Source organism: Homarus americanus, unplaced genomic scaffold (genome assembly GCF_018991925.1).
Source record: "Homarus americanus isolate GMGI-L3 unplaced genomic scaffold, GMGI_Hamer_2.0 scaffold58551, whole genome shotgun sequence".
Lineage (NCBI taxonomy): Eukaryota > Metazoa > Arthropoda > Malacostraca > Decapoda > Nephropidae > Homarus > Homarus americanus.
The window spans coordinates 1-65,820 of record NW_024748653.1 but is presented as its reverse complement, the minus strand read 5'-3'; the positions used below and the strand labels follow the sequence as shown (position 1 = coordinate 65,820).

General features: G+C 46.0%; 1 protein-coding gene across 1 annotated transcript; it reads left to right on the top strand.

Annotated features, from left to right (window-relative positions):
- Positions 1–13,468: 13,468 nt before the first annotated feature.
- On the top strand, positions 13,469–28,026 carry LOC121880383 (bone morphogenetic protein 3-like; the record flags this gene model as incomplete). Its single annotated transcript, XM_042387542.1, has 5 exons — positions 13,469–13,537; positions 23,407–23,755; positions 24,695–24,861; positions 27,093–27,314; positions 27,844–28,026. Coding segments are annotated over exons 1-5 (990 nt in total), but the record flags the coding sequence as incomplete, so codon positions are not given.
- Positions 28,027–65,820: the final 37,794 nt, after the last annotated feature.

Here is a 65,820-nt window from a genome sequence, read left to right as displayed (position 1 = left end):
CTTCACCTCTCGACAAAGAAGAGAAAAATAATACCTACAAGCACCACCACCACCACTTACTCACCATCACCTACCCACCACCACCAACAACCAACCACCACCTACCACCACCATCACCTACCCACCACCACCTCAAGAGAGTATCCAGTTGAGCTTTAGACATTATTTCCAGTTAATATTGCAACTTACCCCAAAATTTCCTCTTGCTAACCCGTCACTCTATCTTGGCCTGGTATTGTGTGAACCTGTCTGCCTCAGTGTTGTTCCTCGTATCGTATAAACTCAGTGGGTCAAAACATCTCATTTCCAGTACTTTATTCTTTGGGTGAGGGAGGGGTGTGGTGAGGAGGGGTGTGTGGTGAGGTGGGGTGTGTGGTGAGGAGGGTGTGTGGTGAGGAGGGGTGTGTGGTGAGGAGGTGTGTGGTGAGGAGGGGTGTGGCGAGTGGGGGTGTGTGGTGAGGAGGGGTGGTGTGGTGAGGTGGGATGTGTGGTGAGGAGGGAGTGTGGGAGGAGGGGAGGTGGTGAGGAGGGGTGTGGTGAGGAGGGGTGGTGAGGAGGGAAGTGTGGTGAGGAGGAGGTGGTGAGGAGGGGTGTGTGGTGAGGGAGGGGAGGGTGGGAGGGAGGGAGTGTGGTGGGAGGGTGGGTGAGGAGGGGTGTGTGGTGAGTCTGATCTCAAAGTGTATTTTGCCACTTGTTCCCTCCCTCCTCTCTCTCCTCCTCTCCTCCCTCCTTCCTCTTTACACACACACACACACACACACACACACACACACACACACACACACACACACACACGCCGTCCTGCTCTTACACTTTTCTTATTTTCCTAAAAACTCTGGATGAATATTTAGCCGTCAGGTGATGTCTTTACCGCGCCTCGTCTGTCTGGTGTGTTCTGTCTGTCTGTGTCTGTCTGTGTGTGTCTGTCTTTATGAAGGGATGTGATGTGTGGACTCTGGTCTGTGTCTATACTCATATGTCTGTAATGATGATGATGATGATAAGGAAGGAGGAGACAAGCAGACTAGTATAATGATATTGGAAAGTCCTCTCTCTCTCTCTCTCTCTCTCTCTCTCTCTCTCTCTCTCTCTCTCTCTCTCTCTCTCTCTCCTCTGGTCATAAGATACATCACCTCTGTGTGTGTGTGATGTTCTCTCTGACCTTTATGTCCACCACTCATCGATAACACGACTTTTCACCACCTATTAGATGTGTGTGTGTGTGTGTGTGTGTGTGTGTGTGTGTGTGTGTGTGTGTGTGTGTGTGTGTGTTTTTGTTTTATCAGATTTCACCTCTTCAAAGCCACAAGCGAAACCTCCCATCACCCACAACCTAACTAGCCTAACCTAACTTCTAACTAACCTCTAACTAACTTAACCTAACTCTAACCTAAGCTGGGGAAGGAGGAAAAAATCTTCAGGTGTTTCGGACAGACATAGGAGAAACTTAACAAGGGTATCGACTAAGTGTACTAACACAGGCATTCAGGCATATAATTGGTTCGCCAGGCAGTCACTGAACACCTACAATCTCACTCCTCCATGCGGTCTCTCTCTTTCTTTCTCTCTCTCTCTCTCTCTCTCTCTTTCGCTTTTTCTCGCTCTTTCTTTCAGTTTCGCTCTGTCTTTCTTTTCTTCTTTCTTTCTTTCTTTCTTTTTTTATATTTCACCGTTTTCTTTCCTTCTCTCGCTTGCTCTCTCTTTCTGTTTCGCTGTCATTATCTCTCTCTCTCTCTCTCTCTCTCTCTCTCAGTGCTTGTAAAATCGTCTCTATTGTTTTCTAGGCTATTCCTGGTCCAGTGCTTCTTGTTATAACCTCCTCCTGGTCAGTGCTTGTTGTTCTCCTCCCTCCTGGTCCAGTGCTTCTTGTTATAACCTCCTCCTGGTCCAGTGCTTGTTATAACCTCCTCCTGGTCCAGTGTTTCTAGTTTAACCTCCTCCTGGTCCAGTGCTTGTTGTTATAACCTCCCTCCTGGCCCAGTGCTTGTTGTTATAACCTCCTCCTGGTCCAGTGCTTGCTAAGGCCTCTTTGCTTGTAATGGCTCCTTGTGTTGTTCTTGTGTTGTGGTGTGTTATTATGCGCCATTAGTGTGATCAAAGTCGTGTAGCCCGTCTCTCTCTCCTTTATTTACGGCTCCAATTACCTTGTCAGAAAGGACCAATAAACCAGGGTCTTGTTGGCTCACCCTCTGCTTCCCACCACCAAGTTATGGGGGGTTCCTGCTATCTGGAGGGTGTGGGGAGAGGAGGTGTGGGGAAGGAGGAAGAGGAGAGGAAGGGGGCGTGGTGAGGGAAAGAAAGGTGGGGTGGTAAGGATGTGATGAGAGAGAGAGAGAGAAACATACACACACAGAGCCACAAATCAAGACATAATCTTCACCTGCGCCTATCATCTGGCGTGACTCTCAGCGTCAATCACTCAAGTTCCTTCCCGAAAACATCCACCTGTGTATGTTCCTGATAAACTAAGAAAGAAGAAGAGAGAGAAGAGTGGGGTGGAGTAAGGAGGAGTGGAGGAAGAAGTAGGAATAAAGAATAAGGAGGAATGAGGAAGGAGGAAGGAGGAGGAATGAGGAAGAAGAAGGCCAGAGGAAAAGCGAATAGTGAGGGGGAGAAGTTCTTCAAATACCACTCTCCCTCACCCCACCACATCCCTCCCTGCCCCTCCCCACCCAACCCCTCCCCTTCCCCGCCCCACCCCTCCCCACCCCATCCTAACATGTGTATTGGATTCTTATTGGAGGTAAAGCTGCCTCCCCGACAGTTTGGTGCACATAATGTGGGTACTTAGCGTTGGGATGATTATATATCTAGCTAAGGTCTTGTTACCCCACGAGTCACACAAATGATGCTACCTCCAATTTATTTTGACAGGTATGGCGCTCGTGTGGTTGTGGTGGTGATAGTGTGGGAGAGGTGGTTGTGGTGTGGTGATAGTGCAGGTGTGGTGATAGTGTGAGAGAGGTGGGAGTGTGTGTGTGGTGGATGGTGTGTAAGGTGTATATTTTGTGAGAGAGAGAGGTGAGGGAATGTATAGTGTCGTGTATAATACAGGCGATAAGAAGGGGAGAGTGTGGGGTGAGGGAGAGATGAGGGAAGTGTTTCATTACCAACTGAAACTTTGGGTGTATGTTATGCTCTCTCTCACACACACACACACACCTCACCCTCTCCTCTCCCTCTCCTCCATACCTTCTCTTCCTGATTGGTTATTTTGGTCCACATACTATCTCACTATACCACCACTATCACCATACCTACCATCGACACCACCACCACCACCACCACCACCACCACCAACTCCATCTCTCACCACCATCATCATCACCATCATCATCATCCAACACACTCCACCCACTACTTAACACCGCCTCCCTCCCCCCTACTTAAGGAGTAATGGGCTGCATAATTAAGGTGACAGCGACAGCTTAAGATGATAAGATTCAGGTGAAGACGAGGGTGAGGTGTGTCCCTTGAAGGTAACACCCACGTGCTGTACTCACCTCCTTCCTCCCAGGTGGTCAGTGAGAGAGAGAGAGAGAGAGAGAGAGAGAGAGAGAGAGAGAGAGAGAGAGAGAGAGATTTAGCCTCTCATTTATTCTATCACTTTCCCATGCATGTTTTCTCTCCTCCTCCTCCTTCTCCTTTCCCTCTTCCTCCTCCTTCCCCTCCCCTTCCTCCTTCACCATCCTCTTCCTCCTCCTCCTCCTCTCAAGGCCACCAATATGGGTCACTGGTTCCCCGCTCTCATGTAAAGTGTTTTTTTTCTCAGGTAAACTTTTCATGGGGGGTCACCTCCGTCTTGACTCGACGCACCTGATCTAAATATAACAACGGGGCCAGGTGTGTGTGTGTGTGTGTGTGTGTGTGTGTGTGTGTGTGTGTGTGTGTGTGTGTGTGTGTGTGTGGTCAGGGAAGTGCTTCACGTGAGGTTAGGTTAGATTACTTCAGATAATAATAACAACACAACACAACAGATGAATGTAAGATTTTCCTGCTCCTGGGTCTTCCTCACTGTGTTTCTCCTCCTCTTCTTCTTCTTTCGCTTCCTCTTCATCGCCTTTTTCCTCTTCCTCTTCCTCCCCAGAGCGTTCCACAAATCCATTTTCCCTAGACACAGAAAATTTAAGCGGCTTAGGTCGACCGGGGTCACATTTCCGGGTAAAGCTACAGTACTGTCTATTTAACCCCGATTGTAGCCCGTGTGGTCAGGTGCCTCAGGTGGTGACGACAACTTCCTGTACCAGTGCCAGTGCCAGGGAAGTACTGCCTGCCTGCCCACCCCCACCCCCCCCCCTCCCCTCCACAACACCTCCCTGATGCTGGCTAAATCAGGAAAGGTTGAGTTTTTAAAGGTTAATCTGGATAAAGTTTATTTTGGATAGTTTTTCATCAACTTGTTGCTAATTTCAGGTGAGGTTCCTCTAAAAGTATCCAGGCGAGTGATGATGAGTGATGACTTAACACTTTAAAGGGGAGGGGGGGGGGTGGGGGTGAAGTTAACATTAATTGTTTGTTTTGGTAATGAGGTTAACATGACACAACATGACCCCAGAAATGATACCTGACATGACCCGTGACATGACCCTCTAACATGAGTATACTAGGCTGGGGTGATAAAATGAGATGATGTTGACCCCAGATGATGAAGGTCACGGAAATGATAATATTTTCTTATTACGCTGGACTGACTACCCTCTCTCCCATCCCTCCAACAACCTTTCTACTGCACTTTTCTCCTTCCTTCCTTCTCTTTCCCTCACATCTCCCTTCCCAAGACATTTCCTTCTTCTCATCTCTCTTTCCTCCTTACCTCAACACGCCTTTCCCTCTCCCCCAATGACTCTCCCTTTTCATCACATCTCTCCCATTCTGCACCTTCACTCCTCCCTTCCCTTCCCACCTTCTTTGCCTCCTCCCCTCCTTCATTACCCTCCCCTTCCCTTCCATCTCCTCCTCCTCACTCCTTCCATCACCCTCTCCCTCCTCCTTCCATCACCTTCCTCCTCCTCCCCATCCATCACCCTCCCTCCTCCTCCCCTTTCATCACCATCCTCCTCCTCCCCTTCATTACCTCCCCCTTCCCCTTCCATCACCCTCCTCCCTCCTTTCATCACCCTCCTCCTCCCCTTCCATCTCTCCTCCTCCCCTTCCATTACCCTCCCCTCCCCTTCATCACCCTCCTCCTCCCTTCCATCACCCTCCTCCTTCCCTTCCATGCCCTCCCCTTCCCTTCCATCACCCCTCCTCCTCCCTTCCATCTCCCTCCTCCTCCCCTTCATCACCCCTCCTCCTCCCTTCATCCTGCCTCCCCTCCCTTCCATCACCTCCTCCTCCTTCCATCACCCTCCTCCTTCCCTTCATTACCCTCCTCCTCCCCTTCCATCCCCACCCTCCCCTTCCCTTCCCATTACCCTCCTCCTTCCCTTCATACCCTCCTCCTCCTCTTCCATCCTCTCCTCCCCTTCCATCACCCTCCTCCTCCCCTTCCATCACCCTCCTCCTCCTCCACTAAGGTTAATTTAAGGCCACGAGAGTCTTGATCGATCCCCAGGGAGCAACTAAACTGGCTGAGGTCTCGTTCCTTGTCTCGTTCCTTAACTCGTTCCTTGACTTGTTCCTTGACTTTTTCCTTGTTTCGTTCCTTGTTTCGTTCCCTGTCTCGCTTCTAACTCGTTCCTTGTTCTTTTCCTTGTCTCGTTCCTTAACTCGTTCCTTAACTCGTTCCTTAACTCGTTCCCTAACTCGTTCCTTAACTCGCTCCTTGTCTCGTTCCTTGTCTCGTTCCTTGTCTCGTTCCTTAACTCGCTCTTTGACAGTTCTAACAACAACAATAACAATAAAATACAAGAAAAATTACATATGAATAAAATCCTTAATAAAATTACCGATAAAATAGACAAAAACAGATGAAAAACCTTGATGATCCTACATAAAAAATAAATAACCTAACAAAACAGACAGACGACGAAGAAATACAAGAAAATAAGGATAAAAATAGAATAAAGAGAGAAGATAAAGATGATAGATAAAGCGAAAGAGAGGAAGAGAGACGAAGACATAATAAGGATATTAAAGGGAATTATCGGTAAAATCGGCTTTCTTTTAAGTACCTCGGGAACGTCGTTCATCATATGGAAAAAAAATCGGGTACCCAAAATTTGTCATGTGTTCAATATTGTTCGTCTTTAGCACTTGGGCCATGTTGTATGGTGCGGTATGGTGCTGTATGGTGCTGTGTGGTGCGGTATGGTGTTGTATGGTGCTGTGTGGTGCGGTATGGTGCTGTGTGGTGCGGTATGGTGTTGTATGGTGCTGTATGGTGCTGTGTGGTGCGGTATGGTGTTGTGTGTGCAGTATGGTGCTGCATGGTGCTGTGTGGTGCGGTATGGTGCTGTGTGGTGCGGTATGGTTGCTGTGTAGCACTGTGTGGTGCGGTATGGTGCGGTATGGTGCGTATTGGTGCGGTATGGTGTGTGGTGCGGTGCTGTGTGGTGCGGTATGGTGCTGGTGATGTTTGCGGTGCTATTGTGATTTTATTTTTGTGCGTGTGTGTGTGTGTGTGTGTGTGTGTGTGTGTGTGTGTGTGTGTTTATTTAATCATTATACAGGTTGCTGACCAAGCAGGAGCGCGTCATACACTAGGGTCGTGTAAGTAAGTGTGCTCACATAAGTATACATATACATAACCTGGCGTGTAATTACATAGAAAAAACACCGCTGAGCTGCACGCGAGACTCATGCATTCATACACGCTTATGAGGTGTGTGTGTGTGTGTGTGTGTGTGTGTGTGTGTGTGTGTGTGTGTGTGTGTGTGTGTGTGTTAGACTCACCTGCCTTATAAAACAAGTCAGAATAAATACACAAATCCCTATGTATATTAAAACCGATGTATTATATCTGTCTGTAAACAAATACATTGACTGCAGACGTAAACAGAGGCTGAGTTGTATTACCAGAGACACGACACGGATACATTTTTACTGAACAAAATTACCGACTGTGACAACAATGGCGATAATTGTACCTGCCAGAACAAAGTCACTAACTGGTCATAAAATGTTCCGACAAGAGAGTTGGCTCCAGGGTATTTTGGGGGGGGAGCAATTTTGTTAATATTAAAGTGAACAGAAACACTAGTTTTATGTAGCTACAACACCAATTATATCAACACAAAGGGATTCAAAGTTTCACCCACACGATCGTCTTGGTATGAGATCCGATCCCGAATTAAATATGGATATGAAACTTTATATTCGATTCCAAGTTCCCATTTGGATTTACGTTACCAGGGAAGAGATGCCTTCATTATTCATCACCCCTTCTTCCCACAATATAACCACCGTGGGAACAGAGAACCTATGAATATTAAGGATGAAGAAAACCTAAAAGACGTCAGTGCGAGGGAGTAAGTATGTGGTAACAGCAACAGGGGTCTTGAGACAAAAGCCGCCTCCCACAAGGTATTGGATCCCTGGATGCAACGGAAGCTGGGTCAGATCGTCTTCCTGAATAAGTTATGAGCCCACGCTCGCCCATCGACGACACATTCAGGAGGTTATCGCGACGTCAGACGGTAAACAAAAGGATGTTGACCGCATTCTACCAACCGCTTTCCTAGAACCGCTCCCGGCTAAAAATACCAACATTTCTTGCTACACTTTCAAAGCGCAACACAAAGCGAAAACGACACACAGAAAAAAAACCCTATTGTACAGTGAATGTCAGATACTTTTAGATATATATAACAGAAAAAACGGAAAACAAGAAAGGACAATACAGAGAGAGAAAAAAAAATACCACGAGACAAAATAAGGTTAACATCAACAACAACACTCAATTTTCCCGCCAACATATATTCCGTGAGTGGAATTTCCAGCCTAAGTGGTGAACCTATTATACTGGTGTTCACTATTTCATGGCGCTGTCGAAATTTACCCACCTATAATTGAAGAGCCGGAGGGAGGGAAGGGGAGAGAGAGAGAGAGAGAGAGAGAGAGAGAGAAGTGGACTACAGACTTATACAAAAATAATTCACAATAATAAAATTTTATTTCTCCACACTGAGGAATGTTGAGTAAATAATTCTTTGTTAGAATATACACAAATAAATCGGGTGTTTGATAGTTCGTTTGTTATTTAGAGGACCCGGGTGTCGGCGTGTACTTAATGAATAAACAATGAAGCCCCGAGAAAATGTCCAGCGTCTGTTGATCTGTTCCTCCTCACACAAAATACCACCAGATAAATTTCCCAGGAACCAAATTACCACCAGATAAATTTCCCAGGAACCAAATTACCACCAGATAAATTTCCCAGGAACCAAATTACCACCAGATAAATTTCCCATGAACCAAATTACCACCAGATAAATTTCCCAGGAACCAAATTACCACCAGATAAATTTCAGGGACAAGTACCACCAGATATTCCCAGGGACAAATTACCACCAGATAAATTTCCCAGGAACCAAATTACCACCAGATAAATTTCCCAGGAACCAAAATACCACCAGATAAATTTCCCAGGAACCAAATTACCACCAGATAAATTTCCCAGGAACCAAAATACCACCAGATAAATTTCCCAGGAACCAAATTACCACCAGATAAATTTCCCAGGAACCAAATTACCACCAGATAAATTTCCCAGGAACCAAATTACCACCAGATAAATTTCCCAGGTACTAAAATACCACCAGATAAATTTCCCAGGAACCAAATTACCACCAGATAAATTTCCCATGAACCAAATTACCACCAGATAAATTTCCCAGGAACCAAATTACCACCAGATAAATTTCCCAGGAACCAAATTACCACCAGATAAATTTCCCAGGAACCCAAATGCCACAAACTCGAATTTCGTTCAGCTTTAATACATAGTTGAGATAAGTCTAAACGCTGACAGACAACTATGTTCTGGTCGAGTCTGATTGGTCGACACTAACTGGCGGAGATCTAACTGGTATAAACTTTAACTGGTGAACATTTAACCGATAGACAGGTAACCCAAAATACAGTTAAGGGGCCAACTGTACCCGGGGTGACTGTAACGAGGCCTTGACGATACTGAATAATTTCGTCAGTTACAAGCTGTCGTGAGGACTTGGAGCAGGTGACTCTCTCTCTCTCTCTCTCTCTCTCTCTCTCTCTCTCTTCCCTGCTCCTCCCTTTCTCCATCTCTTCTCTCTCCTCCCTTCCCTTTCTTCCCCTATACCAACCTCTCCTCCCACTCCCGTCTTTCCCCTCCCACCCCTCCTTCCCCTTCAGTCCATTACCTTTGGCCTCCCCACTAACTCATTTCCCAGCTCCCCCCTCTCTCTCCTCCCCGTCTCTCCCCTCCCCCCTCACCTTCCCCTGGGGACTCGAGCAATAACAACATCTTCCTAGTTACCTCCTCCTAATGGGGAATGGGTATGGGGAGGAGAGGGGAGGGGGAGGGGAGGGAGGGGGGAAGAAGTAATAGAGGATGGGAAGGGCAAAGGATGGTAGGGAATGGGAGGAGACAAGGAAGGGGGAAATGGGGAAAAGATGGTGAATGGGTAGGTAGGAGGTGAGGAAGAATGGGAAAAGGAAGATGAACAAATGAGTAATGGGGAAGGGAGGAGAGAGAAAGAGGAGGGAAAGAAAGGAAACAGATGAGTGGAAAGAGTAAATGGGGATGTAAGAAAGGGAGGGAATTATTGGGGGGGAAGAAAGGGGAGGAAGTGATGGGGGGTAAGAGAGGGGAGTAAGGGGAGAAGGGGAATGGGTGGAGTAAGTACCTGAGGGAAAGCTAATAATAGGGAGATAAAGACCATATGGGAGGGGAAGGGGAGGGGAAGGGGAGAGTTATGGTGATGGCCTACACTGGCATTCAGAGCGTGAGGGAAGGAAGGGGAGGGTGTGGTGTGAGGAGAGTGAGGAAGGGGGAGGTGTGTGTGAGGGAGAGTGAGGGAAGGGGTGAGTGTGGTATGAAAGAGAAGGAGGGAGGGAAGGAAGAAGAGAAAGAGGAGAGGGAAGGAAAGAAGGGAAAGAGGAGGAGGGAGGAGGGAAAGAGGGAGGAAGGAGGGAAAGAGGAGGGAGGAGGGAAAGAGGGAGGGAGTGAAGAATAGGAGTACACATGAGGAGGGAAATTTATGAAGGAAAGTAGGAGGGAGAGGATTGATGTACAGGGAGGAGGGAGGAAGGAAAGAGAGGGTGAAGGAAGGAGGGAAGGAAAAATGAATGAACCACACACTCACCACAACCACCAACACCACACATTCACCACAACCACCACACCCCACCACATATTCATCATCACCACACACTCACCACACACTCACTACACACTCACCACACACTCACCATCATAGGCACTTAGAATGTGACCGTTGTATACAGCAGAGTGGAGAGGGCAGGGTGAGAGGGAGGAAGAGAGGAGGAAGAGAGGAGGAGGAGGGAAGGAGTGAAGAGAGAAGGAAGAGGAGGAGAGGAGGAGGAGAGTGAGAAGGAGTGAAGAGAGAAGGAAGAGGAGAGGAGGAGAAAGGCGTGAAAAGAGACGGAGGAGGAATAAAGGAGAGGAAGAGAGAAGGGAAAGAGATGGAGGAATAAGAAAGGAGATGGAGGAACAAGGAAGGAGGAGGAACAAAGAGGAGGAGGAACAAGGGAGGAGAAGGAGGAACAAAGAAGGAGAAGGAGGAACAAGGAAGGAGGAGGAACAAGGAAGGAGAAGGAGGAACATTGAAGGATAAGGAGGAATAAGGAACAAGGAGGGGAGAAGGAGGAACAAGGAGGAGAAGGAGGAACAAGGAGGAGAAGGAGAATAAGGAGGGAGAAGGAGAACAAGGAGGAGAAGGAGGAACAAGGAGGGAAGGGAACAAGGAGGAGAAGGAGGAATAAGGAGGGAGAAGGGAGGAACAAGGAGGGAGAAGGAGGAACAAGGAGGGAGAAGGAGGAACAAGGAGGGAGAAGGAGGAATAAGGAGGGAGAAGGAGGAACAAGGAATAAGGAAGAAGTGGAGGAAACAATGTCACAATCACTATAAAAACTTGGTACTAGCCTAAGAGGACAAGCAGGGAGGGGGTGGTGAGGAGGGGTGGTGGGAGGGGAGGTGGTGAGGGGAGGGTGGGTGAGGAGGGGTGGTGAGGGAGGGGTGGTGAGGGAGGGTGGTGTTGGTGAAGGAGGGGTGGTGCTGGAGGGGGGCGAGGAGGGTGGTGGGCAGAGGCCAAGAATTTCCACCCATTCCACCACCCACACCAACAATTCCACCCATTCCACCACCCAAACCAACAATTTCCACCCATTCCACCACCCAGACCAACAATTTCCACCCATTCCACCACCCAAACCAACAATTTCCACCCATTCCACCACCCAGAACTTCCACCCATTCCACCACCCACCAATCACCATTCCACCACCCAAACCAACAATTTCCACCCATTCCACCACCCAGACCAACAATTTCCACCCATTCCTCAACAAACCAACAATTTCCACCCATTCCACCACCCAGACCAACAATTTCACCCATTCCACCACCCAGACCAACAATTTCCACCCATTCCACCACCCAGACCAACAATTTCACCCATTCCACCACCCAGACCAACAATTTCCACCCATTCCTCAACCAAAACCAACAATTCCACCCATTCCACCACCCAGACCAACAATTCACCCATTCCACCACCCAGACCAACACTTCAACCATTCCACCACCCAAACCAACAATTCCCCACCCATTCCACCACCCAAACCAACACTTCCACCCATTCCACCACCCAAACCAACAATTTCCACCCATTCCACCACCCAGACCAACAATTCCAACAAAACCTCCACCCAGTACAACTATTTCCAACTTTTCACTTTCCTAACACAACAAAATCTCTCTCTCTCTTCTCTCTCCCCATCGCTTCTCTCTCTATCTCTCTCTCACCCGCCACCAAACTCTCGCCTCTCCCGCACCTCCGCCCTCGCTCTGATTTCCACATAGCCGACGTCAAGAGATAGTTTACCGCGTCGCCTCCAAAACTTGAGGAGAATATAATTATTTTTATCTTGGAGTTATGACGCTAGTGAGGGGGAGGGTGGAGGGAGGGGTGAGGAGGGAGGTGAGGAGGGGAAGGAGGATAAGTAAGAAAGAATGAAAGAAGGAGATAGAGAGAGAGAGAGATAAAATAAATAAATAAATAAATAAGAAGAAAGAAAGATGAATGAAGAAATAGAGGAAAAAAATAAAGAAGGAAGAAGTAAATAAAAAATAAAGAGAAAATATCAAGAACAAAAGAATAGAAGAAGATAAGAAAGAAAAATACAAAGAAAGAAAGATAAAATAAATAAATAAATAATAAAAATAAATTAATAAATAAATACAGAAAAATAAACAAATAAATAAATAAATAAATAAATAAATAAATAAAATAAATTCCCTTAATTAATCTCTTAAAGGGTTTTATATTTGTTTTTATTCTTGTTTTTCTTTTGTTTAAGAACTTCATGGTGCGTTTTTCTTTGTGAACTTTGAGTTTTAACGAAAATATAACTTTAATTTTATAAAGTGGATATACGCTAAAAATTATCTCCAGAGAGAGAGAGAGAGAGAGAGAGAGAGAGAGAGAGAGAGAGAGAGAGAGAGAGAGAGAGAGAGAGAGAGAGAGAGAGAGAGAGGGTAAGGGGTGGGCCCAGGCTGGCTAACTTGTGATTATAGTGTAAAATATGTATGAGGGGACGGTAGCCTGAGGGACCTTAGTACACACACACACACACACACACACACACACACACACACACACACACACACACACACACACACACTTAAACAAGGAATAAAATACGTAATTACAATCAAAGAAGAAACTGAGATAAAAGAAAGCTTGTGGAAAGTTGACTAATAGGAGAGAAAGCTTGGTGGAAAGTTGACTAATAGGAGAGAAAGCTTGGTGAAAGTTAAGCTGATACTGGATGTAAACTTGGGAGAGGCGGGAAAAGTTAAGCTGGTGTTTGAGGTGTGGCAGCTCTACCTTCATGAGGCAAGGGAGAAGGGGAAGGGGGGAGGGAAAAGGAGGAAGGGAGGAGAAAGGAGAATGAGGAAGAGGAGGGAAGGAAGAGAGGAGGAAAAGGGAAGGAAGAGAAGGAAAGAGGAGGGGAAGGCATGGGGGAAGGAAGGAAGGGAAGGAGAAGGGGGGAAGGGGGGAAGAGGGAGATGGAAGGGAGAATGAAGGAGGGAGAAGGGGAGGGAGGGAGAATGAGGGAGGGAGAAGGGAGGGGAGGGAGAATGAGGAGGGAGAAGGGGGGAGGGGGGAAGAGAGATGGAAGGGAGAATGAGGGAGGGAGAAGGGGGTGGGCCAAGGCTGTCAATTACGATTTACGGCAGAATATTGGTGATGTTTTTGGTTGAGGCTACGATACCCAATGGAGTATCTGACGGTCGATAGAGGTTACGATATTCGACTGAGTATTGAAGAGTATTCAACATTGGGTGGAGGTTTACAATACGATGGAATATTCAGGAGTATTCGACAGTCAACAGAGGTCCCGATATTCGACATCTGATTCCGATATTCAAGTGAGTTCTCAAGACAAATCGACACTCGACCAAGATTACGAGACTCGAAAGCAGTTACGGCATAATACTGGAACATCAAAATAGTGTGTGTCGACCTAACAGTGTGATTGTCACAGGACACAGGTGTGGAGAGGGGCACACCTGTGACGGGGAATGAGGTTAATTAATGTTATGTCCTACACACCTGCCTCTCCATGATGGCTACCTGGAGTTTGTTGACAGTTTGTTCCTTTGTCTGTGTCTGCTGTCTGTGTCTGCCAGTCTGTGTCTGCCAGTCTGTCTGCTTGTATGTTATGTGTAAATCTGTTTGTGTCTGTCTCTGTATATCTGTCAGTGTGTCCGTCTGTCTCCTTGTTTGTCTGTCTATACTTGTCTATTCCTCTCTTTTTCTCTCTCTCTCTTCATACCATCATAAAATACCTAAGACTTCAACCCTAATAGATTTAAATTCATTAATATAACACCACCAACACAACACTATTAACAACACCATTAATATAACACCATTAACATAACACCATTAACACTATCAACAACATCAACACTAATTAATACCATTACCACCACCAACACCATTACCACCATCAACACCATTACCACTCAACTATTAACACCACCAACACCATTAACACTACCCATTAACACTATCAACACCATCAACACCATTAGAGCAATTATTTCATTATACCGGGAAATAAATTCCATTATCTCTTGTCATTCGCCTGTCCGCCCGTCCATCAGTCCGTCCAATTAAACACGTAGTCATAATTAGCCCGAACATAATTACCACGCAGGTAGTGTCCGTTAGCGGACAGGTGTCACCTTACCTATGGAGAGAAAAGAAATACAAGTTATTATTTTTTTTCTATGATTTTTTTTTTTTTTGTTCTGGGTTTTGTAATATAAGACGTAAAGATGTTTATGTGTGTGTGTGTGTGTGTGTGTGTGTGTGTGTGTATGTGTGTGTGTGTGTGTGTGTGTGTGTGTGGTTCACCAATCATTGTCCTGTAAAGATGGTAAGAGAATGAAGAGGAGGTGAAGTAAAGAGGGCAAATAAGTAGGTAGAACATGATAAGAAGGAAGGAAGGAAGGAAGGAAGGAGAAGGAAGGAAGGAAGGAAAGAAGGTTAAGAGAATTATAGCAGGAGGGTGTATAATAAAGATAGAAAATGAGATAATGATAAAAAAATATGATGATGATGATGAGATAGTTGGGGTAGGAGAAATATGATGAAGAGAAAAGAAGGAAAAAGTAGAGAAATGTCACGAGAGGAGGAGATAATGAGAGAGTGTAGAGAAGGAAGAGATAATGAGAGAGTAGAGAAGGAGGAGATAATGAGAGAGTGTAGAGAAGAGGAGATAATGAGAGAGTGTAGAGAAGGAGGAGATAATGAGAGAGTGTAGAGAAGAGGAGATAATGATGAGAGTGTAGAGAAGGAGGAGATAATGAGAGTGTAGAGAAGGAGGAGATAATGAGAGAGTGTAGAGAAGGAGGAGATAATGAGAGTGTAGAGAAGGAGGAGATAATGAGAGAGTGTAGAGAAGGAGGAGATAATGATGAGAGTGTAGAGAAGGTGGGTATAATGATGAGAGTGTAGAGAAGGAGGATAATGAGAGAGTGTAGAGAAGGAGGAGATAATGAGAGAGTGTAGAGAAGAGGAGATAATGATGAGAGGTAGAGAAGGAGGAGATAATGAGAGTGTAGAGAAGGAGGAGATAATGATGAGAGTGTAGAGAAGGAGGAGATAATGAGAGAGTGTAGAGAAGGAGGATAATGATGAGAGGTAGAGAAGGAGGAGATAATGATGAGAGTGAGAAGGAGGAGATAATGAGAGTGTAGAGAAGGAGGAGATAATGAGAGAGTGTAGAAGGAGGAGATAATGATGAGAGTGTAGAGAAGGAGGAGATAATGAGAGTGTAGAGAAGGAGGAGATAATGATGAGAGTGTAGAGAAGGAGGAGATAATGAGAGAGTGTAGAGAGGAGGAGATAATGAGAGAGTGTAGAGAAGGAGGAGTAATGATGAGAGTGTAGAGAAGGAGGGAGATAATGAGAGAGGTGTAGAGAAGGAGGAGATAATGAGAGTGTAGAGAAGGAGGAGATATGAGAGTGTAGAGAAGGAGGAGATAATGAGAGAGTGAAGGAGGAGATAATGAGAGAGTGTAGAGAAGGAGAGATAATGATGAGAGGTAAAGAAGGAGGAGATAATGAGAGTAGAGAAGGAGGAGATAATGAGAGAGTGTAGAGAAGGAGGAGATAATGAGAGAGTGTAGAGAAGAGATAATGATGAGTGTAGAGAAGGAGGAGATAATGAGAGTGTAGAGAAGGAGGAGATATGAGAGAAGAGAAGGAGGAGATAATGATGAGAGTGTAGAGAAGGAGGAGATAATGAGAGAGTGTAGAGAAGGAGGAGATAATGAGAGAGTGTAGAGAAGGAGGAGATAATGAGAGAGTGTAGAGAAGGAGGAGATAATGAGAGAGTGTAGAGAAGGAGGAGATAATGATGAGAGGTAGAGAAGAGGAGATAATGAGAGAGTGTAGAGAAGGAGGATAATGAGAGAGTGTAGAGAAGGAGGAGATAATGAGAGAGTGTAGAGAAGGAGGAGATAATGAGAGAGTGTAGAGAAGGAGGAGATTGAGAGTGTAGAAGGAGAGATAATATGAGAGTGTAGAGAAGGAGGAGATAATGAGAGAGTGTAGAGAAGGAGGAGATAATGATGAGAGTGTAGAGAAGGAGGAGATAATAAGAGAGAGTGTAGAGAAGGAGGAGATAATGATGAGAGGTAAAGAAGGAGGAGATAATGATGAGAGGAGAAGGAGGAGATAATGAGAGAGTGTAGAGTAGGAGGAGATAATGATGAGAGGTAGAGAAGGAGGAGATAATGATGAGAGTGTAGAGAAGGAGGAGATAATGAGAGAGTGTAGAGAAGGAGGAGATAATGAGAGAGGTAGAGAAGGAGGAGATAATGATGAGAGGAGAAGGAGGAGATAATGAGGGAGAGTGTAGAGAAGGAGGAGATAATGAGAGAGTGTAGAGAAGGAGGAGATAATGATGAGAGTAGAGAAGGAGGAGATAATAGAGAGAGTGGAGAAGGAGGAAAGGAGATAATGATGAGAGGTAGAGAGAAGGAGGAGATAATGAGAGAGTGTAGAGAAGGAGGAGATAATGAGAGAGTGAGGGAGAAGGAGATAAATGAGAGTGTAGAGAAGGAGGAGATAATGAGAGTGTAGAGAAGGAGGAGATATGAGAGAGTGAGAGAAGGAGGAGATAGAGAGAGTGTAGAGAAGGAGGAGATAATGAGAGAGTAGAGAAGGAGGAGATAATGAGAGAGGTAGAGAAGGAGATAAGGAGAGAGAGTGTAGAGAAGGAGGAGATAATGAGAGAGTGAGAAGGAGAAGAGAAGGAGAGATGAGAGTAAAGATAAATGAGGAGTGTAGAGGAATAAGGAGAGAGTAGAGTAATGAGGAGATAGAGAAGGAGAATAGAGAAGAGAATGATGAGAGTGTAGGAGAAGGAGGGAGATAATGAGAGTGTAGAGAAGGAGGAGATGTAGAGAGTGAAGAAGGTGAGATAATGAGAGAGTGTAGAGAAGGAGGAAGATAATAGAGAAAGTGTAGGAAGGAGGGAGATATGAGAGAGGTAGAGAGATGAGGAGATAATGAGAGAGGAGAGATAATGAGAGAGTGTAGAGAAGGAGGAGATGAGAGTGTAGAGAAGGAGGAGATAATGAGAGTGTAGAGAAGGAGGAGATAATGATGAGTGTAGAGAAGGAGGAGATATGAGAGGGGAAGGAATGGAGAATGATGAGGAGGTAGAGAATGGGGAAGGGAGATAATGAGAGAGTAGAGAAGGAGGAGATAAAAGAGAAGTGGGGAGAAGGAGGAGAATGAGAGAGGTAGAGAAGAGGAGATAGTAAGAGAGTAGAAGGAGGAGAGTAAGAGAAGGGGAGAAGGAGAGAGAAGGAGAGAGTAGAGAAGGAGGAGATAATGAGAGAGTAGAGAAGGAGGAGATAATGAGAGAGTGTAGAGAAGGAGGAGAGAATGAGAGAGAGTGTAGGAGAAGGAGGAGATAATGAGAGAGAGTAGAGAAGGAGGAGATAATGAGAGAGAGTAGAGAAGGAGGAGATAATGAGAGAGTGTAGAGAAGGAGGAGATAATGAGAGAGTGTAGAGAAGGAGGAGATAATGAGAGAGTGTAGAGAAGGGGAGGAGATAATGAGAGAGGAGAAGGAGGAGATAATGAGAGTGTAGAGAAGGAGGAGAATGAGAGAGTGAGAAGGAGGAGATAATGAGAGGTAGAGAAGGAGGAGATAATGAGAGAGTGTAGAGAAGGAGGAGAGAATGATGAGAGGTAGAGAAGGAGGAGAGAGTAGAGAAGGGAGGGAGAGAGGGAGGAGAGAAGGAGGAGAGAGTAGGAGGAGGAGAGAGAGAGAGAAGGAGGAGAGAGTAGAGAAGGAGGGAGAGAGTAGGAGAAGGAGAGAGGTAGAGGAGAAGGAGAGAGAAGGAGGAGGAGAGAGTAGAGAAGAAGGAGAGAGAGAGAAGGAGTGAGAGAGTAGAGAAGAAGGAGAGTAGAGGAGTGAGAGAGTAGAGAAGGAGTGAGAGAGCAGAGAAGGAGGGAGGAGAGAGAGAGAAGGAGGAGTAGGAGAGTAGAGAAGGAGGAGAGAGAGAGGAGAAGGAGGAGAGAGTAGAGAAGGAGTGAGAGAGTAGAGAAGGGAGAGGAGAGAGTAGAGGAGGAGAGGAGAAGTAGGAAGGAGGAGGAGGAGAGTAGAGAAGAAGGAGGAGGAGAGAGAGAAGGAGGAGAGAGAGAAGGAGGGAGTGAGAGAGTAGAGGAAGGAGGAGGAGAGAGTAGAGAAGGAGGAGGAGAGAGAAGGAGGAGGGGAGAGAGAAGGAGGAGAGAGTAGAGAAGGAGGAGAGAGAGAGAAGAGGAGGGGAGAGGAGAAGGGAGGGGAGATAGAAGGAGGAGAGAGAGTAGAGAAGAAGTGAGAGAGAGGGGAAGGGAGGAGAGAGTAGAGAGGAGGAGAGAGAGAGAAGGAGGGAGGAGAGAGAGAAGGAGGGGAGAGAGTAGAGAAGTGAGAGAGTAGAGGAGTGGGGAGAGAGTAGAGAAGGAGGAGTGGGAGAGAGAGAGGAGGGAGAGAGGGAGGAGGGAGAGTAGAGAAGGAGGAGAGAAGGAGAGATGAGGAGGGAGAGAGAGAGAAGGAGGAGTGAGAGAGTAGAGAAGGAGGAGGAGAGAGTAGAGAAGGAGGAGGGGAGAGAGAAGGAGGAGGAGAGAGAGAGAAGGAGGAGGAGAGGGAGGAAGAAGGAGAGAGAGAGGAGTGGAGAGAGCAGAGAAGGAGGAGGAGAGAGTAGGAGAAGGAGGAGGAGAGAGAGAGGAGGAGTGGAGAGAGTAGAGAAGGAGGAGGGAGAGTAGAGAAGGAGGAGAGAGTAGAGAAGGAGGATTGGAGAGAGAGAGAAGGAGGAGGAGAGAGTAGAGAAGGAGGGTGTGAGAGAGTAGAGAAGGAGGAGAGAGGAAAGGAGAGAGGGAGAATAGAGAAGGAGGAGGAGAGTAGAGAAGGAGTGAGAGAGAGAGGAGTGGGAGAGAGAGAGAAGGAGGAGTGAGAGAGAGAGAAGAAGGGAGAGAGTAGAGGAGGGAGAGAGAGAGAAGGAGAGAGAGAAGGAGGAGGAGAGAGAGAGAAGGAGGAGGAGAGAGTAGAGAAGAAGTGAGAGAGGAGAGAGGAGAGTAGAGAAGGAGGAGGAGAAAGTAGAGAAGGAGGAGGAGAGAGTAGAGAAGGAGGAGGAGAGAGTAGAGAAGGAGGAAAAGAGTAGAGGAGTGAGAGAGTAGAGAAGGAGGATTGAGAGAGTAGAGAAGGAGGGGAGGAGAGTAGAGAAGGAGTGGAGAGAGAGAGGAAGGAGGAGCGAGAGAGAGAGAAGGAGGGAGGAGAGAGAGAAGGAGGAGGAGAGAGTAGAGAAGGAGAGGTGAGAGAGAGAAGGAGGAGGAGAGAGGAGTGGGAGAGTAGAGGAGGAGAGAGTAGAGAAGGAGGAGGAGAGTAGAGAAGGAGGAGGAGAGAGTAGAGAAGGAGGAGTGGAGAGGAGAGGAGGAGGAGAGAGTAGAGAGGAGAGAGAGGAGAAGAGGAGTAGAGAGTAGAGAAGGAGGAGGAGAGAGTAGAGAAGAGGGAGAGAGAGGAGAAGGAGGGAAGATTAGGAGAAGGAGGAGGGGAGAGCAGAGAAGGAGGAGGAGAGTAGAGAAGAAGTGAGGGAGAGAGAAGGAGGAGGTAGAGTAGAGAAGGGGAGAGAGTAGGAGAAGGAGGAGGAGAGAGTAGAGAAGAGGAGGAGAGAGTAGAGAAGGAGGAGTGAGAGAGTAGGAGAAGAAGGAGGAGAGAATAGAGAAGGAGGAGGAGAGAGAGAAAGAGGAGGAGAGAGAGTAGAGAAGAAGGAGGAGAGAAGAAGTGGGAGAGAGTAGAGGAAGAGGAGAGAGTAGAGAAGGAGGAGGAGAGGAGAGAGAAGGAGGAGAGAGTAGAGGAGAAGAGAGTAGAGAAGGAGGAGGAGAGAGAGAAGAAGGGAGTAGAGAAGGAGGAGAGAGTAGAGAAGGAGAGAGTAGGAGAAGGAGGAGGAGAGAGTAGAGAAGGAGGGAGAGAGTAGAGAGAAGGAGGAGAGAGTAGAGAGGAGGAGGAGAGAGAGAGAAGGAGGAGGAGAGAGGAGAAGGAGAGAGAGAGAAGGAGGAGGAGAGAGAGAAGAGAAGGAGAGAGAGTAGAGAAGGAGGGGGAGAGAGAGAGGAGAAGGAGGAGAGAGTAGAGGAGAAGGAGGAGAGAGTAGGAGAAGGAGGAGAGTAGAGAAGGAGGAGGAGAGAGTAGAGAAGGAGAGGAGAGAGTAGAGAAGGAGGAGGAGAAAGTAGAGAAGGAGGAGGAGAGAGTAGAGAAGGAGGGAGAGGAGAAGGAGGAGAGAGTAGAGAAGGGAGGAGAGAGAAGAGAAGGAGGAGGGAGAGAGTAGAGAAGGAGTGAGAGAGTAGAGAAGGAGGAGGAGAGAGTAGAGAAGGAGGAGTGAGAGAGGGGAGGAGGAGAGTAGAGGAGTGAGAGAGTAGAGAAGGAGGGAGGAGAGAGTAGAGAAGGAGGGAGGAGAGAGTAGAGAAGGGGTGAGAGAGTAGAGAAGGAGGAGAGAGTAGAGAAGGAGGGAGGAGAGAGTAGAGAAGGAGTGAGAGAGAAGAGAAGGAGGAGAGAGAGAGGAGAAGGAGGGGAGAGTAGAGAAGGGGAGGAGGGGAGAGAGAAGGAGGAGGAGAGTAGAGAAGGAGAAGGAGAGAGTAGAGAAGGAGGAGAGAGTAGAGGAGGAGGGAGAGAGAGAAGGAGTGAGAGAGTAGGAAAAGGAGGAGAGTAGAGAAGGAGGAGGAGAGAGTAGAGAAGGAGGGAGAGAGAGAGAAGAAGTGGGAGAGAGAGAGGAGAAGGAGGAGAGAGTAGAGAAGGAGGGAGGGAGAGAGAGAAGGAGTGGAGAGAGTAGAGGAGGAGGGAGGGAGAAGGAGGAGGAGAGAGTAGAGAAGGAGGAGTGGAGAGAGTAGAGAAGGAGGAGAGAGAGAGAGAAGGAGGAGGAGAGAGAGAAGGAGGGAGAGAGAGAAGAAGGAGTGGGAGAGTAGAGAAGGAGGAGGAGAGGTAGAGAAGGAGGAGAGAGGAGAAGGAGGAGGAGAAGGAGGAGAGAGTAGAGAAGGAGGAGAGAGTAGAGGAGGAGAGAGTAGAGAAGGAGAGGAGAGAGTAGAGAAGGAGGAGTGAGAGAGTAGAGAAGGAGGGTAGGAGAGAGAGAGGAGAAGGAGGAGAGAGAGGAGAAGGAGGAGGAGAGAGAGGAGGAGAGAGTAGAGAAGGAGGAGAGAAAGAGGAGGAGAGAGTAGAGGAGGGGAGTAGGAGAAGAGGAGGGAGAGAGTAGAGGAGTGAGAGAGTAGAGAAGGAGGAGGAGAGAGTAGGAGAAGGAGGGAGGAGAGAGAGAGAGGAGGAGTGAGAGAGAGAAGGAGGAGAGAGAGAGGAGTGGGAGAGAGAGAAGGAGGAGGAGAGAGGAGAAGGAGGAGGAGAGAGTAGAGGAGTGAGAGAGTAGAGAAGGAGGAGGAGAGAGAGAGAAGGAGAGGAGAGAGAGAAGGAGTGAGAGAGTAGAGGGAGGAGAGAGTAGGAGAAGGAGAGGAGAGAGTAGAAGGAGGAGGAGGAGAGAGTAGAGGAGGAGAGTAGAGAAGGAGGAGGAGAGAGAGAGAAGGGAGGAGAGAGTAGGAGAAGGAGGAGAGAGTAGAGGAGTGAGAGAGTAGAGAAGGAGGAGGGAGAGAGTAGAGAAGGAGTGAGAGTAGGTGAGGAGGAGAGTAGAGAAGGAGGAGAGAGAGGAGAAGGAGGAGGAGAGAGTAGAGGAGAAGGAGGAGAGGAGAGAGAGAGAAGGAGGAGTGAGAGAGTAGAGAAGGAGGAGTGAGAGAGTAGAGAAGGAGGAGTGAGAGAGTAGAGAAGGAGGAGTGAGAAAGTAGAGGAGAAGGAGGAGTGAGAGAGTGGAGGAGGGGGTGGAGTGAGAGAGTAGAGAAACAGGAGGAGTGAGAGAGTAGTGACGAGGAGGAGTAGGAGAGAGTGTTGTGTTAACCTCGATAAGAATGTAAGTGGACCTTAAAACTACTTAACCAGAGAGTTGTAAACTTATAATCGAGTCACTCAACTTATGGGCAGGCGGAATTCTACTTAGGACAAATCTTCTACTTAAAGGTTCCATTAGTATAGAGTTGCTTATAATCCCAAGTGTTAAGTAAAAAAGTTAATCCCAAGGGAAATGTTTGATCTGTGTTAGATAAAATAGTTTAATGAACACAAGACAAAGAATTGTTCCTCAGCTTCGTTATTCTTCACTTAAAAAAATTACGTTAAGAATAGCCACCCCAGCTTTTATTTATGCTGAGATTAACCACCCTATTGTTAACCTAACCTAGCCTAACCTTTCCTAATCTAACTCTATCCTATCCTATCCCAACCTAACCTAACTTGACCCCTGCCCCAGGTTGCGTTAGGGTGTTTAATCATTAAGTGAACTAAACCAGGGCATGGGGGCTAATCTTCAAGTGATGAAAATGTTCCTTGAACATTGGTCAGTTCAGGTCAAGCGGAAGATTAAGCTGACCAAGACTGGCCAACACAGTGTCTTAAGAATTGTTTGGTGATGAGTGGTGGACGACGGCTGCCGTCTACACATAGGCAAACTTATCGTACTGCTTCACTGAATCCAAATAAAACACATTGATATGAAGAAATTCGTAATTCTTTATGTTGTGTATGAGGGAGGAAGGGAAATGGAAATCAATAAGAGGGAAAAATTTGGAGAAGGAAGGAGAGGAAGTGGAAGCAAGGAGAGGCTTATATTTGTAAACAAATTCTGAAATATCATTGTTATTCCTGTAATAGTGTATGCCAGGCAGCTGTGACCAGAAGGAAAATCTCTCGGTGGGTCAGTTATTCAGTGAGCCGGGAGAGATTTTCATAAAACTGACAAAATGTTAAAAAAACTGTGAAGGTTGTCTGCTGATAATTGAATTGTACACACACACACACACACACACACACACACACACACGAGTTGCATTTCAGAGAGTGGGTTGTCGCCATTACAGGAAATAGTATGCATCAGGCCAGGTATGCCTGAACAATCCACACACACACTTCCGCTCCTGAGTCGCGTACACTGAGTACCTTCCCTGACTCACCTCACCATGCAGGTAGAGATAAGACCCAAGAGAGGGACTTAGAATCAGGATGCCTCTGTCGTAACTCCTGAAGTATCACAGACTACAACAGTTTCCTTCACTGCTCTCCCTGCCAGGTCCTCCGCAAGTGATTATTGAAGGAGTTTTAATACTAATATCAACATTTATTAAGGTAATTTATGTTGGTGTTATTCTGCAGGAGGTTGAGGTGACGCGGGCTGTGAGGGAGGCAATGGGTGGCGACGGTGAAGGGAGGATAGAGGAGCGTGGGCGAGTAGGCGTGAGGGTGGAGGAACTACGTCGTGGGCGTTATGTCGGGCGTGAGTGGGTGGAAGGGAGCCACTTGTCCAAGACTCCGCCCCTGCTGCTGGTGTACAGTAGTGACCCCGCCATCCTAGATCTGGCCGCCCTGGGGGTCTCCGCCCTCAACTTCTCCCACATCCGCACCCCCCACCCACACCCCAAGAACGCCCACAGAAACCCCGCCCACGGCAAGGGTGGCCACTACAAGCGCTACACCAGGGAGGCGGACCTGAGCTCCCAGTCACGTGAGTATAACGCGTGTTGTTCACTTTTGTGGTGGGGGTATACTGTGTGCACCATGGTATACTGTGTGCACCATGGCATACTGTGTGCACCATGGCATACTGTGTGCACCATGACATACTGTGTGCACCATGACACACTGTGTGCACCATGACACACTGTGTGCACCATGACATACTGTGTGCACCATGGCATACTGTGTGCAGCATGACATACTGTGTGCACCATGACACACTGTGTGCACCATGACATACTGTGTGCACCATGGTATACTGTGTGCACCATGACATACTGTGTGCACCAAGGCATACTGTGTGCACCATGACATATTGTGTGCACCATGACACACTGTGTGCACCATGCCATACTGTGTGCACCATGGCATACTGTGTGCACCATGACACACTGTGTGCACCATGACACACAGTGTGCACCATGACATACTGTGTGCACCATGACGTACTATGTGCACCATGGCATACTGTGTGCACCATGACATACTGTGTTCACCATGACATACTATGTGCACCATGGCATACTGTGTGCACCATGACATTCTGTGTGCACCATGGCATACTGTGTGCACCATGACATACTGTGTGCACTATGGCATACTGTGTGTACCATGACAATGTGTGCACCATGACATACTGTGTGCTCCATGACATCACTTTTACTGTGCACCATGATTTAATCTGTGTGCACCGCGACTTATACTATGTGCACCTTGACATACTGTGTACACCATCACTTATAATACTATATTAATCCTTAAGGCCTTACTTACACCACCTGTTGAGATATATACAGTAATTGTTAACTGGTATAATCTACCATTTATAATAATAATTAAGTAATAATACCTGTACTTATAATATTTACACTAATTATATTATTATTAGTTATTATTGTTGTTGTTGTTGTTAACTCGTGTATTACAGGCGATAAGAGATCACTGGAGGACCCATGGGAGGACGTGGAGATGCTGGAGACGGGCGTGGGTGGCCTGGGAGGGAACGCCCACACCCACGCTATCCTCACCAACGAGCTGCCCCTTGACACCCACCATAACGCCCTCACCCACGCCCGCATGCCCCTCCTGCCCCAGGTATGTTGTGATGACGTCACGGTGTTGAGAGTACAGTTGTTGTGTTATACTATAAAGTAATACAGTCATTACGAGAGATAACTTTTGGCTGTATTGCATTTATACTTTTTTTCTCGAAACTTTGAACCTGTATATGAGTAGCATCATTACCCGGTACTAACCTAACCTAACCTAATTGAGGTATACCCACGTTATGACAATAAAAAACGCCTTTAATGAAACAATTTTTTTTTACCATAGGTGAACTAATTTTCATCATATTATATTAATAAAAGCAATATAACATCCTTAGTTGCCACACACACACACACACACACACACAAACTAAATTGGAAACCACACGTCAGTGAAGTTGTCAAAGCCTCCAGTTTCCGTCTCCACCTGCTCCGCCGACTCAAGTCCCTCGGAGTTCCTGCACACGAGCTCCTCAGTATATACACAACATTCATACTTCCCAAGCTCACCTATGCCTCCCCCACCTGGTCTTCCTCCCTAAATGCCACACAACGTAAACACCTAGAAAAAGTGCAAAAGAGGGCATGCAAAATTATTCTCTCCCCTTCCTACTCCACATATCAAGAAGCGCTCAACACACTGACCCTTTCGACTCTCACTGACCATCACCACGACCTCATCTGCAAATTTGGTAAGAAGCTTCTACACCATCCCCGACACCGGCTCCTACTACCACCTGACATCCCCTGTCCGAGAATTGCTGTTCGACACCACAACCGCATCCAGCCCATACGTGCACGAACTGATCGCTATAAGAACAGCCCAGTCCCAACCATTGTAAAAATTATCAATAACATGTAATAAATCAGTGTATTCACTCCCGGTAAACACTGCTCCTTACACTGTCACTATGTTGAAATGAACTGTAGTTTGAGCTGATCCCCATCTAAGTTATTATATGTCTTATTTGTGTCACTTATGTTACTTGTATATTATTTGTAATTCGTAACCCATTCCCCAAATATGTAACTGTATATTTTCAGCCTTCTGGCTGCCAAGCTCTTTCAATAAACCGTTAATTATTATTATTATTATTATTATTACACGCGCGCGCGCTTGCATTTTCACTACGTCTGTGGCTGTTGCATTTCATTGACCTCACCAAGGCATTCCATCTCCAGTAGTCGACCACAATTTAATCATCAACAAAGCTATCGACCTCGGGTTTCAGAGAAGTCTTATACCATGGCTTACAGATTTCCTCAGTGACCGACGCCAAGCTGTACGCTTCCGAGGGGCTGTCTCCACCTTTCAGTCACTTACCTGTGGCGTCCCCCAAGGCACCAAGATGGGACCACTATGCTTCCTTATGCTTATCAATGATGCCCTAAGAGAAGCCCCTGCTCGCTGGAAATATGTCGACGACTCCACCACTGGGATCAGTGTGAACAACTCGGCTCCCGACTACACCGCCCTCCAGAATACTATATTGAACAGTCTCCAAAATTGGGTCACCATCCATACCAAGACCAAAGGGCTGCACATCAACCTCTCCTCTAACCTCCCACCTCCCTCCATTACATTGGTCCCTAACACAGTCCAGGTTGTGGACTCCAAGGTTTTCGGTGTCACTATAGATAACAAAATCAATTGGAAACCACACGTCAGTGAGGTTGTCAAATCCTCCAGTTTTCGTCTCCACCTCCTCCGTCGTCTCAAGTCCCTCGGAGTTCCTGCACCCGAGCTCCTCGGCGCTTACTCAACATTCATACTTCCCAAGCTCACCTATGCTTCCCTTACCTGGTCTTCCCCCCTAAATCCTACAAAACGGAAACACCTAGAAAAAGTGCAGAAAAGGGCATGAAAGATTATTCTCTCCTCTTCCGACTCCACATATCAAGAAGCACTCAACACACTGACCCTCTCGGCTCTCTCTGATCTTTACCATGACCTCATCTACAAATGTAGGGAAAAGTTTCTGCGCCACCCTCGACACCGGCTCCTGCTTCCATCCGAGATCCCTCTCAGCCAATCCTATTTTTGCACTGTTACTATTTAGAAATGCCCTGTAGTATATGACCTGCTCCCCACCCAGATATTAAAATATCATATTTATATCACTTACGTCACCTGTATATTATTTGTTAATCAAGTGACCCATCCCCCAGTTATATAACTGTATATTTTCAGCTTTTGGGCTGCAATGCTCTTTCAATAACCCATTCATAATTATAATTATTATAATTATTATTATTATTATTGTTAACCCCCTTCAGGAGGTGGAGAGGGAAGAGGAGCGGGAGGAACGCCGTCAGCGTCGCCTTCAGCGTAAACAACGACGCCGAGGCAGAAAGGACAACCTTATTCCGCTGCCCAAGAACTACTCCAAGACCAAGTGGGGCGAAGATACGCGCCTCAAGAACGATCGGCGGCGCAGGCGAAGGAGGAGGAGGCGCAGGAACCGTCGCCTGCCTGAGGAGTGGATGGCCGTGGCTCAGGTGAGGTGGATGACTGGATGATTGTGACAGGTAAGGTGGATGACTGGATGATTGTGACAGGTGAGGTGGATGACTGGATGATTGTGACAGCTGAGGTACATGACGATATTTGTAGCTGAGGTGAGCTGGATGACTGTTACATGTGAGATGGATGACTGGATGAGTGATTATTTGATGATTAGGTAATTGGATGGTTGAGTTGCTGGATGATTGAATGAATGAAATGACTGGATGAGCGGTTGAGTGAATAAACGGATGATTGGATGATGTTCTCAAAGATTCTTACATGAAAATTTTCCTCCTAGATATATAAACGTATTTAACTGGCTGACTCAGAGCAAAGACTAAGAACGAAATTTCCTAAAATGGCTTCAGTCCGAAATCCAGGATGGTAGAAAACGTAAACTCAGCAGCTGACGACTGACCAACACGCCCGCCTCCTAGCGTCTTGTACACCAACTAACTACAGCGTTTTTATAATTACCAAGTCTATCTATTTATGTCTCACCTTGTTTCCCCCGGTCAACAGAACACACTGAGCAACGAGGCCAACTCCCTGGGCTCGTCTGGGCTGGCAGTCGGGGCGCGGGCCTGTGAGAGACACAAACTAGGGGTAAACTTCAAGGACCTGGGATGGGATCGTTTCATCGTGGCTCCCTCCTCCTTCGACGCCTTCTTCTGCGCTGGCGTGTGTCCCAACCCGCTCACCAAGGTCAGTGTTGTTGTTATTTATTATTGTTGTTGTAACTCTTTTTACCTCCTCAGGGATTCACAAAATTTCTGGGACCCAATATTTTTTTCTCGCGGTTGGAGAGGTAAGACTGTATCTCTTTGGTTGGTGTAAGTTAATAGCACAGATCTTACGTCCAATGATGGTGCCGGAAATTACACTTGAAAATGCCTTAACTAGATGATAATAATAGGTTATTGATGATGATAGGTTATTGATGATGATGAGAGGTTATTGATGATGATGATGGATTATTGATGATGATGATAATGAAAACGATGATGATGATGAAGGTGATGAATATGGTAATATAAATATTTTTGTTGGTGTGAGTTTATAATTACTGATGACATTGATGAAGAGTGAGGGAGGGAGGTAGTGTTTTTTTTTGTAGAGAAAGGAGGGGTGAAAGAAGATTAGCGGTGGAGGAAGGAAGTTAGAGTAAGGAAATTGAAAAAAAAAAATAGGAGGGGGTAAGAGAGGGCGGGCTGACCGCCTAGCTAAGTTAATAGTGTAAAGCCCCGTCCACACGATCGAACAGTGCCCGGTGGACTTTGCCCGTTTACCAGGCAAAGCCTGTGTGTCGTCGTACACACGGAGGTGCTGGTTGGCAGCAGTCACACTCTGCCGCTGGTAGCTAGTAGGAGGTCAGCAGTAGCTGCTGCGGTACGATCACCATGGTGTGTCGCAGGACAGTAAAATCGAAGACTAAAGCGCTGTGTATAATAATTGCTACAGTGTGCAAAAAGAAGAAAAAACAGAAAAGGGAATGGTGCAAGGAATGGTTATCTCAACGAAAAGTTAAGGGAAGTCATGCCACGATTTTACGTGAACTGCAAGGTGAACATGAGAAAGACTTCACTAACTACATGAGAATGGACCCCAACACCTTCTATAGATTTCTCGCTAAATTGGAACCATACATAAAAAAACAAGATACCATTATGAGGCAGAGCATATCTCCAGAGGCTCGTCTAGAGGCTACGCTCATATTTCTTTCAACTGGGTGCTCCTACACGTCGCTTCAGTATACAACGAGGATATCAAAACAAAGTTTGTCTACCATAATACCTGCAACTTGTCAAGCCATATATGAAGTACTCAAGGAGGATTACTTGCAGCTGAGATTTGTAGTATACATAGTTATTCAATTTTGACGGTCACGAGAGGTTCCCATGGTAACACATGTCTTATTATGTGATATAGTAGGCTTAGAAGGGTTTCCGGTTTTTATCGATTATTAATGAAAATAACATGGTTTTTGTAAAAGGGGATAACCCTCCATACACATGATACATGATGGACCTGTTTAGGACACAAGATTGCTTCCAAAACGGTATAGACAACTTATTATACACTGTATTTAACATAATTACATACTCCCTAGCGTATGTAGTCTTAAATTAAATATCTGAAGACCCACTCCAAACAATAAAGACATGTAAACCAAACCAACATGCATATTCGTCAATAAAAATAAAATACTAGAGTATGTTTTAACAACAGTTATCACTGTTTGCCACTAATGACGCATCGATAGTTATAATAAGTACGCGTGTCCAACACCCTCATTCAATAAATGACCCTTACATTATAGTCGTTGAGGAGGAAAGCCTACCTAGTTTCCCCAGATAAAGGATCTCATAAATAAGCTTCTGAGCATGTATTTTATTTTCACCGCTCATCTGTCGAAGATCGTTAGCAACAACCTGACCAAAATCAGTCTGCATCATTTATAATATTTTCGGAGGAAGATAATGACTGCAGGTGGTGGAGGGCCTCTTTCAGGATATTATCAGCATCGTCAGAAACCCTTTTGGTCGATCGTTTACTTGTTGACGGTGTGGGTGAGGGTTCACGAGTATTCGATTCTGCAGCCGAACGATAGACAGTCGGCGTAGCCATACGAGAGACGGTAGGCGTGGGTGAACCAGTGACAGTGGCTGGTGGATTATCATCAAGTCCCAGCAGTAGCGGATCGTTGAATATCTATAAATAAAAAAAAATACACAAGCCCTTTGTTAATAGTGACACACAAAAATATATACATACATATGACGTACAATACACAGAGAGACAGAACGCTTGCATACGTACCACGTGATCAGAATGTACCTCAGACATCTCTTCTGTAGTGTGAGTATCCATGTTAGACACAGATTGTTGAATTGTGTCACCATCAATGAAAATGAAGTGCATCAAAGCACCATAATGTGGGAATATAAATGTCCTCAGTTCCAGCTCCAGACTTTATGATTTTTGCATCTTTCTTAGTTCCCGTCTATGCTGATTTCGAAGTGATTCAATTTTTCTCTTCACATCACTTGTGGTAACTGTAGTCCCGCTTCTATTCATGTCCTCTGTAATCTGTCTTAGTGCCGCTGCGCGTTTGTCCCTATCCCTGTACATGTCCACTTTGACATTTCATAGACAAGGGTGCTGACGATAGAGTTCAATCAACACCTTGGTCTCTTCTCTAGACCAATGAATGTTTCCTTGGTCTGTGGCGGACGGAAGAACAGACATTTTCCAATGGTGACTTGTGGCGAGACTGAAAAACTGGCAGCCAGGGTTCCAAGGTTAACTTCGTTTGTCTGGCAGGGTCGTCCATCCATACCCAGCAGCAAACGGTCAAACCACCAGGCAGACGCCCTTATCTGGTGATTACGCTCGACCACGGGCATGGGCACTCCGTTGGTTTGCCCGTCAATTTTGCCCGAACAACGGGCATTAAGCGAACAACGGGCATTAAGCGAGTGCCCGTCGGGCAGTGCTCGATCGTGTGGACGGGGCTTTAGGGTTGTGTCATGGGTTAGTTATTGTCTGTCGGTACAGGCACTAGACATCCTACCTTGTCCCATATATGGGTATTTTGTGGGCCTTATTTCATATTCCGCCGACCCTACTGGCGGATGCTGGTCTAGGGAGGTTGTCTATTGCCTGGCCGTGTAGATCGGGGGTGGTAATGGACCTTTTGAGATTTGGTTAATTTTTGGGAACCATGGATGGTTGTTGTCGTTATCTGGTGGGAGTCTTTGAAGGAGTTCTTGCCCTGATCGTTCTATCTTTAGCCAGATTCTGCTGGCCAGGGTGTGCAGCTGCTGGTTGATGGGTTTCATTCTCAGGTCTCTATGTATCTCGGCTGTGGTTCTGGTGAAGGGGTATCTTTCACCTGTGACGAATCTTAGGGCTTCATTTTGGACCACCTGTAATTTTAATATTTGAGTGGTGCTCATAGTATGAAGAGGTATTGCTGGGTAAGTTAATATCGGTGTGATAAATGATGTCACCAGGCGGAGTTTTATTTTCTCAGGAAGCGCTTTAAAGCAGTATAGTTTTCTCAGCTCTCTAATTGTTTTTCCTTCCTGCTGTGGACATGATGGGAGTAACCTGTCGTGGATATATGCAGGCCCAGGAGGGTGCCTCTGCTTTTGTATTCTATCTGGGCATTATTGGTTACTAATGGATGGGTTTTCCTTCTGCATAAGGGTATCACTGTGACTTTCGGGAGACTGATTTGGATTTTCCATTGTTTTTTGTAATTATTTACCCTTTCTAATTCCCGCCTGGTGTTGTCGGCCTGTAACGCTCGCGATTTTCCTTGATGTGATGTTATTTGAGTGATATCATCTGCATATATAATATCTTCGTTACCTATTCTAGTGGGTGGGGAGGGAGGGAGGTAGAGGGAGTGGGGAGGGAGGTAGAGTTGGTGGGGAGGGAGGGAGGTAGAGTGGGTGGGGAAGGAGGGAGGCAGAGAGAGATAAGGCAAGAACCATTAGCAAGTGGGTGGTGACAGCAGTTGTCCATCAGGAGGTTCCGCCGCCCCTCACCGCTCCTCATCACATCTCACGGCCCCTTATCACCCCTCATCACCCATTATTACCCCTCATCACCCATCACCATCCCTCATCACCCCTCACAATCCCTCATCACCCCTCACCATCCCTCACAACCTCTTACTGCCCCTCACAACCTCTTACTGCCCCTCACAACCTCTTACTGCCCCTCACAACCTCTTACTGCCCCTCACAACCTCTTACTGCCCTCACAACCTCTTACTGCCCCACACACAACCTCTTACTGCCCTTGCACACAACCTCTACTGCCCCCTCACAACCTCTTACTGCCCCTCACAACCTCTACTGCCCCTCACAACCTCTTACTGCCCCTCACAACCCCCACTGCCCCCCTCACAACCTTTTACTGCCCCTCACAACCTCTTACTGCCCCACACACTACCTCTACTTGCCCCTCACTACCTCTTACTGCCCCACACAACCTCTACTGCCCCTCACAACCTCTTTTACTGCCCCTCACTACCTCTTACTGCCCCACACAACCCCTTACTGCCCCTCACAACCTCTACTGCCCCTCACTACTTACAGCCTCACTACCTCTTACTGCCCCATACTACCTCTTACTGCCCCCTCACCTCTCCCCTCACTGCCCCTCACTGCCCCTCACCACCTCTCACGGCCCCTCACCACCCCTCACTACCTCCTACTGCCCTCACTACTCCTTATTGCCCCTCACCACCTCCCTCACTGCACCTCTCCGCCCTCACCACCTCCCCACTGCCCATCACCACTCCCCACTGCCTCTCACCACCCTTCCCCCATCACTCATCACCCCTACCCACCCTCATCACTCTTCGTCACCCCTCACGGCCCCTCACCACTCCTCACCACTCCTCACAGCCCCCTCACCGCTCCTCACCACCCCTCATGGCCCCCTCACCACCCTTCACCGCCCTTCACCACCTCTCACCGCTGCCCCTCACTTGGCCCTTCACCACCCTTCACCGCCACTCACCGCCCCCTCACCACCCCTTCACCGCCCCTCACCACCCTTCACCGCCCTCACCACCCTTCACACCGCCCTTCACCACCTCTCACCGCCCCTCACGGCTTTTCACCACCCCTTCACCGCTCCCTCACCGCCACTCACCACCACTCCACCACCACACTCACCGCCCCTCACCACCCTTCACCGCCCCTCACCACCCTTCACCACCCCTCACCACCTCTCACCGCACCTCACGGCCCCTCAGGTGTGGTACCCGTGCAGTGATCAGGTGTAGTGAGTATTTGTGTTATGTCGTCTTGTATAGTAAGTGGCGTAGTGAGGTAGTGGTGCTCTTAACGGACCACTTAGTGAAGGTAGTGGTGCTCTTAACGGACCACTTAGTGAAGGTAGTGGCGCTCTTAACGGACCACTTAGTGAAGGTAGTGGTGCTCTTAACGGACCACTTAGTGAAGGTAGTGTGGCGCTCTTAATGGACCACTTAGTGAAGGTAGTGGCGCTCTTAACGGACCAATAGTGAAGGTAGTGGTGCTCTTTAACGGACCACTTAGTGAAGGTAGTGGCGCTCTTAACGGACCACTTAGTGAAGGTAGTGGTGCTCTTAACGGACCACTTAGTGAAGGTAGTAGTGCTCTTAACGGACCACTTAGTGAAGGTAGTGGCGCTCTTAACGGACCACTTAGTGAAGGTAGTGGCGCTCTTAACGGACCACTTAGTGAAGGTAGTGGCGCTCTTAACGGACCACTTATTGAAGGTAGTGGCGCTCTTAACGGACCACTTATTGAAGGTAGTAGTGCTCTTAACGCATTGCTACCACCACTCCTCTACCCCCCAACACCACCACTAAGCACCACTACCCCCACCACCATCACTACCACCGCCACCACCAGTAATCCGCCGCGTTTTCAGAGTTCCGACGCGGATTACCGGATTAGAGACCCAGGCGCCCCAGAACTCCATCCGAATTCTTAAACTTCCTTACGCTAAATATTTTTCTAACTCGGGTACCTGAAGAACCGCATCTGACTGACAGACTGAACCGACTGACTGACTGGCTGGCTGACTGACAAGATGACGGATTGACTGAAGACTGACTGACTTTCAACCATCAGTCACAAACAACTATGAAAATGGCGTCAGCACTGTACCGAGACTGTAATTAACGACGTCAGATAAAGGGACAAAAAAAAACATCTGTTACACGTCTTTGAAAAAATATACAATGATTTTATTTATATTTATTGTTTTTATTTTGTCCCATTGTTAGAGGTCAAAGGTAACTAATAAGGAACACTTTTGGGGTTGGTCTGTTTCTCTGACTGTACGTGAGATGCTGTGCAGTGATGGCTCAGCACAGCACCCACACAGCAATGCGCCACAGCACCCACACAGCAGTACACCACAACACCCACACAGCAGTACACCACAACACCCACACAGCAGTACACCACAACACCCACACAGCAGTACACCACAGCACCCACACAGCAGTACACCACAGCACCCACACAGCAGTACCTAACACCACACAGCAGTACATCCTGGTACCCACAACTGGTACACCACAGTACTTACACAGCAGTACACCCTGGCACCACAGCAGTACACCACAACACCCTGTGGTACATCCTGAGTACCCACACAGCAGTACCCCAGCACCACACAGCAGTACACCACAACACCCACAGCAGTACACCACAACACCCACAGCAGTGATCACATCACAGTACCCACACAGCAGTACACCACAGTGCCCACACAGCAGTGCACCACAGTACCCACACAGCAGTACACCACAGTACCCACACGGCAGTGCACCACAGTGCCCACACAGCAGTGCATCCTGAGTACTTACAGCAGTACACCACAGTACCCACACAGCAGTACACCACAGCACACCCACAGCATTGCCACAGCACCCACACAGCAGTACAAGCTCCCACAGCAGTACACCACAGTACCCACACACAGCAGTGCCACAGCACCCCACACAGCAGTACCTGCAGTGCCCACACAGCAGTGCCTCCTGGCACCCCACACAGCATTGCCCACAGTACCCACACAGCAGTGATGCACCACAGCACCCACATGCTGGTGCCCACACACAGCAGTACACCACAGTACCCACACAGCAGTGCACCACAGTACCCACACCTGTGGTACACCACAGGCCTCCCACACACAGCCAGTGCCACAGTGCCCACACACAGCAGTACATCCTGCAGTACCCACACGGCAGTGCAGTGCCCACACACAGCGTACACCACAGCACCCACAGCAGTACACCACAGCACCCACACACAGCAGTACCACAATCCCTGTGAGTACATCACAGGTACTTACACAGCAGTACACCACAGGTACCCACACAGCAGTACACCACAGCACCCACACAGCCAGTGCACCAGCACCCTGTGGTATCCACAGTGCCCACACAGCAGTGCCACCACAAGCACCCACACAGCATTTCCCCACACAGCCAGTACACCACAGTGCCCACACAGCCAGTGCACCACAGCACCCCACACAGCAGTGCACACGGTACCCACACACACAGCACCCACACAGCAGTGCACACAGCACCCACACAGTGCACCACAGCACCCACACAGCAGTACATCACAGTGCCCACACAGCAGTACACCAGCACCCACACAGCCAGTACACCACAGCACCCACACAGCCAATACACCACAGTACCCACACAGCAGTACACCTAGCACCCACACAGCAGTACACCACAGCTCCCACACAGCAGTACACCACAGCACCTACACACAGCAGTACACCACACAGCACCCACACACAGCAGTACACAGCTCCCACACACAGCAGTACACCACAGCACCCACACAGCAGTACACACAGCACCCACACAGCAGTACACCCACAGCACACATGTTGCCACAGCACCCCACACAGCAGTACACCACACAGCTCCACAGCAGTACACCACAGTACCCCACACAGCAGTACACCCCATTTTACAGCAGTACACCACAGTACCCACACAGCAGTACACCACAGTGCCCCACACAGCAGTACACCACCAGTGCCCACAACAGTACACCACAGTGCCCACAGCAGTACACCACAGTGCCCACACACAGCAGTACACACAGCACCCACTGCAGTACACCACAGGTACTGTGATTACCTACAGGCTCCCACAGCAGTACACCTGGCCTCCCCACACAGCAGTACACCACAGCTCCCCACACAGCAGTGCACCACACCCCACACAGCAGTACACCTGGCACCCCACACAGCAGTACACCACGTGCCCCACACAGCCAGTGCCACCACAGCACCCACACACAGCAGTACACCACAGCACCCACACAGCAGTACACCACAGGCTTGCACAGCAGTACACAGCACCCACACACAGCAGTGCCTACAGTGCACCCCAGTACACCACAGCACCCCACACAGCAGTACACAGTGCCCACACAGCCCAGTGCACCACAGTGCCACAGCCAGTACACCACAGCACCCCACACAGCAGTACACCACAGGTACCCACCTGACAGTACACCACAGCACCCCCACAGCAGTACACAACACACAGCAGTACCTGGCACCCACACACAGCCAGTACACCACACAGCAGTACACCTGGTGCCACACACAGCAGTACACCACAGCACCCACACAGCAGTACACCCACAGGTGCCCACGGCAGTGCCACGGTGCCCACACAGCCAGTGCCACAGCACCCACGCGGCGGTGCACAGCACCCCACACAGCAGTGCACCACAGCACCACGGCGGTGCACCTGGCTCCTGGCCAGTGCCACACAGCACCCACACAGCAGTGCACCACAGTGCCACACAGCTGGTGCCTGCCAGCACCCACACAGCCAGTGCCACCCCAGTGCCCCACCACACAGCAGTACACCACAGTGCCCACAGCAGTGCCAGCACCACAGCCAGTGCCCAGCACCCACACAGCACCACAGCTCCCACACAGCAGTGCCTGACAACACACAGCAGTACACCACAGTACCCACAGCAGTACACCACAGCACCCACACAGCAGTACACCACAGTACCCACACACAGCAGTACACCTGGTACCCCACAGCAGGGGTACACCTGGCACCCACACAGCAGGGTACACCACAGTGCCCACACAGCAGTACACCCACAGCACCCACACAGCAGTACACCACAGTACCCACACAGCAGTACACCCACAGCACCCACACAGCAGTGCCACAGTACCCCACACAGCAGTACACCACAAGTACTTACCTGACAGTACCACAGCACCCCACTGTGGTGCACAGTACCCACAGCCAGTGCCACAGTGCCCACACAGCAGTGCACCACAGCACCCACACACAGCAGTGCACCACAGCACCCCACACACCGCAGTACACCACAGCACCCACAGCAGTACACCACAGCTCCCACACAGCAGTACACCACACTTCCCACAGCAGTACACCACAGTACCCACACAGCAGTACCACAGCACCCACACAGCAGTACACCACAGTACCCACACAGCAGTACACCACAGTACCCACACAGCAGTACACCACACAACACCCACAGCCAGTACCACAGTACCCACACAACAGTACACCCACAGCACACAGCAGTACACCACAGTACCCACACAGCAGTACACCACAGCACCCACACACAGCAGTACACCACAGCTCCCACACAGCAGTACACCACAGCTCCCACACAGCAGTACACCACAATCCCCACACAGCAATTACACCCACAGTACCCCACAGCAGTACACCACAGCACCCACCAGCAGTACACCACAGTACCCACACAGCAGTACACCACAGCTCCCACACAGCAGTACACCACAGCACCCACAGCAGTACACCACAACACCCACACAGCAGTACACCACAGCTCCACACACAGCATTTTGCCACAGCTCCCCACACAGCAGTACACCCCAGCACCCACACACAGCAGTACACCACAGCCTCCCCACACAGCAATTACACCACAGCTCCCACAGCAGTACATCACAGCACCCACACACAGCAGTACACCACAGCACCCACACACAGCAGTACACCACAGCACCACACAACAGTACACCACAGCACCCACACAGCAGTACACCACAGTGCCCACACAGCAGTACACCACAGTACCCACACAGCAGTACACCCACAGTACCCACACACAGCAATTCCACAGTACTTACAGCAGTACCACAGTACACAGCAGTACCCTGGCTCACACAGCAGTACATACAGCACCCACACAGCAGTACACCACAGTACCCACACACAGCAGTACCACAGTACCCATACAGCAGTACACCCTGTTACCCACACAGCAGTACACCACAGCACCCACACAGCAATTACCACAGCACCCACACACGGCAGTACACCCTGGCACCCCACAGCAGTACACACAGCACCCTGGCAGTACACCTGGGTCCCACACAGCAGTACACCACAAGTACCCACACAGCAGTACACCACAAGTACCCACAGCAATTACACCACAGTACCCACACAGCAGTACCTACAGTACCCACACAGCAGAGTACACCACAGTACCCACACAGCAGTACACCACAGCACCCACAGCAGTACACCACAGCACCCACAGCAGTACACCACAGCTCCACACAGCCAGTACACCACAGCACCCACACAGCAGTACACCACAGTACCCACACAGCAGTACCACAGGTCCCACACAGCAGTACACCACAGCTCCCACACAGCAGTACACCTAGTACCCCACACACACAGCAGTACACACAGCACCCTGGCAGTACACCACAGCATACCCACAGCAGTACACGCACAGCAGTACACCCACAGCACACTGTGGTACCCACAGCACCCACACAGCAAGTACCACCCATCCCACCCCAGCAGTACACCACAGCACCCACACAGCAGTACACCACAACACCCACACAGCAGTACATCACAGCTCCCCACACAACGTGCCTGCAACCCCACGCAGTACACTGCACCCACACAGCAGTACACCACAGCTCCCCACACAGCAGTACACCCACAGCACCCACACAGCAGTACACCACAGCACCCACACAGCAGTACACCACAGCACCCACACAGCAGTACACCACAGTACCCACACAGCAGTACCCACAGTACACACAGCAGTACACCACAATTTCCCACACAGCAGTACACCACAGTACCCACAGCAATATAGATACAGTAGTTTAGGTCATCTGTCATCTTGACCGTAGCCGCAGGTCATCAACACGTCGTGGTACAGATAAGAAGACTGAGTTTGACCTATTGTTGTCTTACCCAAAATAAAATTGATAAAAAGAATCACATAGTGGTTTTGTGAATAAGACTAAAACTACCAGAGTGTTATTATTATTTTCTTAGTATTTACATCAAACGATCACTTTTTAAAATCAAGTGAGCATCACTTTATAAGTCAGTGAGCATCACTTTTATATAAGTTAAGTGAGCATCACTTTATAAGTTAAGTGAGCGTAACTTTATAGGCCAGAAATGAGCATAACTTTATAGGTCAAAGTAGGCGTCACTTTGCGAAGATTAAGTGAGCGTCACTTTTATAAGTTAAGTGAGCGTAGCTTTGTAGGTCGAAGTGAGCGTCACTTTTTTAAAATCAAGCGAGTGCTTTTTAATCAGTGAAGATCACTTTAAATCTAGTGAGCAAACTTTAAATTAAGAAACTAACACTTTCATGTAAATCAAGCGAGCGTCACTTACAATATGAGGGTTGTGTTGAGCCAGTTTCTCTATAGCATAATAGTTGGTGAGGGGAAGGAGGGATATGGAACGGAAGGAAGGGTGTGGCACTATTAGGACCACAGACACGGGTAGGGAAGGAGGAATTGGCTGTGTTCCCCTATAACAACACCGCCTCATCTGACCTTACTGATGGATGTATACTTTATGACTTGATGTGTGATGCATTGTGGAGAGGGGGTTACCTTTATAACAATTATTCGCTGTTGACTTGACTAATGCATGTTTTTACTGTCGGCCGGGTTGATGTAAGGTATGAGTTAAATAGCTTAGGTTAGGATTAGAGCCAATTTAAGGTTGGTCAAGATAGGTTAAATTTATGTTGGCTTAGGTTAAATTATTTTAGGTTAAGCTAGGTTAGGTTAGGAGTAGCAGGTTAAGGTTGAGATTATTTTCAGTCCTATTCAGCCTGCCGTAGTCTCCTCACTGTTCGCCGTTTATCAGCTGACTACCGTTCAGACATGAAATTGTCATCCAGTGTTAGTACAGAAAGGGAACAGGGGACTGGGAAGCCCTGTATGGTGTTTGGTAGTTAGGATCACACTGGACCTTACCTTCTCATGTGTCTGGACCAGGAACTCGAACCCTTGACATATTAGTGGGGGAGTTAGGCAGTTACTGCTATACCTGCCACCATTCTTAAAATTAGGCGTACTGTACCTCAGATATAACAATATTCACCATCTAAGAGTAGTTAAGTAGTTGTAGTAAAGATACTTATTTACTTTATCAACACTGAGAGCTGAAGATAACTTACTCTACTAAATATAACCTTTACTTGCCAAGGTCTATTAATATATAACTAATTAATATATACTGGTTGCCAAGTGTATGTAATGTTCAGATTATATTTTGAGTTATTAGTGATCATTTTGTTTCATTGAGTACTTAAGTACTTGAGTCGCGTTTATTACTGTTCGTTCACTTATAGGCTTCAACTCTTGTTCCTTACAAAGCCATAACTTTACTCTCACTTACAAAGCTAATTATGAAATGTGGTGTTGTTTTTGAGTGAAGAGCGCTAACAAGGTGGTTTGGCTGTTACGAGCAGTTGTGGTAGTTAAGAACGACAATTTAATGTGGTATTATTTTAATGGCAGTCAGTAAGAGAGCTGGAGGAGGTGAGAAGGAACGGAAGAAGCAGAAAGGTGAAAGACGGAAGGAGGAAATGGAGGGAATGGGACCCGTCGGAAGGTGAAGAGAATAAAAGGAGGGGAGGAAGGGTAGGGAGGGTGAAGTGGTGGTTAGGGAGGAATTGGAGTGATGTGGTGAGGAGGGAGGGTGATGTGGTAGGGGAGGAAGGGTGAGAGTGATTGTGGTTAGGGGAGGAGAGTGGGTGATGGTGGGGAGGAGGGAGTGGGTGGTGATGGTAGAGGAGAGTGATGGTGGTTGGGGAGGAGGGAGTGGGTGATGGTGAGAGGAGGAGGGAGGGTGGTGGTGAGGAAAGGAGAGAGTGATGGTGGTTGGGGGAGGAGGAGTGGGTGATGGTGGGGAGGAGGGTGGGTGATGGTGGGGAATGGTTGGGGGGGAGGGAGTGGGTTGATGGTGGGGGAGGAGTGGGTGATGGTGAGGAGAGAGTGATGGTGGTTAGGGAGGAGGGAGTGGGTGATGGTGGGAGGGAGTGGGTGGTGGTAGGGAGAGAGTGATGTGGTGGTTGGGGAAGGAGGAGTGGGTGATGGTAGAGGAAGGAGGAGGGGGTGTGGTAGAGGAGGAAGAGAGTGATGGTGGTTGGGGAGGAGGGAGTGGGTGATGGTGAGAGAGGAGTGGGTGATGGTAGGGGAGGAGAGTGATGGTGGTTGGGGGAGGAGGGAGTGGGTGATGGTAGGGGAGGAGGTGGGTGGTGGTGAGAGAGGAGAGGAGATGGTGGTTGGGGGAGGAGGGGGTGATGTGGTAGGGAGGAGGGAGTGGAGTGATGGTGAGAGGAGAATTGGGTGATGGTAGGGAGGAGGGAGGGGGTGATGGTAGGAAGGAGAGAGTGATGGTGGTTAGGGAGGAGGAGTGGGTGATGGTAGGGGGGTGATGGTGGGGAGGAGTGGGTGATGTGGTGAGGAGGAGGGTGATGGTAGGGGAGGAGGGTGGGTGATGGTGGGGGGGAGGGGTGGGTGATGGTGGGGAAAGGAGGAGGGGTGATGGTGATGGAGGTGGTGGTTGGGGAGGAGGGAGTGGGTGATGGTGAGGAAGGAGGAGGGTGGTAGAGAGGAGGAGTGGGTGATGGTAGGGAAGGAGAATTGGGTGATGGTAGGAAGGAGGTGGGTGATGGTGAGGTGGAGGGAGTGGGTGATGGTAGGGAGGAGGTGGGTGATGTGGTGGGGGGAGGAGGGTGGGTGGTGGTGAGGAGGAGGGGTGGGTGATGGTAGGGAGGAGGGGGGCGTGGTAGGGGAGGAGGGAGGGGGTGATGGTGGGGAAAGGAGTGGGTGGTGGTGAGAGAGAGAGGAGGAGGAGGGGTGATGTGGTGGGGGAGGAGGGAGGGTGGTGGTGGGGAAGGAGGGAGGGTGGTGGTAGGGAAGGAGGGTGGTGGTAGAGGAGGAGGGAGGGGGTGGTGGTAGGGAGGAGGGAGGGTGGTGGTGAGGAGGAGGAGATTGGTTGTAGGGGAGGAGGGAGGGTGAGGTGGTAGGGGAGGAGGGAGGGGGTGGTGGTGGGGAGGAGGGTGGTGAGTAGGGAGGAGGGAGGGTGGTGTGGTAGGAGGAGGAGGGGGGTGGTGGTAGGGGGAAGGGAGGGAGGGGGTGAGGGTGAGGGCAGGGGGAGGGTGGTGGTAGGAGGAGGGAGGGTGGTGGTGAGGGGAAGGGAGGGAGGGTGGTGGTAGAGGGAGGGTGGTGTGGTAGGAGGAGGAGGGTGGTGTGGTAGAGAGGGAGGGGTGGTGTTGGGGAGGGAGGGGGTGGTGGTAGGGGAGGGAGGAGGGGGGTGATGTGGGGGAGGGAGGGAGGGGTGGTGGTGGGGAGGAAGGAGGGGGGTGGTGGTAGGGGGAGAGGGAGGGGGGGTGGTGGTGAGGAGGGAGGGGGGGTGGTGGTAGGGGAGGGAGGGAGGGGTGGTGGTAGAGGAGGAGGAGGGGGGTGGTGAGAGGTAGGGAAGGAGGAGGTGGTGGTGGGGAGGTGGTGGTAGGGAGGAGGGAGGGGGGTGGTGGTAGGGAGGGAGGGGGTGGTGGTAGGGGAGGAGGGAGGGGGGGGAATGGGCCCAAACGTGGGGAGGAGGGAGGAATTGCTGGGGAAGGAGGGAGTGGGGGAGGGAAAAGAACCGCTTGAAAGGTAACAAGCACTTTTATAATGAAACATCTTTACACCCAAGATGTATTGTTTTCTCTCTCTCTCTCTCTCTCTCGTGTATATACTGTATATGTATGTATGTATGTATGTATGTATGTATGTGTATGTATGTATGTATGTATGTGTTTTGTGTTTTTGATTCAAGAGAATGTGTTTAGGGGTGAGGGTATTTTGTGTGTGTGTGTGAGTGGGGGGGTCGTTGTAAGTAGTGCAGGAGAGGTAGTGGTGGTGGTGGGGCAGTAGTAGCCTCGTTAGATGAAACACACTTGGAATTTTTGGCCCCAGGTTCGACTTTCTGTATAACGAGGATGGTAATTAATGTATTGTGTGGTTAATAAGAGACAGAAGAGCTAGATTGGTTGACAAATAGACTGACAGACAGATAGACAGATAGATAGATAATAATTACAATCACCATACAAGTTACATTGCTTACATCGTGTATGTAGACCGGGGGTGGCCTTCCTGTCCGATCATAAAATTTTTCTCTAGTCGATCGCATGGCAAGGGATTAAACAATGATCCATCCTTCTTAAGCTGCCATACAAAAATCCTCTTCAAATTTTACTCATAATCATTGGGATATTACGTTTAGAATATTTTTTCAGGAATAGATTATCATTATAGACACATCAGAGCGATACATACAAAAACGCTTCGACTGTGCCATGCTGTGTGGCGGAACCTGAGAGGAAGTGTTCGCGTTCATACCGGAGCCAGTGCTAGCTGGTTCCTGGCGAGAAACTAATCAACGAAGTTGTCATCAGTTGTAAGGGAGCTAAAATAGGCAGGTATTTTGCTTTTATAAGTTTACAAATACACGTTAAATCTTGGACTGTATTAATGAATTTGGTAATGAAAAGTCGACTCGATATTGAGAGTCTTGTCAAAAGTAAAGAGAGAAGAATCATGTTGGCAGCAACGCTTGTGAGCCTACACACTTGTCTGCAACAATGCAGTGATTTTCCAGTCATCTGCAATACTTGGAAGATGTGGTGCTGCCTCTTGTTATGGAAAAGATCTTGGGTGATTACAAGAATTTACTGACTTTTTTAGCTTAGCGACAGTTCTCGCCGCAACCCTAGAGAAGACAGAAGTGTCCACACTAGCCGATGACAATTTGCTTATAAAAAAAAGTTAAGAAAAGTTACGCTGTTACGTTAGAAATTCTCATATTGATGAAAAGAGAAAAAATAATTCTCGTATTGACGTACTACTATCTTTTCAAATATACTGTAGGTTATTGGCATCAACTGAACCAAAAATGAGTTCTGGACCAAGTGCTAAAAATACTAAAAGTACACCATTTCACAATGAATGGGAAAGACTATTTTTACCATGAATAATTTGAGAGTGTCTATTAGCGATCTGCATGTCTCCAGCTCCTAGCTAAAAGGGAAATCCTGAAAGACATTTCAAAGAAGTTTTTACAAGAAGGATGATAATGATTTCCCACCCAAAAGTATTGAGCTACGAAGAAGGATTCATGAACTGAAATCACAGCTTACTGCACAACAAACTCTTCTTACAGACGCGAGCTCAAAATCAAGGAGTACTTAACCATTGCATCATTCAGGGTGAGTCAGTACTTACACAAAGCATAAAAAAAAAACATATCAAAGATGGAGAAATATTCAGGGCTTATTTTTTAGAAGCAGTATATTCGTTGATTGAAAATTTAAAAATGTCTGAAATACTGTTTTTCTATTAAGGATGTTCCAGTTATCAAGAAGCACTGTCATGAGGCGCTGGCAGATTCATGGCTGAGGATTTTGGGTGAACAACTGAATAAAGACATACATGGTGTGTGTTCTTATCATCACAATTTGATGAGTTTACTGATGTGGTCGATACATCACAGTTATGTATTTTCATTAGACTGGTGTTTAAAGACACTAAAATACCAAGAAGAACTACCGAATTCTACCATTAAAAGGAAAAACTCAGGATGAAGACTTATTTCAGACTTTCAAGTGATTTTTGTTAATAGTACACAGTTGCCAGTTGCTCGTATCTAAAAATACTGATGGGGGCACCTACAATGGCTAAGTCTGATGGGTTCATTGCCTGACACGGGAGTGATGATAGGTTTTCCCTAACTTCTTTTGGCCTCTAAGATTGGCCTTTTTGATCCTACAACGCAATTAATGGCTGTTAGATTCTTTTATAGATGACATGACTGCTAGCATGCTGAATAAGCTAAATTTAGATATGCAAGGAAAAGATAAAACTATAGTTGACATGTGTGAGATTAGTCACATGTAACAAGAAAGTAGAAACTAAAACTAATTAATATTTCGAAGCTGCATCAACATCAACTACAGAAACTTCAGAAATATGATGTCTGAACTAAGAGAACTAAGGAAAAGACTGTGACCAGTATGACAGTGCTCGATATATTAAGGTATAAAACCTTGCCTCATATTTTGACAGACGGCTACAAGATATAGCAACCTGTTACCAAAATATAATATTTTCCATTTGGTAAAACCACAAATGTTGAGAAGATATTGCATCTAGAATGGCATCAGTATTTAACATGGACATATCTAAAGTCGAAAATGAGCTTCTGAAGCTTAAAAATGATATTCAAGATCAAATCCAGGGCAACAGGAGAAGTTTCTGGAACCTTCTCAGTGAAGAAAAATATCCCAATGTCAGAAAATGTGCCATATGCCTCACAGCATTTTTTGGATCAGCCTACCTTTGTGAATCAACATTTTCACATGAAACACATCAAATCCAAATACCGATCAACAATGTCAGAAGACACTTGATGCTTGCTTGAGGCTTGCAGTCACCGCCTACAGTCCTAGTACATAAAAGCTGGCAAGACAGCATGCAGTGCCAACCATCTCATTAGTAAAAATGAGTTTATGATTTTGTCATGTTAACAATATATCATAACAATTATTGAAAAAATGTGTTGTTTTACCTCTCTCTCTCTCTCTCTCTCTCTCTCTCTCTCTCTCCTCTCTCTCTCTCTCTCTCTCTCTCTCTCTCCTCCCTCCCCGAATCTGCGTATTTTATGGCAATGGGTGAATATTAGGCTGGTAGATCGCGTCACAGGAACTGTGGAACAAGTAGATCACATCACACAAAAGGTTGGCCACCCCTGATGTAGACAGATACAATATACATGGGAAGTACAAGTGATAAAACAACAGACAATATTAAGACAGTCTTTCATCTATGACTTATTAACAAAGTCACGTGGTACTGTGGCTGGAGTTTATCATAACAGTAATTTTGTTTCTGGTTAAATTTTCTGAATTGATTAAATGTGAGAGAGGTGTGAGGTAACGTTTGTCTGTTGTACTGTAGGCGACATCCTTCTTCTTCTTCTTCTTCTTCTTCTTCTTCTTCTTCTTCTTCTTCTTCTTCTTCTTCTTCTTCTTCTTCTTCTTCTTCTTCTTCTTCTTCTTTTTTTTCTTCTTCTTTTTCTTCTTTTTTTTATTATTCTTCTTCTTTTCTTCTTTTCTTTTTCTTCTTCTTCTTCTTTTCTTTATTTCTTCTTCTTCTTTCTTCTTCTTCTTCTTCTTCTTCTTTTTTTTATTTATTTCTTTTTTTTATTTATTTCTTCTTCTTCTTCTTCTTTTATTTATTTATTTATTCTTCTTTTTATTTTATTTATTTATTTTATTCATTTATTTTATTTATTTATTTATTTAACTTTTATTTATTTATTTATTTATTTATTTATTTATTTTATTTATTTATTTCAACTTTTTATTTTATTTATTTTATTTATTTTATTTATTTATTATTTTTTTATTTATTCTTTTATTATTTATTTATTTTATTTAACTTTATTTTATTTATTTATTTATTCTTTACTATTTACTTTTTATTTACTTTCTTATTTATTTATTCTTCTTATTTTATTTATTATTTATTTCTTTATTTATTTAACTATTTGACTGTTCTTTATTTATTTATTTATTTATTTATTTTTTTATTTATTTAACTATTTATTCTTTATTTATTATTTATTTATTTATTTCTTCTGTTATTTCTTTATCTTTTTATTTATTATTTATTTATTCTTTATTATTATTTTATTTATTTATTTATTCTTATTTTTCTTCTTCTTCTTTACTTCTTCTTCTTCTTCTTCTTCTTCTTCTTCTTCTTCTTCTTCTTCTTCTTCTTCTTCTTCTTCTTCTTCTTCTTCTTCTTCTTCTTCTTCTTCTTCTTCTTCTTCTTCTTCTTCTTCTTCTTCTTCTTCTTCTTCTTCTTCTTCTTCTTCTTCTTCTTCTTCTCTTCTTCTTCTTCTTCTTCTTCTTTCTTCTTCTTCTTCTTCTTCTTCTTCTTCTTCTTCTTCTCTTCTTCTTCTTCTTCTTCTTCTTCTTCTTCTTCTTCTTCTTCTTCTTCTTCTTCTTCTTCTTCTTCTTCTTCTTCTTCTTCTTCTTTTCTTCTTTCTTCTTTTCTTCTTTTCTTCTTTTCTTCTTTTCTTCTTTTCTTCTTTTCTTCTTCTTCTTCTTCTTCCCATTACTATTATTGTTATGTTTGTATTATTGTTGATTTAGCATTGATGCACTTTACACCCGGGAAGAAGGGAAGAGAGGGGGAGAAGAAAGGAGGGGGAGGAAGGAATATAGTCCCCAGACTTTAACTTCCTCTCTGGCAATACCATTATTATTATTACCTCTCTCTACCCACCCTCATCATCCACTATCACTCCCATCTACGTTATCATCACCACCTGCGTCCCTTCCTCCTCCTCCTCCTCCTCCAGTTCCCCGACCGCCACCATCTCCATCATCATCATCGTTTCCCTTTCTCTCTTCTCAAGGCAATTATCCGTGACTATATGACTATTCCTTCTTCTTATCGTCCTCCCTGGTCCTTCTCTCCCTTTCTCTCTCTCTCTTCCCCTCTTCCTCACCCTCTTCTCGCTACGGTTATCAGGTCTTCCCCTTCTTCCTCCTTTATCGGTGATCATCTCATTCATTCATTCGTATATTCATTATGGGTTAGTGTCGTGTTCTGCGTTATCCTGTTATTTTCTCAGAGGCGGATATTACTGTGTATGTATGTGGTTAATGGTCAGTATGCTCACCTCGCAAACGAGTGGACCCGGGTTCAATCCCCGGACAGGGTGAAACTTTGGGCAAGTTTCTTTACGCCATTTGCCTCTGTCTGCCCAGCAGTAATTGGGATCCTGGATGTTAATCAATTTGCGGATCGTGTTTCGGTAATGGTTAGCCAGTGCAGTTGGCGGTTGTCCGGTTTTCTCGGACTATTCCTTGACACTGGGTCATGCAACTCGTTAACTCAGGGTGTGGTTGTTGTGTTGACGACAGCTTCTACACCTTGAACAAATTCACGCCTAGGTGGCCCTTGGACCGGCCATCCTCTTACACGAACGCACCCTCGATATAACGGATTTTCATCTCTAAATAGACCGTTAAATAGAAGCTTCACTGTAAGGTTTAATATCCCGGGTTTTATAATGATAAATCCACCTAACTCCCGGACACCACAATATATAGGTGTTAGATGATGTGGTGGGGGGTCATGCACCTGTAAGATTCACCCCCCTTCCCTCCCCCATCGAGCTGCACCTGTAAGACTATCCCTTGCCTTCCCTCCCTTCCTTCCCTCCTCCTCCTCCTCCCCTCCTGTACCCCCTCCTTCACACGCCGCTGGATGTTGGACGGTGAGGAGATATATATTCTCCTGAAGCTAAAGTTTGTTTATCCCTCGTGGCGTCCATCATAGTGCCAAACACTTACCTAACTACAAGACCTCACATAAGTCGCGTTTAAACTACGGTAGTCCTGCCTAAACCATAGAACCTAAACCGTATTATTAAAGCTCTTACGTCACTAGACTCTGGAGGTGAATGTTCGTCGTGTTGGTTTGTACAAGAAACGGGTTAAAAGGTGTAGGTCGATGGTCAGTTTAGCCCCAACACTTTATTTCCTGATAGTGGACGACCTCTAAGGTGTTACCCTACATCATCAACACTAACTATAATTTCATTGTTTTGATGATTTTGTGTTATTTGATATGCACTATCGTGTAGTAGTTAAACACGGTAACTACCACTGGTTTTCAGCAAAATTACCTTACCGTTTAGACAAATCACACACACACACACACACACACAGACACACACACACACACACACACACACACAGTATTGCGTATTGCTACTGTTATTATTGGTAGTGGTAATAATAATTTTACTAATAAGAATGAGAATAAGAAGAAAGAATAGCGAGGTTTGTTTACATAGTGGTGCTGCCACCTCGCGGCGGTCGTCGTAAATCATCCGTCAGTCGTGATGGCTGGTCCTCCTCCCTGTAATTATACTATCATTGTGTTTTGTCTGATGGCCGTCAATTATTACTCAAGAGCTAACTATGGGACTGGAGGACGAGGAAGGATGATGAGTGGGTGAGGGTGGATGATGAGGGGTGAGGGGGAGGATGACGAGGTGAGGGGGAGGATGACGGGGGGTGAGGGGAGGATGTGGAAGTTGGAGGGGGAGGGATGACGAGGGGTGAGGGGAGGGATGATGAGGGGTGGGGGAGGATGACGGAGGTGGGTGGGGATGATGTGAGGGTGAGGGGGAGGATGACAGTGGGTGAGGGGGAGGATGATGAGTTGGTGAGGAGGATGGTGAGGGGGTGGGGAGGTGACGAGGGGGGTGGGGGGAGGATGATGGGTGGGTGAGGGGAGGATGATGAGGTGAGGGGGGAGGATGATGAGGGGGTGAGGGGGGAGGATGACGAGTGGGTGAGGGGGAGGATGATGAGTTGGTGAGGGGGGGGGGGAGGATGGTGAGGTGAGGGGGGGAGGATGACGGGGGGTGAGGGGGGAGGATGATGGAGTGGAGTGGGGGGAGGATGATGATGAGGGGGGTGAGGGGGAGGATGACGAGTGGGTGAGGGGGGAGGATGACGAAGTGGGTGAGGGGGAGGATGGTGACGGGAGGATGATGGGAGGTTAGGGGAGGATGACGACGGGGGTGAGGGGGAGGATGACGAGGGGGTGAGGGAGGAGGATGACGAGTGGGTGGGGAGGATGATGGAGTGGGTGAGGGGGTGGGATGATGAGGGGGGTGAGGGGGGAGGATGACGGGGGGTGAGGGGGTGGATGACGAGGGGTGAGGGGGGAGGATGACGAGGGGTGAGGGGGGGAGAGGGGGGGATGACGAGGGGTGAGGGAGGATGATGAGTTGGTGAGGGGGAGGATGACGAGGGGTGAGGGGAGGATGATGGGTGGGTGAGGGGGAGGATGATGAGGGTGGGGGGAGGGATGATGAGGGTGAGGGAGGATGACGAGTGGGTGAGGGAGGATGATGAGTTGGTGAGGGGGGAGGATGGTGAGGGGGTGAGGGGAGGATGACGAGGGGAGGGATGATGGGTGGGTGAGGGGGAGGATGATGAGGGGGTGAGGGGGGGGAGGATGACGGTGGGTGAGGGGATGACGGGTGAGGGGGAGGGATGGTGACGAGGAGGATGATGAGAGGGTTAGGGGAGGATGACGACAGGGGTGAGGGGAGGATGACGAGTGGGTGATGGGGAGGATGACGAGTGGGTGAGGGGGGAGGATGATGAGGGGGTGAGGGGAGGATGATGGAGGTGGGTGAGGGGAGGAGATGACGAGGGGGGTGAGGGGGAGGATGATGGGGTGAGGGGGAGGATGATGAGGGGGTGAGGAGGAGGATGACGAGTGGGTGAGGGGAGGATGATGAGTGGGTGAGGGGAGGATGACGAGTGGGTGAGGGGAGGGATGATGGGGGGTGAGGGAGGAGGATGACAGGTGGGTGGGGGAGGATGATGAGTGGGTGAGGGGGAGGATGATGAGGGAGGATGATGAGGTGGGTGAGGAGGGATGACGAGGGGTGGGGAGATGATGAGGGGTGAGGGGGGGGAGGATGATGAGGGGGGGGGTGAGGATGATGAGGGAGGATGATGAGTGGGTGAGGGGAGGATGACGAGTGGGTGAGGGGGAGGGATGAGGAGGAGATGAGGGGGAGGATGTGATGGGGGTGGGGATTATGATGAGGAGTTGGGGAGGGGATGATGGGGGGATGAGGGGAGGGATGATGAGGGGGTGAGGATGGCGGAGTGGGGTGAGGGAGGATGATGAGGGGTGAGGGAGGAGTGACGAGTGGGTGAGGAGGATGATGGGGGGGTGTGAGGGGGAGGATGACGAGTGGGTGAGGGGGAGGATGATGGGGTGAGGGGGGGAGGATGATGAGGGGGTGAGGGGGGGGAGGATGATGAGGGGGTGAGGGGAGGATGATGAGGGGTGAGGATGACGAGTGGGTGAGGGGGAGGATGACGAGTGGGTGAGGGGGAGGATGACGAATGGGTGAGGGGAGGATGATGGGGGGTGGGGGGAGGATGACGGAGTGGGTGAGGGGGGGAGGATGATGGGGGGGGTGAGGAGGAGGATGACAGTAGGTGTGAGGGGGAGGATGATGAGTGGGTGAGGAGAGGATGATGAGGGTGAGGGAGGATGATGAGGGGGATGGGGAGGATGGTGAGGGGAGGATGATGAGGGTGAGGGGAGGGATGATGAGGGGGGTGAGGATGAGTGGAGTGAGGGAGGAGGAGGATGAGGGGGAGGGATGATGGTGGTAGGGGTGTGTGAGTGAGGAGGATGAGTGGGTGAGGGGAGGATGAGGAGTGGGTAGGGGGGAGGATGAGGAGTGGGTGGGGGAGGATGAGGTGGGTGAGGTGAGAATGATGGGTGGGTGAGGGGAAGGATAGTGGGTGCAGGAGGATGAGGGAGGATGATGAGTGAGTGAGGGGGAGGATGTGTAGTGAGTGAGGGGAGGAGGATGAGTGGGTGGGGGAGGATGATGAGTGGGTGAGGGGAAGGATGAGGGGTGGGTGAGGAGGATGAGGCGTGGGTGAGAGGGCGATGGATGAGTAGGTGAGAGGGAGAGGATGAGATAGAGTGGGTGTGTTTGCAGATATAATGTAATAGTACCACCACCTGCACAGTGTAAACAGATACCCCGTGACGGTACAACACAACACGGTACTGGCCACAGGGTCTTCCGGGCTCCTGCCACAGTACACCCGCTAACTGATGATATGGATATACTGTAACTATCTGATTGGCTTTAGGTAAAACGGATATTGAACGTCCAAATAGTTCCATCAGGATTGCACACAACATTAAGTGTATTTCTTAACTGAATAAATAATGTAGCTTTTCTGAATGAAATATAAAAGTGGTGTCCCAGTAGTGAAGGGGTTTATTTGGTGTTTCATTTTGATTCATGTAGTTTACATATTCTTATTTCTTCTGTTAAAGGAATATTCAACGTACGAACCTGAGAATGTAAACTGCTGGTGTTTTTCCTGTGTGTGTGTGTGTGTGTGTGTGTGTGTGTGTGTGTGTGTGTTTGTGTGTGTGTGTGAGTGTAATAATTAACGGTTTATTGAAAGAGCATACCAGCTAGAAGGTTGAAAATATACAGTTACATAATTGAGGATTCACAAATAATATACAAGTAACATAAGTGATACAAACACGATATATAATAACTAGGTGGGGAGAAGGTCATACTACAGGGCATTTCAACATAGTAACAGTGCAAAGGTAAGATTGGCTAGGGTGAGGCACTGGTTGATTACGAGTTGTGATAATTTTACAATGGTTGGGACTGGGCTGTTCTTATAGAGATCAGTGTGGGCTGGATGCGGTTGTAGTGTCGAACAGCAATTCGTTGACGATGGAGAGTTTTATATAATGGTGTGTGTGTGTGTGTGTGTGTGTGGTGTGTGTGTGTGTGTGTGTGTGTGTGTGCGTGCGCAGTGTTTGTGTGTGTGTGGGGGGGTTGGGTGTGCTTATATGCATGTATGAGTATGTTTTTGTTATGTATGTATATTTATATTTATGTATGTTCTATTTATGTATATGAATGTACTGTATGTGTAGGTTTGTATGTATTTATGATTATACATGTTTGTGTATATTTATGTGTTTGTATACTGGGATGAGAATTAATTATATACATACTAGAATGATAATCACGAACTGTACATACTGCAATAAAGTCACATGCTATACTGGGTAAAGTTCACGTCCATACTGCAATAATAATCCGTCCATACTGCAATAATAATCACGTCCATACTGCAATAATAATCACGTCCATACTGCAATAATAATCACGTCCATACTGCAATAATAATCACGTCCTTACTGCAATAATAATCACGTACATGCTAGAATAATAATCACGTCCATACTGCAATAATAATCACGCTGCAATAATAATCACGTACATGCTAGAATAAAATCACGTCCATAATGCAATAATAATCACGCTGCAATAATAATCACGTACATGCTAGAATAATAATACGTCCATACTGCAATAATAATCACGCTGCAATAATAATCACGTACATGCTAGAATAATAATTACGTCACTTAATAATAATCACGCTGCATAATAATCACGTACATGCTAGAATAATAATCACGTCCATAATGCAATAATAATCACGCTGCAATAATAATCACGTACATGCTAGAATAATAATCACGTCCAATGCAATAATAATCACGCTGCAATAATAATCACGTACATGCTAGAATAATAATCACGTCCATAATGCAATAATAATCACGCTGCAATAATAATCACGTACATGCTAGAATATTAATCACGTCCATACTGCAATAATAATCTGAACACACACTAATAATAACACACTGGAATAATGACCACGTCCATGCTGGAATAATAACCACATCCATACTGCAATAATAATAAAGTACATACTGGAATAATAACCACGTCCATACCAGAATAATAACCATGTCCATACTGGAATAATAATTACGTATAAGCAATAATCTCGTCCATACTGGAATAATAACCACGTCCATACTGGAGCAATAATCTCGTCCATACTGGAATAATAACCACGTCCATACTGGGCAATAATCTCGTCCATACTGAATGATAACCACGTCCATACTGGAGCAATAATCGTCCATACTGGAATAATAACCACGTCCATACTGGAGCAATAATCTCGTCCATACTGGAATAATAATAAAGTACATACTGGAATAATAACCACGTCCATACCAGAATAATAACCACATCCATACTGCAATAATAATAAAGTACATACTGGAATAATAACCACGTCCATGCTGGAATAATAACCACATCCATACTGCAATAATAATAAAGTACATACTGGAATAATAACCACGTCCATACCAGAATAATAACCATGTCCATACTGGAATAATAATACGTACATACTGGAGCAATAATCTCGTCCATACTGGAATAATAACCACGTCCATACTGGAGCAATAATCTCGTCCATACTGGAATAATAACCACGTCCATACTGGAGCAATAATCTCGTCCATACTGGAATAATAACCACGTCCATACTGGAATAATAACCACGTCCATACTGGAATAATATACGTCCATACTGGAATAATAATAACCACGTCCATACTGGGATAATAATCAAGTACATACTGCAATTAAAATCACGACCATACTGCAATAATAATCACATAAGAACATAAGAACATAAGAATGGAGGAAACTGCAGCGGGCCTATTGGCCCATACTAGGCAGTCCGTTTACACAACCCCTATTGCTCATATAAGCATCCAACCTATGTTTGAAACTATTCAGCGTATTCGAGTTAATGATGATATTTGGTAACTTGTTCCATTCATCCACTACTCTGTTTCAAACCAGTGTTTACCTATTTCACGCCTAAATCTAAATTTGTCCAATTTAAAACCACTGTTACGAGTTCGCTCCTGGTTGGATAGTTTGAGTACCTTTGTAATGTCCCCTTTGTTTAGCCCTGACTTCCACTTATACCTCTATCAGGTCGCCCTTGCTCTACGTCTCTCGAAGTGCAAATTAAGATGCTTTAACCTGTCTCTATACTCAAGGTTCCTAATGCCCGGATTAGTCTTGTCATTCTCCTCTGAATTCTTTCCAATGATTCTATATCCATTCTGTAATACGGTGACCAGAACTGAACTGCGTAATCCAGGTGTGGTCTCACAAGAGCAAGATATAGTTTTAGGATGACCTCGCTAGTCTTGTAACTAACGCCGCTGTATGAACCCAAGTACTTTATTAACCTTGTTACGAGCAAAAACACATTGTTTACTTGGCTTAAGGTTCCTACTTATCATTACTCCTAAATCTCTCTAGAGTCGGATTTCTCTATGGCATCGTTGTTCATCTGGTATCTGGTTTCCCTGTTTACATCTCTTATACCGAGTACTTTACATTTGTCCACGTTGAATTTCATCTGCCATTTTTCAGACCATTCGAAAAATTTGTTTAGATCTTCCTGTAGTTTTGCTGAGTCCTCGTCAGATTTAATAACACGTCCTATTTTAGTGTCATCAGCAAATTTACTTATGTTGCTGTCTATGCCCGGACAGGCCCCCAATTTGTTACGAGTTGGGGATTTAGAATATAGTTATACGTCTACCCAGATCCCAACAGGTAACAACAAAAACAAAGACAATCGGACTATAAAAGGGTAGACAAAGGATGCGAGTTTTCGTTGTATATAATAAAGTACCATAAATCCCTAAACAAAATATTCAGCTTATAAATTACCCTTAACCAAACTTAACCTAAACATTAACAGTATATACATATTAATAAACATAAAACAATCTTGAAGCAAGTGGACGTGGGGAGTTATACAAAATATAAGTACTTAAGTGAGGAGCTGAGATGGCTGACAGTAAGGCTAGTATGTAGAAGACGGTGAGTAGTCACTGCACGTAGGTTTAGAGGATAGATGATCCTGTGGTCACTTCCCAGAGCCAAGTGCTCTCCTCATTGGAGCTGACAAAGACTTTGAGAGGTGACGCAACAACCAGGATAGGGAGAAGGGAAACCTCCAGTGGTAACTAAGACGAGTCATACTCGTGTCTCGTCCCTAGATGGCGTTGCTCGTGGTGCTGGGTAGGTAGATCAGGACAATAGATGGCGTGGTTCGTAGTGCTGGGTGGAGGGGTTCGTAACAATGTATATAATAGATAATAATGGTCCAAGTACTGAGCCTTGGGGAACTCCACTTGTGATGTTGCTCCAATGGGACTTAGTGCAGTTAATGCTCACTCGCTGTTTCCTGTCCTGTAACCTCGCCCTAATCCATTTAAGGATGTTACCTTTGATGCCATGAGCTTCTACCTTTCTAATTAGTCTTTCGTGGGGACTCTGTCGAAGGCTTTGCTAAAGTCGAGATATACCACATCATAATGTGCCCCTCGTCCACCGATTCGAAAACTGATGAAAAGAATGTTAATAGATTAGTTAGACAAGAACGTCCGCTTGTGAAGCCATGCTGGGAATCATTGATCAATCGGTGCTTCTGTGATTTCGAATAGAGTTTGAAATGATTGCTTCCAGTAATTTGCCTACTATTGATGTTAGACTGATTGGGGGTAGTTAGAGGATAGTGATCTATCCTTCTTGAAAATTTGTATTACATTCACTATCCTCCAGGATTCTGGTACTACACCTGTTTTTAAGGGCATGTTAAACAACTTGCTAAGGGCATACTAAGCTCTTCCTTACATTCCTTTAATACTCTGGCAAATATCTCATCGGGACCAGGTGACTTATTAGGGCTTTAGTTTGTCTATTTGCTTACTAACATCGTTACTAGTCACTACTATCTCACTTAATTTGTTTTCACTATCTCTGAATAGAGTCGGTGCCTCGGGTATCATGTTTAAATTTTCGGTGGTGAAAACTGTTGAAAAATATTTATTCAAATTATTGCTCATTTCTCCTTCGTTATCAGTGAGCTCGCCGAAGTCTGACCGTATTGGTCCAATCTTTTTCGTGTTTAGTTTGATACATTTGGTAGAATCCTTTGGGGTTTGTCTCCCTTGCTATCCTTACCTCATTATTCCTTTTGCTTTCCTTATCTCGGTTTTAACCCTACTCGCCAATACCCTATAATAGTCCCGGAGGTGAATTTCGCCACGATTTATCCTTCTACCTATAGCCTTCCTTGGCCAATGATGTTCTTTAAATAATTATTTATCCATTTAGGGTCATTGTTGTCTGATCTGAGTTTTTTGTGGTATGTTCTGCCTTTGTGCATTAAGTAACTCACTATTTAAATTGTCGAACTCGGCAATCTCAGATAATGATAATGATAATCAGAACCAGAATGATAATCAGAACCATAATCAGAATGGAATGATCGTGGACGGGACTGTAGGCCTTTATATGGGGTCGGCCCAGCCAGCTTTTGACCTCTAACCAATTATCACTAAACTGGTCAGATCTGGATAGCTGTGTGCAGGTGTGGTCCTGCCCAGGTATCTTGGTTAGGTGAGGTTGTAGGTCACCCGGCTAACTCACGTCATTAGCGGGCGAGGTCAAGTCCCTAGGGTCGACCTGAGGTGTCAACCCGGAATGTGGTGGTACCACGAGGTCTGTAGTGTACTTGCTGTTATATGTGACATAATTCTGGGCTGTAAGCTTTGGTCTGACAATCAATCATTACAACAGGAACAGTGGATAGTCTCACATCCCATCTTGCAGTTACATCTCACTACTTCAAGAAGTGTTTTGAGCAACTTCCACGTCACATTGTATAGGCAGCAGTTTACCTTCAAATACTTTCCAACTAAAGGCCTGTGGATTAAGATTTGTGCCGCCTTCCACACTTGGAACTTGATGATAAACACTAATGATGTGGTACTTGGCAGCTGATGATGTGGGAGGCAGGCCAGGCTGAACAGAGCTCATACTATTATTGCAACTACCTTCTGGTAAAAGCGCTGAAGTCTGCTTATCTAGTGTGTCCCAGACACAAGGTAGTGCGGCTTCCTGCACTCATTATGTCATCGTGTGTTGCATTCTCATCCAGAAAGATATGAGCCTTTGTTTTGAAACGGTTATCAGAACGAATTAGTTTGAGCGAAAGTCTTTTTCCATTGTTGAATACCGAGAAGTGGTACGACAACTGAGGCTGGCATGAACAAACAGCAGAATGTCGCAGATCTCTTCCAACATTCTTTGTAATATTTGATGTTCCAAATCAGGATTCTTATTCTAGTTCCTGTCCTTAGCTCTGGGTTGAAGAATATGTCACAAGAATCATCTTTGACGTGAGACCATAGGAACACAAGAAGGTCTGTGCAGGGTGTCTGCTGGTCTGAAAAACCTAAAAGCCGAGATTTTTCAAATATACTTGAATTTGATGAATTCAGTTCAACTTCAAAATATTGTTATTTTGACAGCAATCTAACCATAAATTAATGATGTAATATATAATAGATAAATAATTAAACTTTTAAACAAATTCCAGTAAATAGTTCACTCCAATAACTGAATTGTTTGCGTATTAATCATATTAAATGTTAGTGATCAAATAACCAAATATTACAGGTTATATCTACTAATTCTTCAATGAGTATTGTCAGAGATGAATTGTTCTTATAATTAAGTCACTTTATTTAAGTGGCTTATTCCACATTTTTATAATGAGTCATATAAGTAGGTGGATCAGGAGTGTGATTTGTCGGTTTTTGCCGGATTTCCGGTTTTTGGGAACGTCCAGGTCGACCTACGTGAATCGCGCCAATCCGAGGTTAAATGAAATAATCAGTCCGGTAGTCAGTGGAAAAAATGATGGGCAAGTGACCCAATATTGGGAATCGGCTGTGGGGAAAAGATGAGTAAATTAAAGACAATAGTGTGAGTCTGACCAAGCACCACAGGTACATGATTAATACTTCAATTCATAGCTGTATTTATTTTCTGTCAGATTGGCTTGGGGTGGGTACCGAAAGGGTCCTCAATTTCTTGATTTATATCATATATATCATCTTTAAATTTCTCAATAGTATATACATATTATTGAAAACCTCTAATTTTGTTATTCTATCGTATTAAATGCCGAATGAATGTACCTGGAATTTTTCAATTTTATTCTTGAAAAACCTGGAAAAGCCGGGAATTCTGTTTTGTCTGGCCGGTATACACCCTGCTGTGTCATCGCCTACTAGATTGGTTTCATAACTGACTGCAGATTGTACAGCCATCTGTCTGACGTACGATTAGATCATCTGCATCATGAATATAAAGTGGTTTACCTCGACTTTAGCAAAGCCTTCGACAGGATCCCCATGGAATTGGAGGAGATATTATTAACTGGACTGGGGCGTGGTTACAAGACAGAAAACAGAGTCGGCATTAACGGCACTAAATCTGATTGGGGTAACGTCACTAGTGGAGTACCCCAAGGTTCAGTACTTGGACCATTACTATTTATCATACACATAAACGACATAGATATCGGCGTAGACAGCAACACAAGTAAATTTGCTGACACTAAAATAGGGCGTGTAATTAAATCTGACGAGGACTCCACAAAACTACAGAAAGATCTAAACAAATTTTTCACATGGTCTGAAAAATGGCAGATGAAATTTACTGTGGGAAATGTAAAGTTGTTAGTTTAGGAGATGTAAACAGAGAAACCAGATATCAGATGAACAACGTTGTTATAGAGAAACTCGTCTGAGAAAGATTTAGGGATAATGATAATTAGGAATCTTAAACCAAGACAACAATGTATATTTGTTCGAAACAAGGCTAACAAAGTACTTGGGTTCATACAAAGGAGTGTTAGTTACAAGACTAGCGAGGTCATCCTAAAACTATATCTTGCGCTTGTGAGACCTCAATAGAAATATGCAGTTTAGTTTCGTCACCGTACTACAGAATGGGTATAGAATCCCTAGAAAGCATTCAGAGGAGAATGGCAAGACTAATCCCGGCATTAGGAACCTTGAGTACAGAGACAGGTTAAAGCATCTTAATTTGCAGTCTCGAAAGACTTAGTGAGGGCGATATGATCGAGGCGCATAAATAGAAGTCTGGGTTAAACAAAGGTGACATAACAAAGGTACTCAAACTATCCAACCAGGAGCAAACTCGTAGTAATAGTTTTAAATTAGACACATTTAGATTTAGGCGCGAGATAGGTAAACATTGGTTTGGAAGTAGAGTAATGGATAAGTGGAACAAGTTGCCAAACATCATCATTAACTCCTCAAACACGTTGGGTATCTTCAAAATAGGTTGGATGGATATATGAGCGATAGGGGTTGGGTGTAAACGGGGCTGTCTAGTATGGGCCCGCTGCGGTTTCCTCCATTCTTATGTTATCACCTATGGCACGGTGTGTTTCACATCCAACTCCTCTCAGGCGGTCGCTTAGAAGGTTTATGAAGCGCTGCTTGTTTATTTTGTTGACAAGAACTCTTCATGACCATGTCACTCGACTCGAGAAATCCACAGTTGGTCCTGCTCGTCCACCTGTAGTGTCTACAGATGTTATTGTAGGTTGTCCCATGCTGCCATAGTGTCCGGTGCAATAGGGATCCATCATCCAAACGTAATGGCCTTGTCTAGATGGTCCGCTAACATCTACTGTATAGGATCAACGTCCAGATAGCACATGCAAGTGCTGGTTTGTTTGCTGGTCTCTTGGCATGCTTTGTTTCAAAGATTGCTGGAGGATAACTTCAAAGTTCGAACTGGAAGATCACTTCTAACTGATCAGTATTTGTTCCTGCAGTAATAAGTCGTTGAAACAGTAATTGTGGATCTATCTGAATTGTTCGTTGATTTCGACGGCTGATGACAAAGTGTTACAACTTGCTCTTCTCCTGAAAGTGTGTTGCAGAACCTTTTTTCTGTCATTGATTTCAGGATGTTGTTTCCTAAATCTTTTGCTGTGTCTACATTTACCCTGCTGTCAGCATTGATACTAGTCGCAATACTGCCAAACTGAGTTCGTCACTGATTGATTTCGTGATTTCAGAAGCTCCCACAGCTCACAAGTGCCAGACATATCCTTTTCTTGTCTTGCTTTTGTCAAGTCCTTGTGTTGTAGTTTGCACTAGTAAGCTGCTGCATTGCATTATTTACCTCTGAGCAAAGAGGGTGCGACAGCAACCAGATAAGGCGCTGGGTTTCTTTCTATGCCTTGACCTCTGGTTAAACCTCCACCCGTCTTCACGCTGCGCATGACAAGATCAGAAGAAAGTCCAGCCCAGAGCGATCTGATCTACATACAACATGAAGTCCTTGGCTGAAGTGTCTTTAAACCTCTGGGTGCGTCTCATGAAGCTTAGCAATATGCTGTAAGTATATATGACGTAATTTATGTACAGGTTATGCCCTGCAGCAGCTAAGTAAGGCAGCATCCCATGCATAGCTTGTATATGGAGTTTCCAGATGCCTACATCGTTCTCCTTGAAGAACTTGAAGAACTTGCGTAGTGTCCATCATCGTCATAGATTGCAGCCACAATTTTGCTGTGCATGAGACTTACATTTCTTCTTTGTTTTCACGCCTCTCAACAACTGTGGCCACTTGTGATCGGCAGGCTTACCATCCAAAAGTTCATCGTGCAGACCACTTACTGCTTCAGATCTGTCCGTGTCACCTCAATAGTTCGATTGGAAGGAGCCTTTTTGGTATAGGTATTAGTTCTGTTAGGACAATTGAGTTCACATAATGAACCTCATTATCCATCTCGAATACATTCTGGGGTGAAGCAATGCAAGGTGGCTTTACATTGAACTCTTCTGAGACGACCGTGACACTGGCAGTTGACTCTACAAGAAAGAGACTTCAAACTGCTCGCTGTACTGCTTCTCCGTTCAACATGTGGGTATTATTGGTATTCTGTAGAGTGTTTCCAATAGTTCCTGTAGCCCTGATCCTGCCATTAGGTGACCAATGCTGCCGATAAAGCTCACTTGAGTGTAGAATCCGCCTGATCTCAACACTATGGAACGTAATGAGCAATCCTCAGGTTGGCTCTCGATTACCTGTAAGGCCTTCCACCACAGTGACTGTTTTGGTAGCCATTTTATATTTATGTATATGAAGATAGCCAAATCAGCTCATACTGTGTTCGAATAGCTTCCTTGGTACTGAGAACCATAGTTTATCATATAAAATATTTGAAAAATATGAATTAGAAGTCAAAATATGGCTAATATGTTATGGTGCAAAGAGAAACCTTTGTTGCAGTTTGTGATGGGTTCAGCTGTGAATGGCCATAGAGTGACTGGACACCTGATGGTGTTAAGGTTGGTGTGTTGGGTAAACGGGTCTGCCCTCTGCAGTTTCCTATGTTGTTATAAGAAAATGGAGAAACTGCAGCGGGTCTATTAGCCCATACTGGGCAGTCCCATTTACATCCAACCCCTATCGCTCATATATCCACCCAACCTATATTTGAAGCTATCCAGCGTATTCGAGTTAATGTTGATGTTTGGTAACTTGTTGCACTCATCCACTACTCTATTTTATGTTATTATTGGTCATCGTAATTTATTTTATTAATTTATTTCATTAATTCATTTAATTTTATTCATTACTCAAAACAAATCAGTAATACAAAAATCTACTAATATACATGATAACATATTAACATAGTAATTGAGAGTCAACACTCACAGAGAAGCATTACAACGGCTCATCTTAGATTGTCAAAGGCGCTTTTGGTCAGCCAATAGTACCTGGGGCTGAGGAGGCAGCAGCAGTATTTGTCCGAGGTTCAGGTCAGGTTATTGTGAGGATAGACCAATAGAAAGTGGAGGATCAGCTGTGATGTCGCTGAGGCTGAGACTGTAGCATACACTTGGGCTTTCCTGCAGGTCAGGTCATTGTGGGAACAGAAAAGTCAGGGATTAGCTCAACTGTGAACATAAGAATGGAGGAAATAGGCAGTGGGCTCTATTGGCCCATACTGGCAGTCCCATTTACATACAACCCGTATCACCTATATATCCGTCCAACCTATGTTTGAAGCTATCCAGCGTGTTCGAGTTAATGATGATGTTTGGTAATTTGTTCCACGCGTCCACTACTCTATTTCCAAACCAATGTTTACTTATCTCGCGCCTAAATAATATATTTTTTAATTTAAAACCATTGCTACAACCTCACCCTGGTTGATAGGTTATACCTGTTATATCACCTTTGTTTAACCCTGGCTTCCATTTATACACCTCACGTCTCTCGAGCGAGTGCAAATTCAGATGCTTAATCTGTCTCTGTACTTACGTTCCTAATGCTCGATTAGTCTTGTCATCCTCTGTATGCTTTCTAGGATTCGATATCCATTCTGTAGTGCGGTGACCAGCACTGAACAGTCACAATGGTCAGTGACTTCGAAACCGAAGCCAAAAACCCTGGCCTCCAGAAGCCCCATGTCTGACTGAATAATCACGTACATACTGGAATAATAATCACGTACACACTGGACTAATCACGTACATACTGGAAGAATAATCACGTATATTCTGAAATAAGAAACACAACAGAATAACATGTGTATATTTTACCCGTGTATCAAGAAACTGTATTAGCCTTTGTTGGTTCTTGGTCACGTCTAGGTGAGTGGGGAGAGGTGAGAGGATGGAGGGGGGGTGAGCGGAAGGAGAATGGGAGGGAGAAATGAGAGAAGGATAGTGGGGTGGAGGGAAGAGGGAGGGAGTGAGGGTGAGAGAGGGGAAGGAGGAGGGGTGAGAGTAGGGGGAGGGAGAGGTGAGTGAAGGATAGTGGGAGTTGAGAGAGGAGAGTGAGGGAGATGGGTGAGAGAGAAAGAAAAGGAAAATTTGTGCTCTTTCAAGACCTGACTTGACCAACACTGGAGCAGGTTCAAATATATTCAGGAGCCAGTGCATGCCCAGTACATGCCAACAGTGTAAACAGAGACGGCTAACGAGCCGATCAGGATGAAGAGGATAAAACTAAAGGTAAAAAAGAGAGATTGGAGTTAGGGGAAGAGGCGGAGGGAAGACGAGTGTGGGAAAGCGACGAAGAATGGGAATGAGGACAAGTGATAAAGAAAATGGAAGGAATCCGTCAGTGGAAGAAAATGTGTGTGAGGGAGAGAGAGACGAACTGGAGGAGAAAATACATAAGAAACATCTTAGTAGATGGTGAAGTGTCTTGATACATGGTGAAGTGTCTTGATACATTGTGAAGTGTCTTGATACATTAGTGTCTTGATACACTGTAAAGTGTCTTGATACATTGTAAAGTGTTTTGATACATTGTAAAGTGTCTTGATACATGGTGAAGTGTCTTAATACAGTGTCAAGTGTCTTGATATATGGTGAAGTGTCTTGATACACACTGAAGTATCTTAATACATTGTGAAGTGTCTTGATACATTGTAAAGTGTTTTGATACATTGTAAAGTGTCTTGATACATGGTGAAGTGTCTTAATACATTGTCAAGTGTCTTGATATATGGTGAAGTGTCTTGATACACACTGAAGTATCTTAATACACACTGAAGTGTCTTGATACACACTGAAGTGTCTTGATACATTGTAAAATGTCTTGATACATTGTAAAGTGTTTTGATACATTGTAAAGTGTCTTGATACATGGTGAAGTGTCTTAATACATTGTCAAGTGTCTTGATATATGGTGAAGTGTCTTGAGACATTATGAAGTGTCTTGATACATTGTAAATGTCTTGATACATTGTAAAGTGTTTGATACATTGTAAAGTGTCTTGATACATGGTGAAGTGTCTTAATACATTTATGTCTTGATACATTATGAAGTGTCTCGATACACTGTAAAGTGTCTTGATATATGGTGAAGTGTCTTGAGACATTATGAAGTGTCTTGATACGTTGTAAAATGTCTTGATACATTGTAAAGTGGTTTTGATACATTGTAAAGTGTCTTGATACAGAAGTGTCTTAATATATTGTCAAGTGTCTTGATACATTATGAAGTGTCTTGATACACTGTAAAGTGTCTTGATACATGGTGAAGTGTCTTGAGACATTATGAAGTGTCCTGATACACTGTAAGTGTCTTGATACATTGTAAAGTGTCTTGATACACTGTAAAGTGTCTTGATACATGGTGAAGTGTCTTGAGACATTATGAAGTGTCTTGATACATGGTGACGTGTCTTGATACATTATGAAGTGTCTTGATACATTATGAAGTGTTTTGATACAATGTGAAGTGTCTTGATATATGGTGAAGTGTCTTGATACATTTTGAAGTGTCTTGATACATTATGAAGTGTCTTGATACATTTGAAGTGTGTTAACATTTTGAAGTGTCTTGATACATTATGAAGTGTCTTGATATATGGTGAAGTGTCTTGATACATTATGAATTGTCTTGATACATTATGAAGTGTTTTGATACAATGTGAAGTGTCTTGATATATGGTGAAGTGTCTTGATACATTATGAAGTGTCTTGATACATTATGAAGTGTCTTGATACATGGTGAAGTGTCTTGATACATTATGAAGGTTCTTGATACATGGTGACGTGTCTTGATACATTATGAAGTGTCTTGATACATTATGAAGTGTTTTGATACAATGTGAAGTGTCTTTATACATGGTGAAGTGTCTTAATACATTGTCAAGTGTCTTGATACATTATGAAGTGTCTTGATACACTGTAAAGTGTCTTGATATATGGTGAAGTGTCTTGAGACATTATGAAGTGTCTTGATACATTGTAAAATGTCTTGATACATTGTAAAGTGTTTGATACATTGTAAAGTGTCTTGATACATGGTGAAGTGTCTTAATACATTGTCAAGTGTCTTGATACATTATGAAGTGTCTTGATACACTGTAAAGTGTCTTGATACATGGTGAAGTGTCTTGAGACATTATGAAGTGTCCTGATACACTGTAAAGTGTCTTGATATTGTAAAGTGTCTTGATACACTGTAAAGTGTCTTGATACATGGTGAAGTGTCTTGAGACATTATGAAGTGTCTTGGATACATTGTAAATGTCTTGATACATTGTAAAGTGTCTTGATACACTGTAAAGTGTCTTGATACATGGTGAAGTGTTTGAGACATTATGAAGTGTCTTGATAAGCAATACGTAACCGAACAAGCATGGA